The sequence below is a fragment of the Fundulus heteroclitus genome, chromosome 1 (assembly GCF_011125445.2).
Source record: "Fundulus heteroclitus isolate FHET01 chromosome 1, MU-UCD_Fhet_4.1, whole genome shotgun sequence".
NCBI classification, from domain to species: Eukaryota; Metazoa; Chordata; class Actinopteri; order Cyprinodontiformes; family Fundulidae; genus Fundulus; species Fundulus heteroclitus.
The window spans coordinates 25909986-25972895 of NC_046361.1; the positions used below are offsets into that span (position 1 = coordinate 25909986).

At 40.3% G+C, this 62910-nt stretch overlaps 3 protein-coding genes across 6 annotated transcripts; 1 reads left to right on the plus strand and 2 right to left on the minus strand.

Moving 5' to 3' along the window:
* The first annotated feature begins 3870 nt into the window (after positions 1-3870).
* LOC105927194 (ceramide synthase 5) lies at positions 3871-16844 on the plus strand. Its single transcript, XM_012863842.3, has 10 exons — positions 3871-4285; positions 6467-6569; positions 6760-6890; positions 8485-8542; positions 10727-10777; positions 10944-11036; positions 14388-14516; positions 14646-14752; positions 14857-15013; positions 16269-16844. The coding sequence occupies exons 1-10, from the start codon at positions 4107-4109 to the stop codon at positions 16410-16412; spliced, it is 1152 nt and encodes a 383-aa protein (XP_012719296.2). The 5' UTR covers positions 3871-4106; the 3' UTR covers positions 16413-16844.
* Positions 16845-17015: 171 nt separating this feature from the next.
* Positions 17016-24397, minus strand: LOC105927178 (NACHT, LRR and PYD domains-containing protein 12). Of its 4 annotated transcripts, none has more exons than XM_021317225.2 (11): positions 24296-24397; positions 24079-24118; positions 22407-23983; positions 22162-22323; positions 20804-20977; positions 20542-20715; positions 20274-20447; positions 19773-19946; positions 19483-19650; positions 19295-19368; positions 17016-17208 (listed from the first exon to the last, which is right to left on the minus strand). In XM_021317225.2, exons 3-10 carry the CDS (start codon positions 23960-23962, stop codon positions 19299-19301), a joined length of 2652 nt encoding a protein of 883 aa, XP_021172900.2. In that variant the 5' UTR covers positions 23963-23983; positions 24079-24118; positions 24296-24397; the 3' UTR covers positions 17016-17208; positions 19295-19298. The 4 variants fall into 4 exon arrangements, with proteins under 4 accessions (XP_021172900.2, XP_021172896.2, XP_012719286.2 ...); XM_021317221.2 differs by having other exon boundaries at positions 22407-23973; positions 24296-24336; XM_012863832.3 differs by lacking the exon at positions 24296-24397 and having other exon boundaries at positions 22407-23973; positions 24079-24284.
* A 10227-nt stretch (positions 24398-34624) lies between these two features.
* trh (thyrotropin-releasing hormone) lies at positions 34625-36576 on the minus strand. Its single transcript, XM_021317112.2, has 3 exons — positions 36438-36576; positions 36007-36218; positions 34625-35593 (listed from the first exon to the last, which is right to left on the minus strand). The coding sequence occupies exons 2-3, from the start codon at positions 36197-36199 to the stop codon at positions 34977-34979; spliced, it is 810 nt and encodes a 269-aa protein (XP_021172787.2). The 5' UTR covers positions 36200-36218; positions 36438-36576; the 3' UTR covers positions 34625-34976.
* Positions 36577-62910: the final 26334 nt, after the last annotated feature.

A 62910-nucleotide genomic window follows, 5' to 3' on the forward strand; every position in this document is an offset into this window, starting at 1 on the left:
GTAAAGGTCTGACGTTTCATGTTGTTTCTAACTTAGTCCGATTTATCCCCGGCTGAAAGTACAACATCCCCCTCTATTTCCCTCCACTCTGTCTCTCAGTAAGAGAACATAACCTTTAATAAATTCAGTGTGGATTTCAGCCTGGTTCCTGAAGGTAAGGCAAGGCAAATTTATTTGTATAGCACATTGCAGTACAAAGACAATGCAAAGTGCTTCACATGATTAAAATATAGGGAAATAAAAACAGAATAAAACCCAGTTGGAATAAAATGTAGAAAAAACGAAACAAAATAAAACATGGAAAAATGGAAACTTAAAGCAAATATTAAAAACAGTTGGACAACAAACTTGAACGTTTCAGTAAAACAGTTTAACTGGAACAGTCAAAGGCAATCTTAAACAAATGTGTTTTTAATCTTGATTTAAAATAACTCAGGCTTTCAGCACTTTTACATTTTTCTGGAAGTTTTTTCCAGATAAGTGGAGCATAGAAACTGAATGCTGCTTCTCTGTGTTTGGTTCTGGTTCTAGGTATGCAGAGTAGGCTGGAGCCAGAAGACCTTAGTGGTCTGGAGGGTTGATACACTGATAACCAGTCTGTGATGTATTTAGGTGATAAGCCATTCAGTGATTTATAGACTAACAGAAGTCTTTTAAAGTCTCTGAGATACAGGGGGCCAGTGTAAGGACTTTAGAACTGGGGTGATGTGCTCTACTTTCTTGGTCTTAGTGAGGACGCGGGCAGCAGCGTTCTGGATCATCTGCAGTTGTCTCATCACTTTTTAGGCAGACTTGTGAAAACACCGTTGCAGTAATCAATTCGACTAAAAATAAACACATGGATTCGTTTTTTCAGACCCTGCTGAGACATTAGTCCTTTAATCCTGGAAATGTTCCTCAGGTGGTAGAAAGCCGACCTTGTAATTGTCTTTAGATGCTTTTGGAGGTTCAGGTCTGAGTCCATCACTACACCCAGATTTCAGGCTTGATCAGTGATTTTTAGCTGAAGCGACTGAAGCTGTGTGCTAACTTTTGATCTCTCCTCTATTGGTCCAAAAATTATTACTTCAGTTTTGTTTTTATTCAATTGAAGAAAATTTTGGCACATCCATGCATTTATTTCTTCTAGGCATTTACTCAGTGCCTCAACTGGTTCATAGTCACCTGGTGACATGGTGATGTAGAGCTGTGTGTCGTCTGCATAGTTATGGTAGCTGATGTTTTTTTTATGATCTGAGCAAGAGGGAGCATGTAGATACTGAATAGGAGGGGACCCAAGATGGACCCTTGGGGAACCCCACATGTGTTTTTGTCATGTCTGATATAAAGTTACCTACTGACACAAAAAAGTCCCTGTCTTTTAAGGAGGATTTAAACCAGTCGAGTACTGTGCCAGAAAGGCCGACCCAGTTTTCCAAGCGTTCTACCAGAATAGATTGATTGACAGCATCGAATGCTGTACTGAGCTCCAATAATACCAGCACTATGGTTCTTCCACAGTCTGCATTTGTATGGATATCATTAAACACCTTGACAAGGGCAGTCTCTGTACTATGGTGAGCATGGAAACTGATAAAAGGAAGGTTTGAGATGGGCCTGTAGTTCTGCACAAGTAGTTTGTCCAAATTGTTCTTTTTCAGCAGTGGTTTGATAATTGCTGTTTTTAGGAACTGGGGGAAAACACCTGACAGAAGGGACGTGTTTATTATCTGAGTCAAATCAGATGTTATGACAGGCAAGACTTTCTTAAAGAAAGCTGTGGGTAGAACATTGAGGCAGCAGGAGGAGGAACTTAGCTGGTGAACGATTTCCTCTAAGCTTTTGTAGTTTAATTGGCTGAATTGGGAGATTTTGTCAAGATAAGTTCTAGTTAGTGACAGCTTTGGTTCTGAACTTGATATGGATGTGCAGACTGATCCTCTAATCTTTAGGATTTTCTCAATAAAGAAGTTAGCAAATTCACCGCACGCCTTGGTGGAATGGAGTTCCGAAACCACAGACACAGGGGGATTTGTTAACTTGTTGACCGTGGCAAATAAAGCACAAGTATTATTAATGTTTTTGTTGATAATCTCAGAGAGGAAAGATTCCTTTGCATTTTTAAGTTTTAAGTTATATCTGTAAAGTCTCTCTTTATAGATGTCATAGTGAACCTGGAGTGTATTTCGACACTCTCTTTTTTCACTTCTAACTGCTGGAGCACTTCTCCATGGAGATTTTTTCTTCCCAGAAACAATTTTCACTTTAAATTGGAGCAATGCAGTCAATGATATCTGAGACTTTAGACTGAAAGTAATCTACCAGTTCATCTAGTGAGTTGCAGCATAAGGTTGAAGTAGTTGAAATTGAAGTTTGGATAAAAATTTGCATGGCATTGTCCTTAAAGATGCGTTTTCTTATGATGTCCCTTTGGCTGAATGAGGCCTTAGGAGGCCTGTAAACATTCAAGAACAGGGCTTTACCTGGAGAGCCAAATATTCAAGAGTCGAATTCTTCCCCAAAACACCTTCTTACACTTTAGTGAATAACAAAGCAATGCTGCCACTCCTCCACCTTTCCTTTTTCTTTCTGCTTTCACAATAAAAATTGTAGTTTGGAGGAGTCGACTCTATCAGAAAAGGTGCGTAATGAAATTAATTTAACCATGTTTCTGTTAAAAACATAACGTCAAGAGTTTGTACTTGTATAGCGCTTTAACTAGTCTGACGACCTCCAAAGCGCTTCATTGGGCAAACTGTAGATCACAGCCTCCACTCAAGGGGCTGTTTTGGATTTTTTTATTTTTATTTCTACTGCCCTTTTCCTGACTTTACAGCTCTGTGCTGACCGCACTGCGCTGAGGCCACAGTTCACAGCATCAACGCTGGCGTCCCTGGGTCCACTGAAATTCATTGTTTGCATAACTGATCGTTAATTTGCCCCTGATCACGTCTTTACATAGGGCACTCCATACACATTGTTCACTTAAATCATGAACGTACCTTTATGCTTTTGTGTTTCAAAAAGTGTATTAAGTCCTTATTGCTCAAATCTTAATTTTGTTATTAATCAGATGTTAGGGGGTGTCGAGTGCCCCCAACCCCCCGCCCCCCTCTAGCTCCGCCCTCGACATTTATAAGGTATTTGCTGATGGGTTTGTTGGGATCGGACAACTCCCAGGAGAATGCCACTCTCAACTCAAACCATCAGCAGCCCTGTCGAGGAAGTTTAGAGTACGCATGGACCCACATGCACTTGACCAATGTTTCCCAACCCTGGACCTCATTTTACAAGTTTAGTTAGAAAAATATAACACAAAATTCCTTGGAAATATTTCAATAGTAGCACCACAAAATCAGTGATTTTGATTGCAAAAAATAACAATCGTGAAATCCTGAACAGACTGATTTATACACAACACACAGTGTAATTTCAGCTTGTTGCCAGAGGGGGCAAACTTGTTCAAAAACTCTGGAGTTTAAAAATGTGTGCTCGGTGCTCCTTTAATCGTTATAAAAACGAGTTGCTTTCAGACACACCACAGAACAGAAGTTAAAAGGGGAAAATTAATGAGGATTTCAGACCAAAGCATTACAGTTCCACTTTATATAGACCACAAAGAAATTGTCTCAATGTGAAAAAGAAGAACTAAAAAAAACGTTATATGTTCCCTTTAAATCCATACACAAAATACAAAAGTTTTTTCTCTTTATGTTTTACTAAATTTAAAACATACACTGCAAAAATACTTTTTTTATTTATTTATTTATTTATTTATTTTTTTACTTTTTTTTTGGTTGCTGAACACTGAACAACGTAAAACCAGGAGGCTGCCGCTAAAGTTAATTGGCTGTAAAAGTTAAAACAGCCTAAGTGGCCCGGAGCCGTAATTAAAACGCGGTTGTTGCCGCTGTAGGCTGTTCCTCCCTCAAACAGGATTTACCTCCACGCGTAAACAGTGGTGGGTGTAGCCTGTCAGGGCAGTAGACAAGTCCAACGTTCAGTTTCCTCATTAAGAGTTTAGCTGAAGGAGTAATGCTGTTTAACCTCAGCGCCGCGCACAGCACACAGCGCTTCCTCGACAACTTTTTTGGTTTGCTTTCGGCTTTACCGCTTTCTGCTCCCCGATGACTTCTTCTGTGTCGGCCTGGATTTGGAGTGAGAGCTTCTGGCTTCCCGAAAATGTGTCGTGGGCAGACCTCGAGCACCCTCCAGCTGGAGTGGAGTACCCCAGGCTGCAGCATATGCTCTACCATGCCTTCCCTTTGGCGGTGGGGGTTTCGCTGCTCCGGCTGCTGTTTGAAAGGTGAGCTTCTCGGCTTGTTTTACTGTTTCGGCTCTGTTTGTTTTCTTATAATAGGTCTCTCTTCCTTTTTTTTTTTTTCTTTTTTTTTTTTTTGCTCGCGCTTTGCTCTGTTCGAGAGCCCCGCGGCTCTGTTACAGCTTACGTAGAAACTTTAGAGGACCAAAATAAAACAAAATGGAAACTGTAGCCGCAAAAAAAAAAAAAAAAAAGTTGCTGCTTTCTGGAATGTGCACCCATGAGTCATATTTTCTGGACAGTGAAAAAACTTCTTGTAGACATGTTGTCTTCTCCATTTTGTGTGAGAAGACAACATGTCAAAGTGTTCAAAAAAAAAAAAAAAAAAAAAAGATACAAGTAATGAATTAGTAAACATCCTTTTCAAGCATTCCTGTGAGATGACACAAAAATGATTTCACATGGCTCAGATGTTGCCTGAAACGTGGCTGTGCTGAAAGCAAAGCAAGCCAAAGGTTAGAAGAGGCCCTAAGAGCAATTTTATTTTTTAGGCTCCACATTTTGGTAGATTCTGGCACAAGATGGATAGAAAGGGGAAATCATACGTTTTTGGTTCCAAATAACTGCAGCAAAAGATAAATGACTTGTAGATCCACTTACAAAGCAAGCAATGAAATGCAAAACCATAAAGTTAAGCTTTAGAAGTGATTAGAGAATAGCTTAGTTTTAAAAAACATGACTCTGTTATGATAACCTACACATTTTTTAATGTTTTAAATGATCATTTTCAGGCCCTTTAATGGTCACCTGATTTTGTACTGTACTCTAATTAAAAACAACTGGTCTGCATGGGGATTGGCTCTGCATTTGACTGCAGGCTACTTGTAGGAACTGGATTGATTTGAGCTGAATCTGGATCGCGTGTCAGCTCTATTGTCTATCAATGTTGAATGTCAGTGGCGTAGGAAAACGCAGTGCTTTAGGTAAATAACGCTTCATCGGCTTTGTGCGCACTTTAAGAACGTAGCGTGCAACATACGATCAGCAGCTCACCCATGTTGTTTTTGAATGGGGTTGTTTTTGAAATTCTCCAGCGATGTTTTTTTGTGTCACAGCATTAATATCCCACCTGTACGCCACACGCATGCCAGCGCTACCACATTCACACAGCTAGTGCTTAAATACTGCCACAATGACCTAATTTTGACATTTTAATCGCATGCATCCCCAGTATTGGCGCTCTTGTCGACTCAGCACTGGCAGAGAGTTACCTCAGGATGCAGGAGGCTTGAAACTGAAGCCTGGGGGGGGTTACTCAATTTTGATAACCAGATGGTCAGTAAGTCCTTCACTAATTCTGCTTCATTTTCACACGCTTAGACATACAAATGATCTTTTCTTCGGCGTGCAAAGAGGCATAGCAACGCAGGAAGCGGCGTAACAGCAGCCCGAGGACATTGGCGACCGAAATATTTGTAAACCTGTTCTATAAAAGCACAATTCGGCCGCGCAGGATTGCTGGCGTTCCTAAGCACTTGCAAAGTTCTCCTTTTGCCTCAGGCCATCCCAGGCTGGAAGTGCAACGTTGAGATGACATTTGTTTAAAACCACAAAATGACATAATCGTACATAGACACAAATCGAAGCTGGTTACAATTTGGGGGGAAAAAAAGACGTGGATTGTGCAAATGCAGCATTTTCTAGCTTGTGCAGCTGTAAAAGTCAGAAATTGAATGTGAAAAGCAAAGATCAGTGCCTCATTCGGCGACGACTTTTGAAAGTATTCCAGATTAACTAGATGTACCTCACTGACATGTCATAATGTTCTGGGTTTCATCCCGACCAGCGACTAGCTCAACCAGATGATCCTGTGACACGCATTAGTATTCTGGCTGGAGTCTTTTCTCGCAGTTTCCTATACTCTCACATGACAAGACATCACACTCTGTGTAGACTATAGGTGCTACATTCTCCAGGCTGTTTAACGAGTCCCTGTGTCTCTCCCTTTTTTTTTTTTTTTTTTTTTTTTTAAAAGCCTTTATCTCGATTTGTCCCTCTCTCCTAGACGAATGCAGCCATTCCTGTCTAACTTGTGTTTCTGAGAAAGCTGTAACGTAAAGTACCGCGGGATTAAACCTCTCTCTTTGGCTGAATGTCTCCTTTTAATACCAAACACGTGTGTCCCCACCCTCTGGTTTTTTTGCCCCTCTCTCTGTGTGTACGCAGGCTGGTGGCCAAACCCTGTGCCCACATACTTCAGATTCAGGGGGGAGTGCCCCGGCGAGCTGAGCCCAACGCTGTCCTGGAGAGGCTCTATCAGTCCAACACGGTATATAAGGGCTGTGTTTGTTCTGTTGTTTCTGTACACTCTGCAGCGCAGTGTTATTGCGGCGGCACATGGGGCCACAGGCCAAATTATATGTTCAGTAAACACCTCTCGTGGTATGAAATACCGCCGCGGTTTCACAAGCAGACACTTCGGAGGAAAAGCCGCGTCACTGTGCAATTGTCGTCCTTAGTGTCCAGATGCGAGACAACTGGAGGGGCTCTCCAAGCAGCTGGACTGGGAGGAACGGAAAATCCAGAGATGGTTTCGCATCCGCCGGAACCAGGACAGGCCCAGCGTAAAGAAGAAGTTCTGTGAGAGCATGTAGGTGTGAAGAAAGACTGCGACATTAGCAGCGTGGAAATATACAGTACCTTGCACTTCTATTGTAAATGTCTAAACAGCCTTAAAATATATTAATCTTCCATTGTAGTTAGTGTTGCACCGGTACCAGTATCGGACGGGGCCCCGATCCAGCACTGAAATGGTGGCATCTGTATCGGCGAGTACCAACAAATAGGGCACCGATACCATTTAGATGTTTGTATGTCACTTGAACGCAGCCTTCTCTCTCCCGACTCCTGTTATACATGTTATATAAGTTCATGAAAGTTGCACTATTTTGGCATTTGAGAGCCAAAACTCCAGGTTTAAAAGAAGTATGCAGTTCTTCATATATACACACACACACACACACACACATCAATTTCAAACAGATGGTATCAGTATCGGCCAATACTGCACAGCCAGGTATGGGTATCGGGGCCATAAAATGGCATCGGCGCAACACTAATTGTAATATCTCTGTCTAAAAAAGAGGAGGGGAACAAATCTAACTTTAAATTAGTACATTTATTAAAGGGGTAAGTAATAATTCATTGGTCTTAACTAGATGGACCCTTATTGCCCCCCCTGTGGTTTTTACTTTTTCTAACCCATCTTTTGCTAACAGGCAGCACTCATTCCTCTGCTACAATATTTCACAAGGTTGGGTCATACATGGCGCTCCCTTCAGATATTTTGACTCCCCTCTAAACTACTTCTCTGTTCGGCTCACAATTTCTGTGTTTGTTTGGCCACATTAGTGGATTACTGTCCACCTGAAAGACAGCAATAATGACCTATTTTCAGTTTTTCAAGCAGATGCCACCATTTAGTTGTTAAAAATCATCTTGCTACTTCAAAGAGTCCATGACGTCAGGCTCTGTAACAAGGGTCCTGGGCATAATGGGAGTAGCCCACAGCATCACAGATCGAACACCATGCTTTAAAGTGAGCAGGGGATCTTTATGATATTATTTGCATAATATCATAAAAACTGCATATTATATATTTGTGCAGGCTTCTGGATCAGTGGGTTTCTGATTCACCGACGTTTCCTAATGATGCTTGTTTCTCTTTTAATCTACTTTCTCTCTGAGTGCGACGTAAAAGGTTCAAACTCGAAGATCTAACATTCTTTAGCAATTAGTGGATAGATATTTAGTAGTGATGTTTAAAGCAGCACTGTGTAACCTTTAGCCACTAGTGGTGCTAGACCTGTAACTTCCAGGTTTAGTACCCCGGAAGGCCAAAGGCAACACTGCGCTGTCGTGAAATTAAACGGTCTCCTTTCATTTTCTGGATCTGATAGCAGGCCAGTTTGGACCAGCAGATTGTGAAGTCATAAAGTTACTTGTAAAGGCAAGGCCAACCAAAAATATATCTGATTACGTATGTGTCATATTTGTTTGTTGTTACTCAGAGTGCCGTAACCTTAAGGTCATGTGATCAAGAGCGGCGCTCTAGGTCACATGACCCATTCAGCGATGGAGCTGACCTCCTCAAGTTACATAGGCGAGATTTTCCATACATACATTTTACATATTTTCTTATTGCAGTGTTTTCCTTTCTTTTTTTTTTTTGTTACTGACTGCAGGTGGAGATTCACCTTTTACCTGGGGGTTTTTATCTATGCCATTCGCCATTTGTGGGTGGTAAGTTCAGCTACGACAGCTTCTTCCAAACAACCTTATTGCGATGTTATCACGTTAAAATCGCAAACCAGCGTACACACCGGCACACTGTAGAGCATATTGGTGAGGAGGAAGCAAAATACCACATGCTTTTAAACATATGACATTATAAATACAAACCTGAGATGTGTGGCATGCAGGAACCACAATAAATAAACTGCAAGCCTACCAAAAACATGGCCGACTGACATGCCAGGCAAAGAGAGCATTAATGTGAGATACAGCCAAGCCAAGATGCAGATATCCACAACTCGGGTGGGAGAAACTAAAGGGCAGGACCCCTGGGATGGAGAGACGGTAGAAGTGGTAATGAAAGGACATATCCCCTTTTCCACAGTAACCACAGCTGCTTGACCAATCACAAAATGGTGTTGGACACTACAAGGTAAAAAAGTTCCTACGGCCTCATAACTGGCACTAATAGGAAAAAAAGACGTCCATCGTCTCCAAGCCCTGGCTGAGAGAATAGATTTCTGTTTCCTGGCCGACTTTGTAATGACTTTTAGTTGTGCACGCCACACATTTTGTAGAAGTCCCTTTTGTAGTCTTTGCTATAAGTCTTGTATTAGACTCAGCAAACATGGGGGGGGGGGGGGGATGCATTCAACTAACACTTGAATGCAAATCCACATTGATGCACGGTGATGGCTACATTACGCTAACCTGACTCCGCCAGATAGATTTGCTCCGCATATCCATCTGGAAACCTTCCGTTAAAGTAATTTTGGGAAGGGGCGAAAATACTGGTTAGCTGATTGGCCTATGTTGGTGATAGATGGGCCAAATAAACCAATCAGATCAACGAAGCACATGACGTACTAACAGAGCGACGACGAAAACACAACCACAAGCCAAGCTACTCTTGCTGCTGCAGGTAAAGGCTCGTTAGCTCAGCAAAGAAATACTCTGTAATTCCGATAAAACTTGCTCGATAGCCACGCTAACGCTAGTTTCATCGGCTGAAGCCGCCATGTTCTTTAGACTGAACTGTCGCGCTTCTCGTTGCGTCACACTTCAACCCGCCTCAAAGCCAACGCTGATTGGACGTTCGTTTGGTGAACTGCTCCAAATTTTCTTTAACGGAAAGTAGCCAGACTGATCTGCGAGTGAAACCTTGAAAGCTTGCGAGATCAGGATGGTCTCACGAGGCTAACATTACGCTATGGGAATGCTTTTGTTTGGCAGGGACTGATAAATTGACTAAAGTCAGAGGGAAGGTGTGTGTAGCTAAATACAGGATAATACTGGGAGAAGATCTCTTACAGGCTGCAAAACCTTTGGCATTGGGGCTGAGGTTCACGTTCAGCAGGACGATGAAGCTACAGCCAGATTTGCACTATAAGGGCTTAGAGCGAAACGTTTTCATGTGTTGAAATGGCACAATGAGATTTTAGACTTGAATCAAGATAGGAATGTGTGGCAGGGCTTAACTGATGTTCGAAAATGCTCTCCCACCAATCCCAATAAGCTTTAAAAAGAATGTGGAAAGATTTCTTTTTCTAGCAAAGTTAGTCAAAGTATACCCCAAAAGGCTTGCTGCAGCAATATGTGGCTCTGGAAAGTATGGACCCGGGGAGGTAAATACAAGCGCACTGTATAGATTTGTTTTGTGTTGCTCTATCGCATACAATCCCAATAAAATACACGCAACCGGTATGCTTGTGCTAATTCTCAGTTATCCGGGTCATCGCAACAGCAAGCAGGCTTCATTTCGGAGGCAACCAGACTTTCGCTCAGGTTTTCTGAAAACATTTCGACACTCTTCCAGAAGTCTTTGTCAGTTTTGGCGGTTCACACTTGAGCAACCTGTAGGTCGAGCGCTGCTGTTTTTAAGCTCGCGGAGGCCCATCCGTCTCGGCACATTCCTACTCAGATGCAAATCAACGACCCACCCGTCCCTGTCCTGGGTCGTTGGAGGCTCTTGCATGATACAACTTGCAGTTGTACCACAGGCAAAAGGAAAACGTACATGTATAAATACTTTTGGAAGTTCTTGTATATTGTATGTTTTTGTAGAAAAAACAAAGGATGCCCTCAGTTGTGTCCTAAGTTAGTCTTGTGAAGCAATATCAACATTTAGCATCATAATGTATGTTTGGATCCTCCATATCCTTTAATTGTTTGTATTTAATCTTCCTCTGTCAGTCACCTTGGATGTGGGATACCAGGCAATGTTGGTACAACTACCCATTTCAGGTGAGATGTTTTATTTTCAACTAACTGCTTAAGTGTCACATTTTGTACACTTTTTTTTTTTTTTTTTTTTTCTCACGGTGTTACTTTAAGCAGTCCAGCACCATGTTGTTTCTAGGTTATCATGGTTGCATATTTACTAAAGTTTTGTTTTCTTTCCTTCACAAAGCCTCTAAGTCCTGGACAATACAATTACTATGTTGCTGAGCTGGCTTTCTATTGGTCTCTGATGGTGTCCCAGTTCACAGACATTAAACGGAAGGTGAGTCAAGAACCAACGTTGATGGACTCTTTTAATTTCTCATACTGTAACTAAAGGTGTTTTTTTTTTTATACTTTGCTTACTTATCATCATTTATATCGTTTGTATCCGTGTCACAATGTCAAATGCTACCAGTATTTGGTCCCGGTTCTTGTACAAGGGATTTGTACAGATTTTTATTTAAGCTGTTCTGTATTTTCAAATGCCGCCCTTTAGAGGAGAAACAGTCCCACAGTATTAAAGAACCTCCACCATACTGAACAGTGGCCATGATGGGATTTTCCTCATATCCATCCTTTTTATTTTCTGTCAAATCCCCTGGAGTGATTGTTACTGAAAACCTTCCTGTTCGTCTTACGGGGACAAAGCACACAGATGTAGTTAAAGTACCTGTACAGCTCAGCTTCCTACACATGTCTGTTTGTGATGGTGGGACAGAAAATGTGTTTTTTTTTCTTCCTCGGATAACTTGGCTGAGTTGTACATTAGCAAGGGCTTTCATGAGCAGAAGCATGTGGCCCTGGACTTTGGAGGCCCCAGGAAACTGAAAATACTGAGTGCATATTAGATGAATTATGTCAATTTGTTGGATCTTTGTGTACATAACCAATACACAAAAATCCTACTGATTTTTTGCCCGTCAAGTGTAACGAAGGCATGTTTAATTGCATGCTTCCTGCTTTTTTTTTGTTTATTGAAGCAACTGTTACATCACATCACCACATAAATACCTGAGAGCTGTTTCACAATAGCAGGGTTTACAAATCTAGGATAAGCGATAAAGCTAGGCTTGACCCAGTGTGATCAGTGCATCCTGGCTTTGTCCGTGTCATGAAGGCCAAACCAGGCTCAGGAGGCGCGACTATGTCAAGCCAAGTTTAAGTAATTGCGACAAATGCGCATCTCCAGCTTTCTTTAAGAGACTGAGGTCGATCACAGATTCCCTGATGATTCCCTGAGTTGTGTGCGCCATACTTCATACCGAGCGAGCAACATCTTTTGATGGAGGCTTATGAGGAATCGAAGCACATCACACTCAAGAATGGAAAGAGTGCCGCGAACATGAATGAAGACATGTGATTTTTGGAGCTGGGATTTTTGTGATTTTTGGAGCTACTTGTATAACAAGGGGTTATATAACAAGGGTTACACAATTTTCTTTCACCTTTCAGGTTCTGTGACTTTAGAGGGCGCCGTTTCTATAAAGTCCTCAATAACTCCTGAAAGAAAAACAGTAGCAGGGATTGTAAAGAATTAACCACATCCAGTTGCGGTTCTCCCAGGTTCTTTACCCCGTAAAAGTGGCCTGCATTATTGTAGATTAAATTTTTTTAAGGAGACAGCCTTTGCAAAACAATGTCCACCTTTTTATATCAGATTTTAATAGTGGCATTAATGATTATTACAAACATTGTTTGCGTTTAAAAGCATTAAGCATAGAATCCAAAACAAATTGAAAGAAGTTAATGTAGGATAAGTGATATACTGATATACAATGATGTTACCTATTCATGATAAGTTATATTTAACAATATGAAAACATTCTTTCCCTTAACAGTTGTTAAGTCACTGGGCCTTTCATACTTTGTATAGTTTTCTTCCTATTGGTCCTATGAGATTGCATAGAGTCTGTGCTCCTGATGGGCAATTGTTGTGTAGGAGTCAGCGAAACATCGCCCAGTAGAGTCACAGAATCTGATAGGTCGCAGAAAATGGTGTAAAGGTACCTTTACACCGAACGTGAAGCAGGCGAATAGAGTGAGGGATTTACATGTTGTCCCCATGTAAAGGTGCGCTCAGGAGCGGTTTAAAGGTTCGCAATGCAAACGATACTTTTCTAATACAAACGGCACAAATTGGGGGGGGGGGAGTAGAGTGAAGCCAACGCCGACGCCATTGTTCACATTTCCTTCTTTATCGGCCATTTGTCTAATCTCCTAAACACATGCAATATTCTATTAAGGGCCTCTGTCAAATTTAAAAACGGCAGTCTTCAAAAACGCAATCGAAATGCAACAATGCCCACATGGATAATTATAGAGTTAATAATGGTATAGGCTTCCATCATGTTATTAAAATAATAGTAATTGACTGAGTGATCACTGACTGAATAAATGGGAATTAACTAAGTCTGGCTGTTAGCCTGGTCCGCAGCAAATAGGCTAGCTGCACAGAATGAATCTGTTTTTTTGTGCTTCTGCTCGTGTGAAACTGAGTCGTGGATTAATTCAGCCAGGATATCTGGAAAATCTTGGTTTAAATCTTGGTTTAATTTGCTATTCTAAACGTCCCTCTGGTATGTGTTACTGTAGCGTTTTGGATGCTTTTGTTGTAAAAACATTCCTAGAATTTTGGCCGTATTTATAAGGAAGTCTTTAAGAGAGACATTTTGGGGAAAAACTTCTAAGTGGGCAAGCTCTAAAAACTTAAAATATTATGTGTATCAAACTATAATTTATGTTGTTCTTTGCATAAAAGCTAGTGGTGAGGGTAGGACGCCAAAACCAATTTTAGCCTAGCAGCCCACATCCTACATCAGGCCCTTGGTGATTGGCAGCATTTCTCCAGTGGTAGAATATTTTATGTAGACATTAGCAGCTGCAGGGGTTGCCAACAGATAAGGTGATTTGATGTTTATTACCTTTTTTAGACATAATTTTTGTGCATCAGACTGTGTTGTAATCTATCACCAGCTTTATTTTAGGTTCCTTCAAATATCTGACATTTTTATTTACACATGAAAAATGAAATAGGCTATATATAAATTTAAGATGACTCTAAGACAAAGATGGATACATGTGTGTTCACCTACCTAACATCCTAGCCAACAGTCAGAGAAAAGTTTTATTTCCTGAAAAATATATTGTGAACATTTTGAACAAGTGGTGGAGTGCAATTCCCTCTGCAACCACCAGGAGGGGCTGCAGCATCAGAGAGAACAAAGGTGTTTGAGAAAATATCTTTTGGAGAATGATCTAGAGATTTTAGGGATAATGCTTAAAATATGAACAATCCTCAAGCTTCTTAGTATAATAAAAATAAAATAAGAATGTACGTCCTGTGCACAAGACATTGCTCTAAAGTCTGCTAGTAGGACCGGTACAGGAGATTTTCCAAACAAGTAAAAACACAGCATCAAATTGCATTAACTTTTAATCAGTTATATTCTCCAACAGTTTTATTTCCTTTATGGATTGAAAAAGTCTTAGTTGTATAAGTGCTGACTCATACAGCCTCATAACCCAGCCTGTTGTTATAGCAATATTCAGAAGTGAATATCGTGAATTTTCTTATTGGTCCCTGTATTCTAATCTCTTGCTCTGTAATTTTGCCTCATTGTGTCCATGGCAGGATTTCATGATCATGCTTGTCCACCACCTGGCCACCATATTCCTCATCACGATCTCTTATGGCAACAACATGCTCAGAGCTGGCACTTTGGTCATGTGTGTGCACGACGCGTCGGATATCTTCCTCGAGGTAAATAAATGCACCGTCAGCTGCAATGCAAGTTTGCTGTTGACTCAGAAAGAAAGACTTTGAGTTGTGTTATTAATTCCCGAGAGCTGTGAATTGTTTTTTTATTTATTTTTTTCTTATTTCTCAAAGGCCGCCAAGTTGGCCAACTATGCCAAGTACCAAAGGCTCTGCGACACCATGTTTGTGGTGTTCAGCATAATCTTTTTCTTCACTCGACTCGTCATCTTTCCTTTCTGGTGAGAGTTTATCAAGACACGTAGAAAATAAAAACTTTAAAAAAATAAAATTTAAAAAAAACATTAAATGCATTTCCTAAATACTTGGTGTGTTTTCCTTGTAGGGTTGTTCACAGCGTGCTGGTTGAAAGCTGGCAGATTATTGGGCCGTATCAGGCCTGGTGGCTGATAAACGGGTTACTGCTGGTACTGCAGGCTCTTCACATTATCTGGTTCTACCTCATCGCTCGCATTGCTGTCAAAGCCATCTTCAAGGGAAAGGTTTGTCTCCAGCCTCACACAGCAGCTGCAGTGAATTGCAAAAGTTCAATTCTCCTTGCAGTTTTTTTCACAAGCCATCACTTTACAGCCACACACATCGGCACATTTCATTTGACAAACTAACACTAAGTAGTAGTAGTGGGGAGAAAAGGCAAAACAGATTCATGCTTTTTACATATGTAACTTTGAAGTGTTTTGTGCATCGTTTGAAGTCTTCGATTAAACGTCTTTCTCTGCAGTCACAGCTGTAAATCTTTTGGGGCATGTCTCTGCCGTCTTTGCACATCTTGACGGAAATATCTGCCCGTTACTTTATTTGAAAATAGTCCAAACTCAGTCTTTGATGGAGAATGATTTTTATCTGAGCCATTTGATTTCTAGCTCTGGCTGTAGGTTTAGGGCAGTTGTCCTAATAGAAGGTGAACCTCAGCCCAAGTCTCAGGTCTTTTGGTGCCTGTGACAGGTTTTCGTCCAGGTTTGTCCTGTATTTAGCATCATCTCTGTATCCCCACAGCATGACGCTGCCACTGCCGTGTTGCACCATGGGGATGATTCAAAGGGATGACAGTGCCTCATGTAACACTATATATATATATATATATATATATATATATATATATATATATATATATATATATATATATATATATATATATATATATATATATATATATATATATATATACACACACAAGGACTCAAAATAAGTTTCTGACCAGAGCATCTTCTTCTCTGTGTTTGCTTTGTATCTTACACGCCTTTCGGCTTTTTGGTCTTATGTCTCTTACCGAAAGGCCAGATTTGTGGAGCGCATAATAGCTGTCTTATAAACAGATTCTCTTATGTAAACTGTGGATCTCTGCAGCTGCTCCAGAGCTACCAGGGGCCTCTTGGCCTCCTCTCAGATGTTTAGATAGATAGATATCTTTATTGTCATTTTGTATGCACAGAAAGAAATTTCGTTTGCATACAGCTTGAAAAGAATCACTCTAGAAATCTTTGTTCTTCTTGTCTAAGTTGATAGCCAAGTGTTGGAATATTGGTGCCATACTTTCTCCATTTGCAGATTAATTTATAGTAAGTTTACATTAGGTTGACATCCATTTTCTTTAGGGGTATAAAGTTTGGTAGAGGTAGAGTGAAAGGTTTTCACCGAGTGTTTATCACTTGCCAACCCCTGTATCAATATTGTGGCATGAATATAGGCGTCTCACGCTTTTTAAACATTAAAGCGTCTTGTTTCTGTTGTTTGCAGGTGTCAAAAGACGATCGCAGCGACATAGAGACCAGCACGGATGAGGACATTTCCTCCAATGGCAGTAAAAACTCGTGTCAAACCTCCAAACTGAGGGACAGTAGTAATACAAATGTCCTTAATGGAGAAACTCATGACCACTGAGAGGAGAGGAGGGGGGGGGGGGGGAGCGGGGGCCCTTTATTCCAGTCATATTTTTTCAACTATAAATGAGTGAGACTCACTCTACACTTTAATACAGTGAACTTTGATTTCTCTTCCTAAGACGTGTGCCAAGATGTCAAATTCCATGGTTAGTACAAAGCCTCGGGGCCCCTGAAATGTTTACATCTGCGGTTTTTCTCACAAATACAAAAATATGTTTGAGAATGGCAGCGACTGAAGAACTGCTTACAATGCTTTATGCATGTAAATAGATTTTCTTATTGCCAACGGTTTATGTATTTAACTGATGTGAAACAAATCACTGCTTGTAATGTATTTGTTATATTGTAGCTAAATACGCTCATGTGCTTTTGACTTCAATTGTCAAACATACCAAAGTTTTCTTGATAAAAAGATAAATGCAATAATCCAGTGGTTCTAGTATTGCATCTTTTATGTAGTGGATGACGGTTTTGACAGCTTTGAGGTTTAAACTAAAACAGGTCTAGGTATTCAGTTTCCCTAATTTTCACGTCGACTTAGTCAAATGGACCATTTACTGTTAGATTTTGTCACCACGTCAAACAAAACCATTATATCCTCTCCCAGTACACTTTTTTTTATTTATTAGAACACAGTTTAAGGTACATTGTGCAGGTCCCGCTCAGGTACCAACATTATCTTGGTACATGGCATCATATGTGTTGGTGTATTTTCTTCCACGGTGCTTGTAGAACCAGAATCCTCCTGGTTATGAGGTGCAGCCTCCAATGATGGCTGGTGCTTCGTATCCTTACTGTGAACGACAGGAGAAAAGCTCAAAGATGACTGCAAAATAAATCCAATCAAGGATCCATGAGACAGATGTGTGCTCCTGCTTAAGATGTGTAAAACACTAAAACAAATGCAACTTTTATCTGGGTGATATAGCCCTATGTCTAAAATTTTAGAAAACCACCGCTTTTAATTTTAAGTAGTTATTTGATGAGGGAAAGTTGTTTTTAAACTAGATCACCTTTGTAGCTCTTAGTGTTGAGTCCTCTTTAATATTTCACAAGGTTGGTGCATATAGAGAGAAGGATCTTTGACCGTTCTTAGCCCAGATGTCCTTTTTTATGCTTTTAACTCGTTTGCTCAGCCTGCAGGTTTTTATAGGCTTTAGGTTTGAAGACTGAGATGGCCATGAAAGAGGTTAATGCTGCAGCCGGGGAACCATTTCTGTGCTGATTTGGCCAGATCATCAGTACCATTTTACTGCTGCGCTACCCAGTAACAGCCAGTTTTATCACAGAGGACCCCAATTTTGTTTTAGACAAAATCTCATGGTATTTCAAAGAGTCCATGGAGTCTTATGGTTCCTCATTCCTTTTGGAAGAGAAACGGTCCCAAAGCATCGTGGGTGCAAGAGTAGATGCTTTTTTTCCCCACACATTGTGCTTTACACCAAACTTACTTTGTGTGGTTATTGAAGAAAACTCTTAATATAAAATGAACATGGTCTAAGAGCTTTCAGCAAGCTTTCATTATTTTTGGAGAATTAGAAATCTCAAGATGCCGTTCTTTGCTGCCATTCTCGAACAGTAAGGTTTGGAGATTTTTTTTTTTTTTTTCCTCTTACCACACTGTACTCACTGTCTTTTGGTGACATAAACAAGTCCCTTTCAGCCAATCTGCGAATGAATCGGAGCCTGTTTTCGTTATATACCACAAATGAGCAAGATTGCACTGATTAATAATAGTTCCTTGAATCTGTACTTAAAATGGCACAGATTTAGGGCGTTTTAACTTCATGAATTTTCTGGGAATTTTTCAGGGTGGCACCAATTTAGTTGGGAAAAAAAAGTTCTCTTAATGTCAGTCTTCAAATTAAAGGCTGTATGTGACTTAATTCCTCAATGTGGGAGTTTTATAGTGCAATAAAAGGTGAAATTATTTTTATCGTTTTACACATCTTTACCAGGAGTATCAACACACATAAAAGAATAAGCATTCATAGCTGTGTGAAAGTATTTGGCCCCTACAGATTTCTTCTGGTTTCGCTTTTTTCTGTCACAATGTCACATATTAAACAGATGTTTATATTAGACAACGATAACCAGAGTGAATGCAAAAAGCAGTTTTAAAAATGACTTTATTTCGTAACAGTTCTCCAGACCAATCTGTCTATATGTAGAAAGTAATCATCCACTTTGTTAAATCTTAAACCAATTGGAATTAGTCTTATTATTTGGTAAACTTAATTCAGTCCTATAAGCCACACCAAAGCCTGACTCCTGCTAGCCCTGTGCAATCAGCAAATAAGTTAAATAAAATCGGACAACACAAAGTAGGCCTAAAGAGCCCATAGCAACAGATCTGCTTCTCTTATTGGCTGGACGCTGTAGTGGGAACCCTGGGAAATTTCATATGATTGGCTCAGGAACTAGGAAGTAAACATGGGCTACACTGAACCGAAGTAGTTACGGACTGTACCTCTAAGTTTGAAAGTAGAAAAACTTCACAAAGGCGTTGTTGATGGACAGGACCGATTGTTTACAGGGAATGTTACTTCCATCCCAGGTGACAAATGAAAATGATTTAGGTTGATTTTACAGTAAATATCTTATTTATAGCTCCTTTAAGTTTACGGGGCAATTTCTTTTTCACCTGGAGCAAAGGACAGCTAGGATCAGCTGAAACTGCTCTCTTTTTTATTTAGGTTGGTTGTTGATCTGAATCCTTGAAGTGTGACCAAAAAAAAGCAAAAACTGGACAAATTTTTAAGGGGTCAAATAACCTTTCAGTGGGGTGGTACTGGTATGTGTGAAAGACTTATCCAGATGTCACTGAGTTTTTTGGGGGTTGAACTTGACATTAGTAGCGAGGGGACCCGACGACATTACCTTCTCAGTATCTTATGTTATGACATTCCTCCAACATTTCAAAAACATCTTCGCTGAAGTCATTATACTTCAGGCTGGGAGGAGAGGGGAAAAAAGCAGCCGTTAGGTTTTAATGACATAAAAACACTTTATCCTTAAAAATATATACAATCTTCCTCAGCTTTATGACTAAAGTGAATCCAGCTCACTTTAACTCCTCCATGTTGTGTTTTTCCTTCATAACTTGGACAATCGCAGGGACAGCCGCATCCGTAAGAGAGTTGTTTCTCAGCTCCAGGAATCTCAGGGTGTTATTGGCTCTAAGAGCAGCGCACAGGTCTTCAACACAGGCATCCGTCAATTTAGTCATTTCCACGCTGTGTTTACAGGGCAAGCAAACGGATTCACATAGAGAGTACTGTTAAAAAAAAAAAAAAAAAAAAAAAAAGCTTTGAATAAAAATGCAGTGGACTTTTTTGTTTCCTCTTCATTGACTCACTTCAGTTCCTCCAACAAGCAGCTCGGATGTGCAACAGCATCCCAGAGAGGTTTAACCCCTTGGTCTCCCACTTTATTGATAGCCAAGTGCAGAGACTTGATTCGACACGTCCCGTTTTTCAGTACCGAGGCCAGTTCCTCGAAGACTGCTGGGGTTAACTCGCATCGCGTCAATCTGCGGGGACGGTCAGACAGCTTAATGCATCTTTACATACTCTTTTTAAAACATCTTTTTCCTCACAGCTTGACATTAAATCTGATTAAACCTTTCCATGCCAGAATAATTAGACTGATAACATTTTCTTTTTATTATTTTCCTTAAAGTTTACTTATAGTTAGATTACTACACACCCATGGTGTCTTAAAGCAGCATCTCAAGCATCCTTGAGTGTAATTATGGAAACAAAACAAGAGAAGTCAGCCAAGATATTAGGAAGAATATATCATTCCATCGTTATCTAAAACATACGATAGACTTAATTAGCAGAGCAGATCACTTTACCCGAGGGTTTCAATGGGACAGCTGGGTCTTTTCAGGCCTTGGCAAAGCAGCAGCGCCCCCTCCTGCCCCAACTCATTCAATGACAGCTCAAGCTCTGACAGGGAGCAGTGTTCGGACATGAAGACCTCCTTCAAATCGGAGCAGCATGCCCCTGTTAAACCATTATCGAACAATCTACAAGACAGATTTGAAACATACAGCTTTCATATCATCTAATGACTCAAAGTATAAGCTAATTGCGGTTTTAATGACCCTGAAGCAGCCTTACCTGAGGCTACGCAGCTTACAAAGCGGCTGCTGCAGGGCTTTGCACAAAGCTTGCACTCCACTGTCACCAATCGCGTTTCCCTCAAAGTCTATTTTTCTCAGCTGTGTTTCGCCAGAGCACAACCCTGCAGCAAAGGCCTCCATGGATGCCGCGGTCAGATCACAATTTTTAACCCTGTCACAAGAAAATCAGAAAACTTTAAAAACGTTTTCACTGAGCATGGAGACGTTACGACGTGACACGCCGCTGTTTCAGTACTTACTGAAGCTCCTGCAGTCTGCAGTTGGGACTATGCATCGCTTCACACAGTTTCGTGAAGCCCAGATCGCCGATCTCGTTGAACATCATTTGTAAAATTCGGAGTTGGGAGGTCTCCGAGGTCAGCACCGAAACCAGGTCGCCGCAGCAGGCCGCAGTCAGTCCGCAGACATTGAGGCTTCAAATTTCAAAGACCGACAACTCCAGTTATGTTTCTTGCTTTCTTGGAGAAATATCTACAGTGTTGTGAAAACATATTTGACCACTGAGAGATTTTTTTTTTTCTTTTTGCTACACTTAAATGTTATGGATCAACCTAATTGTGATACCGACGATAACCTGAGTAAGTACAAACAGAAATTAAAATTATGACTTCAATCATAATAGAACAAAAGATATCAGCAGTAACCTGCTTAATTAAAGAATAAATAATACTAACTGTCCTGTAAACTCAAGAACTGGATGTACCACTCGACAACAACTGCCATCAAGTGTTTGTGATAACAGCCGATTTTATTTATTTTTTCACATCACTGAGGAGGAATTGTCTCCCAGTCTTCTTTGAAACAACAGTTTCAGTCCAGCAGCACAGGAGGGCTTCATGAACAGCCGGCTTAGGGCCATGTCATGGCGCCTCAATCAAATTCATGTTCAGACTTTGACCAGGCCACTCAGAAATGTTCACGTTGCTCAAGTCAGAGGTGGGTGGTTCTGAAAGGCAGAAAATATTTAAGATCCTCAAGGTGAGTGTTTGCAAATGTGACATGGGCCCTTCTGTTCTATTTGGTCAACAGTGGTTTGAACTCTGAAGCTCTGCAAATTTCTTATTCGATAAGTCATGAACACTGAGCCCAACTGAGGCCTGTTGTGCTTTAGTTTAATGTTTTATCTGTGCATAATGGCTCTTACTTTGGTTCGAGTCACAAAGCCGTAGGAGTGGCTTTATAACACCACCCAGACTCAATGATTTGTTGCTTTTGAGATCCCTCGCCTACTTCCTGCTGTCATAAATTATGCTGCTTACAGTGATATGTAGACTCTGCAGGTCTGGGAGTAATCGGGTACGAGTCTAAAATTTAACTCTGCTTTCTAAACAATCTGGTTAACTACGTTTAATTTATCATTTAACGTATTGGTGATTACTCTCTCCCACCGGATCAGGTTTTGATCCCATTTCCTTCATTTGAAAACCGCATTTTGTGATTACTCAGCGTTTCTCGGCCTGATAAAACATTTTTGATGATCTAAAATAAGCAAATGTGACAAAAAAATAATAATGTTGGAATGTGTGAGGGTACAAATACTTGTACAAATAACTGCATTGCCAGAAAGAAAACGTACTTGAGAAGGGTTCAGCCTTACTTTAGACTGTGCAGCTTGCTCTCTCTTAGTCCCGCGCAGAGAATTTGTAACTTTTCATCTCTGATGCTGGAGTGTGAGAGATCCAGATCCCCGGTGACGCCCGTGCTGACAGCTGACGCCAGCAGAGGAAGAGCTTCTTTGTGAATGCAGCAGTGCGAAAAGCTGGAAGAGATAGCGTTGCATTTAATTTGATCCCAAACATACACCTTTACAAATATGTTTTTTTTTTAAAACAAATTCCTTACATCACTGTGTGCGACAGACTCACAGATGGAGCCAAGATCTCCATTGTCTCTCTTGAAATTGTTGTTCTGGACACGCTCAGTTTTTCCCTTTCCCCCAGACACGTGATGACAAAATTCAGAGCTGCGCAGTCCTGGAGGCTAAGGTTCTGATGAAAGATGGACGGGTGTGCGGGCGGCGTGAGGATCTCCTTTACCAAACTCTCATTCTGGGCTTGATGCAGCAAATGGAAGCATCTGTAGTGCTCAGATCGGTTGTAGTCCTTCAGCGCTTTCTCTGAGCGCCCTCTAAACCAGCTTTTAAAAGCTTTAATCTGCCCAGAGCTGAACGTCCCCAGCGAGTCCTCCAACGACCTGTACTGGGCCGGCTCAGAGAGCCCCGACATAAAGAGATCCAACAACTTTGCACCGGCTTTGTGAGCATTCAGCGTCTTCTCCGCGTCTTCGTAGGCCGACGCGTCCAAGAAGAACGCCACGGCCAAAACAAACTCTCGCATCAGATGGGAGCGGAAGGAGAGCTCCTCTTCGCCGTGTTCTCTCAAGAAACTATCCACAGAGGTGGGAAACTGCTGCAAACCAAAGGCATCGACGGCGTGTTTGGGACAGCTCGGATGTTGGCCGCGGAGGCAGTGAGAAGCCACTCTGCCGAGAGCCAGCACTAACCCTCTGCTGCAGGCTTTGTTCAGTGAGAGAGTCTGAATCAGGTGGACCAGAGTGTCTGCAAACAGCTGAGACAGCGTCTCGGGAAGTTTGGCATCCGAATCCAGGAGCCACTTGTATACAGAGCAGACTGTCCAGCAAAACCTAGGAGAAGCGCAGAACTCATAAAAGCCCAGGGTCCGTTCCATGTGCAGAAACGCCCTGTTGGCCGCAGCGCTGTCCGTAAAGAAGTTGTTAAAGTAGGCCTCTCTTTGCGGCTTCTGAAAGCCCAACACCTCCACCCGAGTGCCGCGGAGAAACCTCACGTTATCTGTGGGCCTGGTTGCAACCAGAAAGGCAGCTCCTTTCAGCAGGGACCCGTGGAGCAGGCTGGCCAATAAACTGGACCCGGAGGCCGGCCGGGTCAGGTCAGAGGTCAGGGTGTGGACCGAGGGGTCCAGGCTGTGCTTGTACTCATCCAGACCGTCGAACACAAACAGCACGCCGTCAGGCTTCTCCGTAACCAGGCGGGTGAAGTCTGGGGGGGTTTGGTGGTGACCCTGATGGATTAAAGTTTCCAAACTGAGTTCATCTGCAGAAGAGCCAAATTCTCTGAGCTGGAAGTTGAAAACATATGAGAAGTTTTGAAGGCACTCCCCTTTAGCCCAGTCCGCTACAAGCTTGTGCAGAGCAGTGGTTTTACCCGATCCTTCGGAACCAACCACCACAGCAGCTCTGGTCTCACCGCACAGAGCCGCCCGGATGGCATCGTCTAGGGAGCGCTGCTCATCCCCCTGGGCTCTAGCCGTGACAGGTACGTACTTCCGGCTGTTAATGACGCTCCCTGGAGACTGTCCGCCGAGAATGGTCGAAGTGTTGTCCGACTTCAAGATTCGAGTCAACACTTCAACTTTGTCCATTCTGCTGCGCACTGAGGAACACCGGGGAATAACAACAGTCAAAAGGCAACACGTCCAGCATGCATTTGGCGTGCGCAAATAAAACGGCCCGTGTGTGATTTAGTCGGGTTTCCTACCTGCAAAAGCGGTCCGTGAACGTATTTACGAGAGTTTAACCTTAAAAGGAGGGGTTGTTGGGAAAAATATATTCATTAAAAGCTGTTTTTGAAGGGAACTTGTCCAACAGCTGCAAGCAGCAGTTTCAGATTGGGTCGCAGGAACTCGGCCCAGCAAAAAAAAAAAAAAGAAAAAAAACGGTGGTTTGAACCAGGAAATATGAGAAGGTAACTTTACCCTGGACGCTGTCTTACAGACCTGGACAGGTACCCCTGGCTGCAAGACCGCAGTTCATGGCGTGCCTCAACGTGGGCATGCCTGTGTTGGGCCACGCCCCGATCTGCCTTCAGGGGCCATAGACATCATATACGTAGACGCCCCATTGTACGCTGCCGGCCGCTGGGCCGACGTGCCTACAAGGCGGCCATCTTGGGTCAGACCACAGATCAGACATCTGCTGTCAAAATGAATAGGAGGCAGCTCAGATCTCATTTTAATCATATGTTCACAACGCTCGTGACATTTCAGACACATTACATATATTTATTCAGAACCAAAACTATTTAAATTGAAGTCAAACTGGATGAAAAATGTACATGCACTTACATATTTTGCAGCTATATATTAATCTAATATACACACAATTTATACACACATAAATTTCTCTCTCTTTCTTCCTATATATATATATATATATATATATATATATATATATATATATATATATATATATATATATATATATATACACACTGTATGTATAGGCTATATACACAGACACCGATCTACAGACAACAGCACTGATCTACATAGGAGCAAAACTATATACAGACAAGTGAGAGCAGAGGTGCTCATAACAGCATTTAAAAATTATATATTACAAACCGCAATCTGGGGGGAAAAAATCAACAAAAAACCTGATAACGCATCTTAGAATCAAATACATTACAAAATCATAGCAAACACTGTATAATATTTTACCCCCCCCCCCCCCCCCCCCCCACACACACACACACACACACACACAAACAAATCATGTCTATCCGGTAATTTAGGACCATTTTGTTTGTTTTTGCTTTTTAACTTTTCTCTACTTCCATCCCTGCTACCCATTAGCACATATTGTGTTTATGCCGGAAAAACTGTAACTGTAAAGCATGAGGATGATCTATCATAAAATCTTACTTATGGAAGGTAATTCCCCAGGATCTGGTTCCTATTGTCCTTTTATTTGCGCACCCATAAGCGGAGTAAAAGTCGGGCTTCCTGGGACGTAGCTCTGGAAGTTTGCTTACTTTCAATACAAAATCGAAATTATATATTAAGTTAGACAATAATTTAATTCAATCAATTGGTCCCATGTAGCCCCTAAAGGGGTGACGTTTCAGTCAGTTGATTTATCTGGAAATCGGGTGAGAATTCACCGGATTCAGAGTGTCTGAAAACATAAAGTATATTTTTCTGAATTGACTTGTATTCTCTCTGAGCGCAGCTTGGTCTGACCTAAGATGGCCGCTCTGTCGGCACGCCTCTCACCCGAGGACGCGGCGTCTACGTATTCATGTCTGTGTCAGGGGCTACCTACCAGGTCGCGTCAGGAGTGTTGCTGCGTTCCAGTAACCTCGGAAACTCAATACATAGGCTGGGAATGGGCTCCACCCGAGTAAACAGCGTTCTAGTTAACACAGTTGGAGAAGTCAGGATTCCAAAATAAAAACAACAGGACAGAGTTGCAATATGAAAGCTGTTTTCTTTAATCTTATTATTTTTATTTTATTTTTTAAGGTTTGGAACGGGGAGTTAAGATGATATAAACTGAGGACAAACAGTACATAATGTCAATCCCTTGTCTTAGATTAACCCCCATCTGTATAATTATGAAACGTTCAGTAATATAAAACTACAAAAAAGCTGTTAATAATAATAATAATAATAATACATTTTATTTAAAAGGCGCCTTTCTAGACACTCAAGGTCACCGTACAGAAGGGTAAAAAACAGAATGTCAGAAACAAAATCAAAACAAAAAACATTTAAAAAATACCGAGCCTGGGACAGGGAAATTGATAATTAAAGAGAATAGGCAGTCTTAAACAGATGAGTTTTGAGTTGTGATTTAAAATGGAGAAGTGAGTCCGTATTTCTAAGTAGGGGTGGTAGAGAGTTCCAGAGGCGGGGGGCAGAGCGGCTGAACGCTCTGCTCCCCATGGTGGTGAGACGGGCGGAAGGGACAGACAGGTGTAAAGCAGATGAGGATCTAAGAGCACGGGAGGGGGTGGGAGTGTGCAGGAGGCCTGACAGATAAGGGGGGGGCTAGGTGGTGAAGGGCCTTAAATGTCACCATGAGAATTTTATATTGAATGCGGAACTGCACAGGGAGCCAGTGAAGCTGTCGGAGGACCGGAGTGATGTGGTGGATAGAGGGAGTTCTTGTTATGATGCGAGCAGCTGAGTTCTGGACCAGTCGTAGTTTATGGAGTGATTTCTGAGGAAGGCCAAAGAGGAGAGAGTTGCAGTTTGTCGTAGCTACTTCTGAATGTGGTTCAAAGTGGTCCTTCCGCATGCAAATGCCACTTTTACTTTGTTTGGTTAGGAGTTGCAGGTACTACATGTGACATTGATTTTAAAAGCACTCTTACAACTGTGTCTTGCAAAACAAACGTTTTCGTCACATCTTACTGTCACAGCTTACTGTTGCTGATGCGGCTATTTTGAATACGACTATCGACCTTAAAACATTCCCCCGACTCTCCACGGGGAAAGTCCGACTTTAGCAACCGTTCTAGTTGATTCTACCAATCGGAAGCAAGGATTTCTGAGTGCCAACTGTACATGACTAAATTTGTAATGGAAATAAGTCAAATATACGGGTAATAGTTGTTTTTTTTTAAAAAAAAGGCTACGTCTGTTTGTTCTTAAAAAAGGAATATTGTTAGTAGATGGAATATTTTATTGAGTAATTTTATACCACCGTAATACAAATCTCAAATATATACAATTTTAACCTAGATGTGAATGAACTGTTGAGACTTTGTTTAGATGCATTTTCATACATCCGAATACATCTAATTATAGCTTCTAGCTCCTGCTTCTCGCTCCTGTTCTTTGCCCTTTTCATGGGGTCAACAGTAAGAACACTATTATCAGTAGGAAAGGAACTTCAGACTGCTGTGCCGATTTCGGACAGCCTTTAACTCCGACGTCATTACGTGATGGAAATGCACATGGATGATTTCAGTAAAATCTGGCCTTCTAAAAATGAACTGCAAAGTGGGCAGTCTCTTCTCTTCCTGCCTTTTTTGTTAATTTCCGTGAGGTGGGCTGTGTATATGTCATGTCACGCAAAGGATTGTGGGATTCCTTCTAGCTCCTTAGCGCTGGTAAGGGACATCGCACGGTTCATATGCTAAATTAGCTGCAATAGGAAGCATACAGGCTCGTTTTCCGAACCCGTCCTTACTGACTGCACTATTCGGACAGCACTTATCATGGCTACGCACTTTCGCTTTGGCTAAAGAGTCCTTACCCAACAAAGGGATTCGGATGGAGCCTTTGACTGCATTCTAAGGAGGTAATTCAGCCATTTGATTCAGGTGTGTTGGATCAGGGACACATCTAAAGGCCCGTTTACACTACACCTAAAAACCGAGCCATGCCGAGACCAGTCCGAGCTTGGATCAGTTACCCAAGACAAGCTGACCCGTTTACACACAAGAGTTATCTCGGTTCCTTGGTTGCTCCTCGCCCCCTAGTGGCGATCTGCGGTACTACCGCTCTCTGGGATTGAAGGCGGAAGCAGCAAATCAAAACGGCGGCGCCCGTAACATTCAGGATGTTATGCTTCATATTGTGATATTTCGGTGTTTGCGGAGAGTCAGGGGAGGAAGGCAACCATTGGTGAATTTACTTGAGAAAGTTGGCTTTTTGGGAAGTGGATGAGACAAACGAACGTCTAATAAGGATTTACAGACGCAGGAAACAATGACAGACACTGAGGTTCATCACACTGCTAAGCAGAATCATCACTGGAAACCGTGTGGCACGGTAAGCAAGCTAGTATTATTATGAATGTCGGAAATTTGTCTGAATGGAGTGTGAATCGGGACGTGCAGCCAGACCGCCGGAAAAAACGCGGACAGTCAGCTGACTGTAAGGGGATGACGCGGTCTGCTCATGCGCTCTTTATCAGATAACCGGGCCAAAAAATAAAACCAGGCCGAGACCTACCCAAGAACTGGTCTGCAGTTAGCGCGGTCCGGTTATGTTTAGCGCGGTCCGTTCTGTCTGCTGACCATTTACACACAAGAGTTATCTCGGTTACCGAGCTCGGACTGGTCTTGGCTCGGTTTAAAAAGTGTAGTGTAAACGGGCCTTAAAGGTTTCAGGACACCGGCCCTCGAGGACTGGAGTTGACAATCCCTGCTGTGGGCACCAGTAGATGACATTCCCATGTCGACCGGAGTGACAGTTGTAATATAAGTTTTTGCTAAATCATTCAAGTAGGTGGAAGCCGTTCCATTAAGCACTTCGTAGGACAACTGAATGAAGTGAGAAACATTCAAGATGACCACGAAACATTTTGTCCACTATGCCTTCAAACCAAGCAAGAGCAGGCCCTAAAATCCTCCATGGAAATAAAAAACACAGCCAGTTACAGCAATTGATTGTTTAATGACTTAATCGCTGTTGCCATGGTGTCACAATCAGTTATTAGGTTTGGGGGGGTGATTAATTTTTCACTCAGGTTAGGCAGGTTGTCTGATAATAAAGTTAGCTTATTGAAAACTAATTTTCTTCAGGTGTGGCAAGGTAGCTTAAATGGCCTTTTCTCTTTGTTTTAATTGTCACATATGTCACATGATAGATCAAAGCACAAAGTAGAGCATAATTTTGAAGCAGAACAGAAATGATACACAGTTTTCAAAATTATTTTACCAATACAACTCTGAAAATTGTTGTTCTCGCTCCTCGCTCCTGGTATCGAAATCCGAGAGATTTTGCAGGGTACTGTGTAACCGGTGTTTCACTGTGCAAATTCTCAGTTATCCAGGTCGTCGCAACAGCAAACCGGCTTAAATCGGAGGCAACCGGACCACCGCTCAGTTCTTTCTGAAAATGTTTCGACACCTATCCAGAAGTCTTTGTCAATTCTGGTGGCTTGCCCTTGAGCAACCTGCAGTTGGAAATACGCTCATACTCTTGCACCAACATGAGGGTATCTTTCCCAATTTGTAATGCAACATGCCTGTTGAGCAACTGCAGGCTGCTCAAGTGCGAGCAGCCAGAATTGACAAAGACTCCTGGATAGGTGTCGAAACGTTTTCAGAAAGAACAGAGCGGAGATCCGGTTTCCTCCGATTTAAGCCTGTTTGCTGTTGGGCACTTCTTACAGAGACATCAACCAGCCATGCTAAGCTTTATGCTCTAGTTTAACATCGCTAATGGTAAAAAAATAACAACAACCAATTGTAGTTTAATATTGTGTTTTTTCTTTGTTTTCTTTTTTTGGGAGGGGGGTTGGTAATAATTAGCTGATTCTTTCACATTTCTTAACTCTGACTTATGAGTGAGGCTGTAGAAAGTCCCCTTAACTTTATTACTAAACAAGGCACTAGTTGTGTTTAAAAATGCAAATAAAAAGAAGGTTTCAATGTTTTCATTTGTTTTTGTTTATTTTATTTTTCCCAGGTCATCCTTGAAAAAGACAATGTTCATTTCAATGGTGACTTTCCTGGTTGAATAAAGGTTTTTAAAAAAATATGCCCTTAGTATCATGATCCTGAGCTGTTTGAGTTTTTTTTTTTTGTCTATTCTCTGGTGTTTATTTTCTCCAGTTATAGCCATTTAAGTTTGTTCCTAATATCCTAATATTCTCCTGCCCGCAGTTCCTCTGCCTTCTTTGTCCATTTTCCCCTTGTATATAAGCTGTCTGTGTGTCATTCTTCAGTTGCTGGATCCTTCAGTTGCCTCCGTTAATCCTGTCCCTCTCATAGACAGAGCTACACTGCAAAAACGGAACTTAAAATAAGTAAAATGTTCTTAAAATTTGTGTATTTGTCCTTGATTTAAGCAGGTAAATAAGATGATTTGCCAATGGAACAAGATTTTTGCACTTAAAATAGGAACAAGTCATCTCCATCATCTTATTTCAAGTGCAGGATGTCTAATTATCTTATTTTAGGGGTCGAAATACTCATTCCATTGGCAAATAATCTTATTTACCTGCTCAAATCAAGGACAAATACACTAACTTTAAGAACATTTTACTTATTTTTAGATCAGTTTTTGCAGTGTATTGGCAGAGCTTTTACTGTGACTAACTTTATGTGCCACTTTGATCCTTTAGACTTGAAAAATCGCTCAGAGCTTTTCTGCTTAGCTGTGTTTTCCTCCTCGATGAAGCCACTAAAGGAGCTACTGCTGCCATTATTGTGTTACTTTTGTTTCACATTGAAATTGTAAAATGGGCCAAAATTGTCATGTCAAAAGTACTCGAAGGCCAAAAAAATGGAAATAAAAAACGAATTTAAATTCCCCAAAAATATATATAGTATGAATTTTTACAAATTCTGATCATGCACTGTTTTAATTAAACAAATTAGTGAGATTTTATGTTCGCAAGGGGTGCATAAATCATTGCATGTTCAAAATTTAAAAGGATTTAGCATCTTTTGTGGTATTAAAACATGGTTATCCATTTTTCTAATTCTTTTGAACCTAAATTAATTTTCTTGTCTATTCTCCGCAATAGGAATAGGACTTGAGTCAGTCTTTTTTGAAAACATCTTTTGTTTATTTTCAAAGACACCCTGGATCAAAAATAACTAATGTCTGCTGTTTGTGTACCAGGCAGTTGCCACTGGCCAAAATCAGACTAACTGTCTGAACCAGACAATTTTTTTTTTAAATTACAGACATAATTTAAATCTATTTTTATTATTATTGTGTCATTGTGTTTATACTCTGTGTGTTGTGTTTTATTACTTCAGTGTTAACAGGCCACTGGGCCTTAACGCTTCAACATTTGCTTTGGGTTTTGTTTTAAACTTGGAATAAACTTTGTTTCAATGAATGGTTTAAACACAAATAGTCCAGTAGCATAAGGTTGCTCCGTTTTATGTTTTGTCCAATCCTCGTGCTAAATTATTCCTCCACTGACTCCAGATAAAGCTAATGTCTTCTTTTTTAACATGAGCAGCTAACTGTGAGGTTACATCATCCTGCCTGCCGCCAATTTGTCAACCAAATTAAGTATATCTGCTTTGAGGTTCTGTTCATTAGTTAAATAGCTACTGTGGTGGCGAGTAACACATCATTAAGAATCGATTGTACTAGAGGTTTTTAAGGTCTAATGTTTGCAATTATTAATAAAACATTATTTTATTAAAATGTGTTTTCCCTTCTATTTTGCATTGTAAAATGGTTGTTTGAACACATGGCAATTGTTGTTCGTAGTTAGTTTTAAAGTTAATCTGACCTTTATTAGGTATTAGCTTCACTTTTGTTCTTTCTTTGTTTAGTTTATTAGTCTAGGTTATTTTCATATTTACTCAGCAGTTCAGTTGAATGTTACTAGTCTAGTTAGAAAGTCTTTTTGATATATATTATGGAAATGCTGACATAACTTTTTCATATATATATTTTTTTCTGATGAAAAGGCTTTCGTAAACTGATTATAACCAGTGCCACCAACAGTGGAAGAGGAGGTGGAAATGATTAAAGCAGTTTTATTTTTTTCTTAGGAAAAATATTTTTTCATGCAGAATTTAGAGGGAGAAAATCATTAGTGAAAGTAAAGAAAACATCTATGTTCAGCTTGTGCTTTCAGATTTCAGCTGAATAAATGAAGAAGTGGAAATCAAATTCATACTTTTACTTTGTACTTATACTTCGGCTGTAAAGGCAGTGCCTAAATAATAAAGCAACACAATGTTAATACGTGCAGTTGAATTAACAACACATTTTCTGAGGGAAGTGAGACGTTGAATTTTGTACAACTTCACATTTTTTGTCTAAGGATGTACTCCGAAACTGCAGAAGCTGTCAGGTAAAGTGATGTCCCTATGTAACCACAGGGACCTATTATTTCTGAGTGGAGGTTTTGGTTTTGTTGTCCTCGATGCAGATGTCCTGTATCCGATCCCCTGTCTCGGGCCATTTGCTTTATGTCTTTCCTTTTTCTCTCTGTCTTTCTTTTTGTCTAATTACTTCTCAAGACGGGCCAAAAAATCTCAAGAGAAAAAAGAAAGCAGTAAGTTGATGCCGGCACACCTGCTACTGTGGGACAATAGAGGATATTTCTAATATATTCTATTCTAAAGTGACCCGGGTGTCTTGCTTTTGTGGCTGAAATCAGCTCATGAGGAAATTCCTCAGACTGGGTGTGTTGACAGCTAGTTTAGAGGGTTTGCCGTGTGTGTTTGTACGTGGCTGAACTGGATGGATAGCTATGATCTTGCTGGGAGCCGGAGGCCACACAGTCATACAAACAATAGAGGCAATCTTTGTACTGCAACAGCACCTATATTATCTGATGCAGCATTTTTCAGTCAAATCCCTCAGGCCTTTCTACCCTGTAGCTATTTTACAGTGAGTGTTATTACCCTCAGCATATCTATCTTCTTTCTCAAGGGTGCTTGAAAAGCTGAGATTTTCAGGATGATTTCCACATTTTGTTTGCCAAACTGCTGAGGAAGCTCAACAAGCCTGGAGCTGTGTTTACTCTGTGTTGCCAACAGACTGTACAGAGAACAGTCCTGCAAGTTTGTGCCGGTGACAGTGTGACAGTGTACATTCACATGAACAAGTAGGAAAAGTTTCACACGCCACTTTGTGGGAAAAGATTTAAAATGCTGGTATACAACAGTCCAGTGTCAGCGCTAATGGTAAAGTTAAAACTGCTAGCAAGCATGAGCTTCTTAGCCCTGCGCCAGTTGTTGCTTACAATTTCAGCTGTTGATGTCAGGGAAACCTATACATGTATAACATGTTATAACCTATAACATGCAGCCTTGTTAGAAAAAAATTAATATGCTTTTACTCGCTTAACCTATTACTAAAGTTGAACTTGCTGGCAGGCTAGGCTCAAAAACCCTGACGCAGTCACTACCAAGAAACAGGACATTTTAGCAGTGGTTACCATGTAAAAGGGTTTACTTACTTTCTTTCTTTTTAGAATAGATTTTAAGTTTCTTACTATTTAATTTTTGTTTTATTATTGTAGAATAAACCAGATAACTTAAAGGAGACATATTATGCTCTTCAGTTCTTCGTTTTCACATTAAAATCAGTCAGTTGTGGCTCTTCTGATGAGCATCTGAGAGCAACTTGTTTTGGTGCTGTCTCTTTAAATCTAAAGGAGGCAATTCATATCTCGTCCCCCTCCAGGTCACAGAATATTCAACGTTCCCCCGTTCTGCTATTTCTGGAGTAAGCTGGAGTGTAATGAACAACCAATTATTTATCCACCTTCAGTTTACAAAATCCCACACAGAAATAAAAATGGCGGATTTGCGAGAATGGTTAGCTGGAAGTCCGTGACCTTGTTTAGCATCTCCACAGCAAACACTGTGACGTAACCGTTCAAAAAATGTAATAGAAAACAGACAAAACTGAACAGGTTGTAACATATGGTCCAAACAGAATATAAAGATATCTATCAGTTGCAGGACAGACTACATTGAAGTTTTCTACACTCCTGGAGACTCCAAGTACACCACAAAATGTGTTTAAGGGGTCAAAAAGTGGATTTTGCGTGATATTTCCCCTTTAAAATTTGTTCAAATTTAACCAATTAAGCAAGGTAATTTAACTGATGCAATTAAGACTCTCCTGGAATAGACTGGCGACCTGTCCTGTCCTGGGTGTACCCCACCTCTCGCCCATTGACAGCTGGAGATAGGCACCAGCACCCCTTGTGACCACACAAGGGATAAACATGTTAGAAAATGGATGGATGGAATTAAGACTCTTATCTGTTGAAGTTACGTAATTCCTATCCCTAGCTATTGATTAAAATCAACTAAATTGAAATGTGTGCAAATTTGTATCCCACTTTTATTGGTGAAATTGTAACTGTGAGCTGGAGCTGTGTGCAAGTGAGAATGTAGCAAAATATTTTGTCTGAATCTTCAAATGCTTTATGATTCATTAGCATATTAAGGACTACCTACAGCTGCTGGTGAGATCATAATGGAAGGATTCCAATTAATGAGGACACTTCACCATCCCTCTGGTCCATATCAATGATGCTTGAACAGATTATAGCAGGCTGAACACTGTGGAATTGAGATCACAGATATAGCTGCAATACGACTGCGCTGTCCTGCACACACCTCACATTTTGCTCCTTATCAGAAGCATCCTCAATGAACCTCATTCACGAGGTAAGGTAAAACAAAATAACGAGGGGCACACTTAATTTGCAGTACAATTCTTTATATGTTACATAAGTACAAAATAAAACACAAATCAATCATTCAAGAGTTTTATTTGATGCAAGCGAGGCAGTTTTCGTTATTTCTGGACTCAGGCAGGTGTCACACTGACAAAGATGTGTTGCCTCACAGAGGCAACATTGCTGAAGCCAGTCATTAGAATCCTACAGTTCAAATTAATCATAAATATTCTAGGGAACATAACAAACCCTAACATAACTGAAAAATAATAAGATAGATTAGCTTATCCCTTCATCCTAAATCTGTATTTACAGCAAAGTTCAAAGATTTGGAGAATAATTATGCACAAGCGCTCCAAAGAAGAATTTCAGATTAATGCTATGTGTTAATGTTACAAACTGTGTGCCAAAGAAAAATGGCTTAAAAGGTTAACTAATTAAAATATTTTTCATATTTTATTTTGACCGCTTATTTTATACATGTAGCTACTGTGTCATGGCGAGAACAGCTATTTATTTCGCCTACTCTCCATCCTCTAAATCCTCCTCTGGTGCAAACCTTTTCCCCGGGTGTTGTCTCTTCTCCTCGGCGCGACTTTTGCTGATGTTTTCCAGAAAGTCGAGCAGGAGACCCGTCTTACTGCAGCTGTCGGAGTCCAAAACATCACACGGACTGCCGGTGCTTAATTCCGGACTGGAGTTATCCCAAAAGCGTTTTCCTGGGTGCTGACGCTTTTCCAGCTCGGGCGCATCTTCCTCTCCGTCCTCAGTCCAGTCCGCTTCGCCGTCCTCGTCATCGAGAAAACGCTTACCCGGGTGCTGGCGCTTGCTGTGCAGCGCCAGGTAGCGCTTGCCCGGGTGCTGGCGCTTGGAAAGTTCGCTGAGCAGCGCGACGGGGCTGTCAGGGACATACCCCGCGGCGGAGCGCTTCCCTGGATGCTGCCTCTTCTGGAACTCCATGAACGAATGCATCTCATCTTCGCGCTTGCCGGGGTGCTGTCTCTTTTGCGCATCCCAGAACTGCTCGTCGTCGCCCCCCTCTCTTCTGCCCGGATGCTGCCGCTTCTCCAGATCCTCAAAGTACCTCTTACCGGGATGCTGTCTTTTTGTCACCCATTCTGGCTGTGAAAAAACTCCATCTGGAGGTAAAAAAAAAAAAAATGGTTAAGGGCTTTAGTATTATTCTTACACCAAACGAGTATACTCTAACCTTGGTGGACTTCTGCAAGAATCAATTTACAGTTAATATTTGGCGTGCGTAAATTACGCACGTCATGTCATGTTATGTTATGGTCCAAATTTCTTGCGCAATATAACAAAAATTGGGGGATTCATCAATTCCATTGTTCTTTATCTCACTGAAAATAAAATGTCCGACATCACTTCAAAATTATTCCTGATTATATTTGAGGCAAAGAAATCAATCCCAGGAAACGTTCAAGACAGCAAAGTAAATATTCACTTTAAAGACGTGCAGAGCACTGTTCTAATTCAAAGTCGACTTTTTAACATTTAGAAAATAGATCTAAAAATGCCCACAAGTTTTACGCACCATTTCTGCCGTCTTCATCCTGCAGCCTTTTGAGAATAGACCGTAGCAGGAGGCTCTGTGCTCTCTGTAGCATGATGTTGTCTATGGTGGCACTCCGGTCCATCTCATCCTCAGCAGGGAGACCCTGTCCTTCAGACACCGCTAAGTTGCAGATCACAAAAGATGCCAGGATGAAGAGGCTTGCCGACTTCATGGCTTTTTTTTGCCCTCGACTGTGGAAGAATCACATCAAATTTAAAGTTTTATTAGCAATCACATTTAATTTATGAAGAGCAGTTATATCAATACACAGCTGAAATTGAATGAATTGCATTATTACAAGTACATTTAAAACTGCAAGATGAACAGTAAACTTGATGCATCCAGGTAGGATGAACCAATTCAAATCTAGACAGCATGTCTGGGTTTACTCTGAAAAGCGTCAGGCTCACCTGAAATGTATCCAAGTTCTCCTCGTCTCCTCTCTGAGGCACCGCTGGCAGTGGCTGTAATGGTTTCTCTCCGCTTCTCAGAGTTCTTGGTGAGCGTTAAGGCCAGATCCTGGAGGTATTTGAGCTGACAACTTCTTCGGCTCTGCTTTTATACTTCCCTGCCACTGTCGTCACACAATCCCTGGAGTAATTTTTCAGGATTCCTTGTCCCCAATGATGTCACCAAGTCGTGCGCAACTGGGTTTGGATGAATGATCGCCCCTACAAGGACTACATCCCATTTTGGCTTTGGGAAAACAAAGATAAAGCTCGCACACTAAAGAAGATGGGTTATTATGGGTTTATTTAAAAATATATATAAGTTATTATATATTGATTTTATGTAACTGGATACTTTTGATTCATTTATTCAGATTACCTTTTATCTAGTTTGTCTCCTCCCATCAGACGTGCCTCGTTTTATATTTGTCCATCTTAAGAAGTCTAAAGGTCTCCCATAGCTCTAGTGAGATGAAATCTGTGTTCTTTTATTTCTTTTTTCATCATACCCTCAAAGTAAGAGGAAACAGGAGGGTGAGCTAAACCCCACTGGCTCTTTAGCGCACAGAATGCAGTTTTTAGTCACGATGCAAGGCTGCTGAATGCACCAGAGTCAGGGACAGCCAGTTTTAGATGGAGAAGTGGCAGCAAGGGATGCTAAAGCAACCAAAAACAGACACATAGCGATGATGCTGTGTGGATGTTTTTCTAACAGCTGCATATATAATGCACTTTCTCTTCATCTGCTTTAAAACGGTACAAGTTACAGAAACAGCACTCCTATGTGTGTCGTCATATCCTCTATCTTTGGTAGCCTCGATGTCGCAGTTTAACTGGAAACATCTAAACCCATTTACTCTGCAGTATTCATACCTCTTGGACATTTTTATAGATGTGGTCACACAACACAAACCGCAGTGTATTTGATTTGGGTTTCATGTGAGGGATCAACATAAAGAAGCAAATGATTGTAAAATGGAACAAAAAGGATGCACACTTTTGTACAAATAAGAATCTGAAGTGTCGGCCAATCTCTGCTGTGAACCCCCTAAATAAAATTTGATGCATCTAACTGCCTTCAGAATTCACAGTAGTAAATAAAGTCATATTAGGTGTCATTTAATTTCAGTGCTCTTCTATGAAAGCCTCAGAGGTTGGTTATAGACCATTAGAGAAAAAAAAAAAAGGCATCATGAAGACCAAAGAACACAGCAGACAGGCCAGGGAGACAATTTCCTAAAAGCTTAAAGCTGGTTTAAGTTGTAAAACTTTCTGAACGTTCTGAACATTTCACATAGCATTGTTCAAGCATTCACCTGAAAACCGAAAAGGTATAGTAAAGCTGCAAATCTACCAGGACATGGGTGTCCACCTAAACTGATGAGGAAGAAGAGGATTAATCTGTTGTCATGATCAGTTGCACTACACCAATCTACTCTTGATTATAAAAAGGCACAAGTCCAATTTAGTTTGCAACAAGCAATGTTTAAGAGACGGTCACGTCCCAAAGTTCTAAATTAACAGTCTCATAAAATGCATGTAATCTAGTCTAAGACGATTTTTTTCTTCATTAGCAGCAAACCTGGCTTCTGAATGGTGTTGGCGTGCGATTTGGAGACCTTTCATCTTTAGATTTGTTTGCTATTTTTGGCCAGAAATGTGTGTGCAGCCGTCAGTTTGAGATGAAACCTAATTGCAAAGATGCGGATGTAAACACACAGCATTCATCTGAGATGGGGGCTGATGTGCCTGTGCAGGGGGCCTGAAGACTGAGAAATCATAAGCTGCAGAGCAGCAGGAAGCTGTGAGAAATTGGGTCTGTGGGTGGTGGTTAGTGTGTGTGATGTTCTTAGCACTGAACTGGTCTTGGGGTGAATTCACGCCTTCTTACATTCAGTTGTGCTAAGAACGACATGACCAGCAGTTCTTCCCTGCAGGAACATGCATCAATATTTCTGTTAGATTTGGCTCTTTCATTGGGCCACTCCAAAACCCTTTTTATTTATTTATTTATTTATTTTAGCCGTTCAGAGGTGCATACCTTAAGCGCATTTGGGCTTAGAGCTATGTACTAATAGCCAGACATTTTCTTCCACAGTCAATAATGTTGCGAGAGACAATCACACAACCTCCATGATTTTTCACAGTCTGTATGAATTTCCTAATCTAAAAAGCTGTCTTGAGGATCATCATGGTCCTTTAAAACAGATTTGAGATGGGACTTTCATTTTGGTCAGCAGTGGTTGCCAGTTAGGAGCTCTTCTGTGGAAGCCAGTGTTGTCCAGACGCATTCCCATTATGAATCATTAACTCGGTTCTTAACTAGAGCAAGTCAGATCTGCTGAATGTCCGATGTTATTGCTGGTGCTGTTTGACATTCTGGATGAGTCGCCAACGTGCTCTTGGAATAATTTTGGTAGGCCGTCAACAATGAGGATGGTATGAGGTATGAGGATGAGGATGATGAGATGAATGGGAGGAAAGGGGATGAGGTGAGAGGGATTTGAGGGTACGGGAGGGTGGGTTGGACAGACTGTGAAGGTTGGATGAACTGATGAGTAATCAGAGGTGTGGTTAAGATGTGGCCCTGTTCCCAGCCTTAATATTTTAACTTAATTTAATGTTTTCTCCATTTATGGACGATGCTTCTCACTGGAGTTCTCTGGAGTCCAAAAGGCTTAGAAATGACAAAGAAATCCTGTCTGGGCTGATGGATTTCAGTACATAGATAGAGCTGGTGATTTCTTTTTAAATCATTTTGCATACTTCATGTTGTCAGGAGGGCTCAGATTAGGTGATTTCTTGATTCTAAAGGTCTGGCAGTAATCAGGACTGCTTGTGCCTGATGAAATTAAACAAGAAAAGCAATTTATGTCAAGATTTGAGAAGGGGGACAACAATATTCTCAAATAGGACCAGATGGTTTTCAAAAGATATGTTTCCTTATTACATTCAGTCTTTGCTGGAATTCTAATACATTTATTTTATGATGTGAAATCCACTGAGCATTTATTTCATCTGTTGCATTAACACGACAAAACGCAAAAACTGCTGAGATCTGTATAAGGGCAAATACTTTATCACAGCGCTGCAATTCTCATTATTTTGTCCCAATCTTATGTAACGCTAGGTCTCCATCACGCAGAGTCAGTCCAGTTTGAGGACGAAGAAGTTCATAGTCACACCCGGTCAGGGCTGAAAATAAGTGTGAATTGAAATGACTGTGTAATTCTATAATTACTTGCTATCAGGGTGCTGTCACATCCAATATTTCAAAGAAGTTCAGACCTGCTTGGCTGAAAACATCAGAACCCTGGTTGAGACGATTCAGTGGGTTGTGAAAATAAAATTTTGTAGCAAAGTCACATTGCCTTGTCACTGTGAGGGAAACTGGACGCTCTCATAGCAAACAAACAAACAAACAGACAAAGCAAGCTTACAAACCTGGGCTTAAAGAAAAGAGTTCAAATTACGTGTTTTTAAAATGCACCTGCCTTTATCCGGGGTCATGGACGCAGAGGGGAGGGTCGACGAGTCAAGATTGAGGATGCCCATCTTCAAAAAGAGTAGGGGACGATAAATACCATGTTGATAGTGTAGTTTGAAAGCGGAAAATATTTCAGGTTTAATGCAACATTATAATTGCTGGATTACTAATCCAATAAATGTTTAAACATTAATTAGAGGATGAATATCTTAAATAATTTTAAGATGATTTGCACTGCATTGTGTGTCGTAATCCAGTGGATTTCAAATGAACGCAAGTTTTTTTTTTTTTGCACAGCTGCACCAACACCCTGTAAGGAAGAGAGGAATTATATCCTCCCAGCTAAAAGCGCCAGCTCCCTGAGCTCCTTTGTCTCAAATGAACACACAAGGTGACAGCAGTGCAATTAAAACATATCTGATCCGTGTTGGCGTCCACCTCCTTACACCTGACATGTAAGTCACCACCCCTCCTGTGGGACCAAGTGTTTAACAGCACATTCAAAGGATCCAATTAATCTCTCAAGGGAGCACATCGTTGTATTTTAAAGCGGCATAAAAAAGCCAGTATGAGTCGCGGCGGATGAAGGTGCGGCGGTCCTGCAGGATCTGTCCTGTCGAAGCGACGCCTTCATTTAAAAGTGTAGGACAATCGAAGCAGATGGCGTGAAAATGCAGCGGGTGTCGTAGCAGCAATTGGGCTTTTTCTTCTTTTAAACACTATATGGCTGTGATTAAAACACAGCCTCGTTATACTTTAAGCATTCTGAAACATCTTCCACAAGATCTGTCAGAGTCTTTGAACTCCTAACAATTGGTTTGCTGGTCACAGCAAGAAGAGAGTGTACAGTGGGAGAAAATGATAAAAACCATTAGCATCTTGTCTGTTTATTCTATGGTGTTGAAAAATATTTGCAGTCATGGCAAACTTCTTCATAAGATGAAACTTTCTACCAAGTGTGGACATACTGCATTGTCTGTATCTCTGGACTGATCAAAAGCAGTTCCCAGGCAGCTGGATAAGGGGTTAGCTATCTTTAGATTGTAATCGCAATGGAGGCCAGCACACAACGGTTAACCTTGGTAACCTTTGCACTCGTAATGAGCCGTTGGTCATGTCATCTCAGAAGACATGTCTTGGTCAAAGATAACACCAAGATTTTTTTAATTTCATACCAGAGGCCAATCTAATGTCATCCAGATTAGTCATTGTTGGAGGACTGACATCACAGGTGGGTGGATGGAGGCGTGGCCTGTCAGGTGTGTACGAGTTTGGTGATGATCTTTCTCTTTTGTTTGTTTTTAGGGGAGCAGCTTCTCCTCATGGGATGCTGGTCAGGGCTACAGATGCAGAAAAGTTAAACGGGTAAGTTTATCTAGCAGCTACTTTTGTGAAGGGTAAGATTTACCAGGAAGGTATTCATGTTGTGGTTTGAATCCAGAAAGTAACCAGGAATCAATGAGGTCCCTCACACTGAAGCTCAAATTAAGTTCTGACACATCTAGGGGGTGTGCGGAGACACTTGGAATTACTAACATGGAAAGCACCGTGGGAATAGCAATAGGAGCTCTCAATCACAACAACTGCGATGGCCAATTAGGCGACTGGACGAGAGGAGTGCAGATCTTAAGCAGCCAACCACTGATTGCAGAATAAACTGCAGGTATGCTTCCTCTCAGGAGATGACCCCACCCACTGATGAAGAGCTGTCGCGATGGGATGGGCAGGTTTAGAGAATAGAGAGAGAGACACGCAGAAACAAAACAACACCTTAGGATCATGACACTGATGTGACATATAATTGATTTCTGAAACAACTGAAGACATCATCATGCTGGAGCTTAAATGCCTTGGGAGGATCACATTAAGGAGGTATTAGAGAGGAAGAGAGAGAAGTAGGAAGATGTACCCCCTGCTTGATATCACATGAGGGACCAAAGATGGGTTATCTGAGACAGGGGTGTGTGTTAAAATACCAGAGACATGCAAGAACCTCCGCTTAGCATCAGAAGATGTATTATTACAAAATAGATGAATAATCATTAGCATGAATTTTAAGATAGAAAAATATTACAATGGTTCTTACCATTGGATCGCCATTGGAAAGGACCTTCAACACATCTCATTTATGTAACTTAGATAAAACAGAATAACCCTTTAAACACATGTTATGTATTCTCTATGTTTAGGCTGGGGTACAATGTCAGCTGGGGCAGCAGGTGAAAGTGGGGACTGATGCTCTATAGGAACATGGGACGTCAACACATTGGTGACAAAAGCCCCTCGCTTGTTTGCCGAGGTTAGTGATACCTGCTGGACATAGCTGGGTTTACCTCCACACACAGTTTAGGATCCGAAAGCCAACTCCTCGGGGGAGGAAGGGCTGGTCTTTCTCCCAGGTGGCCAGGGACAGAAGTGTTGGGTGGGCATAGGGATACTCATTAGGCTTGGATATTCTTAGGGCCTTGATGTTGGAGCGCTTCCTGGTAATTACAAGCATCGGCTCTTTACAACTTTGGCTTACAAGAGTAAATCTTCTGACTGTCGTTTGTGTTTAAGCACGAAACAGAAGTTCTGATGATGTGGCCCTATGGAGACTTCTGGGTGTTGCCCTGGAAGGGGTGCCGTCTGGGCACAGCTTGGAGCTCCAAAAAACACAAAAACACGTTCATCCTTTTTGTCACATTTTCATTTTCAAATCCTTCGCGACAGTGAGCATCAGCTTTGTTTCTTATGGCTGTTTAGGCCAGTCTTTTTTATTTTTAGGCCCAAAAATATGCAGACAATTTAACTTTTTTAGCCCCTTTCAAAAAGATTAAGAGTCAGGCTTGGTCAGCCCATTTGATCAATCCCAACCACCTTTCAACTACTTTTAGACAACAGTAGATGTATTTATGTGAATTATTTCCAGATAGTTTGGAAGTGTTTCTTGAACGAGAATTTGCACAGGGGGGGAATGCTTCACATGTCTTTGTCAGATACCACATTTGGTCTGTAGGCAGGTCAGAGTAACACCTGTTCTTTTCTGTCTTGTGTTGGTTTTTTTTTTGGTTCCCTCCTGCAGAAGCAATCTGGGTCCTTTCTGAAGGGGTTCCACATGGTGCTCCGAAGCCTTTCACAGCATGTCTTCAAAGTTGGTTTTAAGCTCCAAGTTGAAAAATAGAGCCACTTTCCTGCCAGTAGGGTGCACTGTTGAAAATGTTCAAAAATACTTATATTTATTAAATTACAGCAAGGTTTCCTGCTTTGCCGCAATCAACCTTAAACGAGCTGTGGCTAAAAGAAAGTTAGGTCGCCCACCAACCTTTGCTTTTCTCTCTTTCCTTGTTAGCTTTGCTAACTCGTGACTTGCACTCGTGGGTGTAGCATCAAACTGTGTTTACAGACATGAACATTTTACTGTCTTTGTGATGTTTCCTTTTTATCTAGGTCTACCACAGCCCTTTGCATGAAGGCCTGTTTTTGTCAGTGCTGAGAAAATGTTTGAATTTGTCTTTCCTGGGTTTTACGGCAAAATCATTGTTTGGTAAGAACTGTATCCCCGAATAACCTTTAGCTCCATTATTTTTTCTCACCTTTGATAACAAGAATCTTAAACCTTTGAAGTCACCTTGCTTGCCAGATCCAAAAGATCACAGTCATGAGAAATGCTTCTGGATTTGAGGACGGAATAGAAACGTCCTGTATGTTTCCACAGTGGACATTCAGGTGTGTCAGCAGGAAAGTGACAGGGAAATGGAAACATACAGATACACATAAAAAACGCATAATATCAAAAAGAAAAAGAAGGAAAAAAAGAATAAAAGAATAAAAGACTGCAGTGTAAGGTAAAATTTTTTACATCATAAGAAAGAAGAGTGCAGTTTTTGAAAATGGCATACTTTAATGTGCAACATGCAACTGTACATATGTATGTATGTATATATATATATATATATATATATATATATATATATATATATATATATATATATATATATATATATATATATATATATATATATATATATATATATATATATAATAATGGAGCTAAAGGTTATTCTGGGATACAGTTCTTACCAAACAATGATATTGCCGTACAAATTCAAACATTTTCTCAGCACTGACAAAAACAGGCCTTCATGCAAAGGGCTGTGGCAGACCTAGATAAAAAGGAAACATCACACAAAGACAGTAAAATGTTCATTAGTATATCTACAATAGTATGATCTAATAGTGTTTGGATTTAAGTTTTTTTTAAAGGAGCAATAAGTAATAATGACACCTAGTGTTTGAAATTGGAACAACACACAAAACAGATTGTCTAAGACATTGTTGTGGGAGAGGACCGATTGTTTATAGGAAATGTTACTTCCTTTATTCATTTTTCAGTAAATTTCTTACTTATTGCTGCTTTAATGTTTTTTTTTTCTGATCACTTCTGGGTTTATTATTGTTAGTAACGTCTTGCCATACCAGGCTCATTCCTTGTTAATCATTATTGTGATCGGGGTCGTTCCATATAATTTAAATTCTTAAGTTTCTTAGTTATTTTGTGTGTTCTGTTTTTTGTGTTCCTTGGTTTATTCTCTTATGTTTGTTTTAGGCTATCTCTCTTTTTTGATTTGTAGACTCTTTTGTATCTTGTTGCGATCTAGATACTCTTCTCCACAGCTGTTCAGGATAGCATTCCCCCCTGATTATGCTCAAGTGGTCCAAGTGTCAACCTTCACCCTTTCCTCAGCCTTTAAATCCCTTGATTCACATTGTTTCCTGCTGGTTGCTCCTGCAACATACTTCCTAACTGTGTTCTGTTCTCCTTGTGCCTCTGTGGTAAGTTTTTGTTCTATGTTAGAATTAAAACAATTGAACTCACTGTACCAGTACCAAGCCCTTGTCTGCAGTTTGGTCCAGCTACAACCTCAGAACCAACGACAATTTTATTTAGCAACATTTAAGGAAAGCTCAAGATAGTTACCTTCTTTTAGGGGTATGCAAACAAAAAATAATTTACAATTTATATGAGTCATTTAAGTGAAATGAAAAGTCCAAACAGTGAAGCATCACTGGACGAAACCCATCTATCAAATTGTTTGCCCTGTTTAATGATGTTGTACGGAGTTCATACGTGTCTCAAGAAACTGCACTTTTTACCCTTGCAACGTTACTTTATCCTCACAGATTTCATATACATATTGACACGTATAAAGCATTGCATCAAAAATCCTGATGGTGCTGCTGTTCCCACTCACGCCTAGACTGAAGAACTAAAAGTTAACCTGTGATCTGTTGTCCTGAATCAATTTTCTAGTTATTGTTTTTTTTTTTCTTGCTTTTCTTGCCAATAAAAAAGTAAAAAAGTCTCAGTAATAGGGATCATCTTAAAAACAGGTATGTCGTTAAGGGACATAGAGACCGGCATGTTTTCTGAAAAGATGTGATCTAGATTTCGTTCCATGTGTGTCTTTTTCCGACCCTCAAATAAATCTTCGAGAGAAGAGCGTTTGTTGCTGGGCTTTGAACAAGTTTTAGATGTTTAAAATAGTGGCTTTTATATAAGAATTCAACCTATTTCTGTTGCGCAAATCTAAGAAAACCTGTTCATCTATTGGAAAATATACTTATACTAAAAAAACACAACCATTCTGTTTATGTTCTGCACAGAGAGCCTAACTGCTGTACATTTACCCCCCCCCCCCCCCCCCCACCTCCCTCCCTCAGATGCTGCAGTTCACGAACTGACTCATGCTTGATGATTATGCAGTTTGAAATCTTGGACTATTTTTCATTATAACCGCACAGTTAGGCTGATAAAAAATCAAAGGAAAAGTTGCGACTCAAACTCAAAAGTGGACGCGTGAACGAGCGAACCCAAACACCTCCGTGCTCATAGAAACGTGGGCCGAGGTGGCAAACTGAAAGAAGAAGAGGACTCCAACTGTGACAGCGGGGCTGTGTGAGGAAGGCAGAGGAGAAAGACGGACAGGTTGACGGCGGACACGGGCAAAACAAAGCGACTCAAACAAATAAATAAACAAGCAGAGGAGCGGGTGTGTGCGCGCCATGCACGGAAAGCGTGTCCCCTGGAAGTGACACTGGCCTGACAGGGGTCACTGCAGCGGGGGGTGAGTGACAGCTAACGGGGCGCGCTGCTGGAGACGTCTGGATGGAGGAGAGCGTGTGGGAAAGAGGAGCGCATCACAAAGTCAGCTCAACAGATTCAGCTCGAGTGACCAGCTGCTTGTTGTCTTTGTGCCGCATGTTAATATCATGCAAAAATTCAAAGGAAAGCGTCTGAATGATGACGCACTCCAGGCGCAACGTCATGTTTATTCACCTGCCTTCCTATTCATGGTTATGCATGACCTGTTTCGTATAAATGATTGTGAAAATGACTGAATATTTAGGAGATTCTAAAGTTAAGGATGTGCATTTGCTAATGCTGTCTCAGTTTAGATTTTTCGCCACTGGTGAAGGTGTTTTTTGTTTGTTTGTTTGTTTTTTTTTTTTTGCATTATTCGTCTGTTAGTTTGTGTTTTGATAATGTGTTTAGTTTCTCCCTGGCCCTTTTTTTTTATAGGATTAAATATCGTCTGCACTTCTCCTTAAGTTTAGCCATTTTCCCTTAATCGGTTACTTCAAACCTCCTCCACTCTCACATCTCCTCCACATCGGTCAAAGATCCGGTTTCAGGATTTCAGGGTGGTGCATTTTATTTCAGAAAAACTGCATTTATTACTAAAAAAAGACAGTGAATATAAATATTGCATTGGATTTCTAGTTTCATCATAGTTGGGGCATTTTTCAGGGGCACGCCTGCGTCACTTGGATGAAAAACACTCCTACCTCTTTTCAAAAGATGTTTTCAATGATAAACTCTTGCCTGATTCAGATAGCTGTTACGATGCATCACTAAGCTCTGCAGGAGCCTTCATTTAAATCGGATGATCTCAGAGAAAGAAAAATGTCTAAAACATGGGGGACACCTTGTCCTCAGGGACCAGAATTCTCCAATCAAGCTTTACAGAGCAAATCAACTTTTGTCTGCATGATGATTATTATTTTATCATTTTATTTTACAATGTAGGACGACCTGAAGCAGAAAGCTTGGGTTAACAAAGTAACATCCTGTTTAGACGGTACTATTCTGGGATTTTCTTTTTTTTCTTAGTTATTCACCCCAAAGCACTTCACACCACAACCAGTGATTCACCTATTCACACCCTGACGGTGGTGAGCTACACTGTAGCCACAGCTGCCCTGTGACAGACTGAAAGAAGCGGGGCCGCCCTTGGATCGGCACTGTTACTGTTTCACCGTGCCGTGACTACGGTGAAGCACCCTCGGTGGACCCAGTTCGTTTTACCCAGTCAGGCGACTCCCACTTATTTTTTACCTTGAATGTAGGACGCATAAAACAGACAAGGATGCTTTTAGTTATATTTTATCTAAGTAAAGACAGAGAAATAGTTACAGTCACACCAGCGCTGATGGGCCCCTGATCGGCAGGAGGCCTCGAGTGCTCATCACGCAAACATTATAAAGGGATCTCGGGACACACCCATACAAGGGCGGTACACATCCAAACTGTGACATCAGCAGGGAAGCTGCGTCACCTCCAGGGTGGTATCTGATAGATATGTGCCAATCTTTTGGGTCAGTGCCATCTAAGTGTGCCATGCAGTTCTGGGATAAACAGCTCGTTCCACTTGACCTTGTTGATATCCTAACAGCACCAAAGCTGCCAAAGTACATTGCCCAAAGACAACCCACCTTGTTACAGGGACAACTCTTGGTGCACTGTCACGACTTTATTACGTAACAGAAAATGAGAAATTGCTCTTATTTTATACTTGCAACAATCTTCTCTTAAAAGCATTGCTTTGTATTCTTAATGTGTGCATCTGTACAGTAAGAGTGAAAGGTTTAAATCAGGCATGTCCAAAGTGCCGCCCGGGGGCCATTTATGGATTTTGGGTGCCCCCCCCCCCCACCCCAACCACATTTTCAGAAAGATTTGGTCCACCTCCAACCTCTATCCAATGACATTTGATTACTCAAATGCCGACTTTGGTGCATTAAAATCTGCTTTGAATTTAATTATTATAATTGGCTGATTACAGCAAGTGTTTTCAATGAACAACAGACTCAAATATTGTTCTTATATTGCTAGACCAAAAAGAGCAAATTTTACTACTGTTAAAGAGAAAAATAAATTTTTTTGGATGACCATCTTTTAATACGACAAATGAGCAAAACCCTTTTTAAACTTTGGATCTACAATGATTTACACATTAATTTCCTACAAGAAAAACTCTGACAAATAATTTTTTTTTAAATGATCATATTTTGTAGAGCATGAAAAAATTATCATAATTGTTTTGGTTAAAAAATGTGCGTTCGTTTTTCTGGCCCTCTGGTTCCTATGACATGACAATTTTGGCCAATGTACCAAAAGGTTTGGACACCCTTGGTTTAAACTAACCAAAACATTTGTTTTAAAGTCTCTTTGTCCAGAATTTTAACATGTCTTATAGGCCTTCATTCAAAATCTGCCAGTAAACTCTTTATTTCACAACCAAAGTTTATTCTCTCGCAGGGATTCTTCCTTTGCGGTTTTCTGACTAGGAATTTAAAATCCCTCACCAAAGTTTGGGTTCTTTTGTTTTTCCACCCTGTCTTATGCCTTATTTCCTAATTTTTCATCAGACTGAAAGGTTATGGTGAGTCACAATATGCAAACACATGAACAGACACACCCGGCAGGAAGGAATAAAAGGTGAATTTTGCATCGTTTATTCCCAGATTTCATTTCTGTCTTTAGCTGTGTGTCTGTCGCTCTGAGAACTCCATTATCTCTCAATAAGCTGTGAAGCGCCCGAGTGTTTCTTCAGCTGGAGACCATGATTAGTGCACTGCTACCACATGCTACAGCTCACTTATCATCAAGCTTTCTCTCTTTCTCCCCTCCTTCCCTGCATGTCTGCCTGTCCTCGACTTCGCAGCTCTCCATCATAGTCGGCCGGTGTCTGGGACCAGACGTAAATCACGCTAGATTGAGCTGATCTTTCTGTCTCGCGCCGGGCTAAAATGGTGGATGTGAGGTTTTGAATATTCCATTCTTCAAGAGTGATAAATGTGAAATATTGAAGAGAAAAAAAGACCTCCATTAACACCGAGAACACCGGCGGAACAAATTTCTTTCTTATTAGGTTTTATTGTTTTGTTGCCAAAAATTAAACCCTTGAAATCCAATCCTTATGGTTCTACTTACATATAACAAATAAACAACAAAAGATTATTTGATTTTCTTTTAGATATGTCAAAGAAAGTGGTTGTGAAGGATGTGTTTCAGAGGATTTGGAGGTTTCCAAATCCTCTGAAACACAACAGTTAGGTGCAGTTATTCTGTTTTTAGTCAGACTGCCGAAGTATTTCAGCATTTTTTTAATTTGTTTTAAAAATGATCACTTGCTTAGATGAAGCTAGAGACATTATTGTTAAATATATTAAGTATAAATTGAATATGTAAGTGGTTTCATGGACCTTAGTGGGTTAAATTAATTTGTTCAACTGATTTTTTTTTTCTTCTAATTTCCCTCTATGAAGCAGCGGTGATCTGATCAACAACTAATGTTTTTTCTGTATCTGTGAGCATCATTAAAGCGCATTTTGCCCTTAAATGCAGATAAAACAGAGCTTGTGATTTTTTTTCAAAGACTTGGAGAAAAAAACATTTAGTCTGTCACTTACTCTGAACAGCATTAATCTAGTAAAGACAGATGTTAATAAATAACGCATACAAAACAAGTTTTGATGTGAGAAAGCATAAAGTAACGGAGCAGCAACACAGTAAAGTGTATCCACTCTGAGCACAGGAAGCTGTAGCCTCAGGGTGTTAAACAGCCATGTGCAAACCATCCATCTCCTGAATATAACCAGAGGGACCGCAGACTGACAGCTGAGTCCACCTCCAGTCTCCCAGCTTGAGCATCCTTCAGCTTAGTTAATCTAATTGGTGGAAATCCTAGGCAGCAGTGAAGCATATTAAAAGTATATTTATCGGCAAATGTAAATTGCATAGCATGCCAGTGTTCTCATCTTCTCTATAGTTAGCTTGAGCTGCACAGGGTGGAGCACTTACTTACTGTATGCTGTGTTTATTGCACAGGGGGAAAAAAGCACACACACTAACAGCCTTTTTGAAATATTACTGTTGGGAATCATGCAAGACAGTATAACTGTCCGGAAATTGCTTCCTGAACCAGTTTTACTCTCCGAGTTTACTCTGTTTTCTGCTCTTCATTAAAATAAACATATATAACGCAGCAACATGTTCCGTATGGAAAAGTACAAAAGCAAGCACCTTTAATAGTGAGGAAAAATTCACGTTGTCAATTCTCGCAATTTTAAGGCTCAATAAATTCTTAATATCTTTCCTTTCAGGAGTTCTTATTACTGGAATCACCAAGATTGTTGGCAGGAACTTGTTTTTACTTGTCTGGATGCAATGGTCGGGATAAAAGTCTGAAGCCTCATTAGCAGAATGTGGAATGAATCATGAAGAGGAGAGATTGGATCTGAGATTTTGTTCAGGGTGGTCCTTTAATCTGCCTGCATCACCTTCACCGAGGGTGCCATGATGGGATACAGTCCCCTTGAAAAGTAAGATCATAGCAATTTTTTTTTTGATTCCTTAATTTTTTTCACATGCACAAATTAAGAAATATTTTTTTAAAGGACTGCAGGCTCTAAGTATTGCACTCTGTAAAAAATAGATACCTTCCATGCACTTTACAGAGAGAGTTGAGCTTTTCAAAGGAAACAGCTCAGTGGTTGTGAAAAGAACAGGGAATGTGAGTAATATGTGATATATTGGAGGGAGGTTTCATAGGCAGAGCAGCTGTGGGCATGCTGGAGCTCATCAATGGACTTAACAGAGGCCCGAGCGAAAGGTATTTCACCAATAACTATGAAAAAAAAAGATTATGTGACCAATCTGTGCAAGTCCTAACAAAAAAAGCAAAAGCAAAAGCACACAAGAAAATTGCAAGAATACATGGTGTAGCTGCAGGGTGTCTCAGAAGTCCACACTGTCAAGAAATTTGAATATTGTGAAAAAATGCCCTATTTTCTGTCTTTCATTACAAAAAGTTAAGCTTTTTTTTAGATGCATTGCACACAGAAGGAAATATTTCACTCCTTTATTTCTTGTAATTTTGATGATTATGGCTCAGAACATTGGAATCATAGATAGGATCACTTGAAAAGAAAAGAAAAATGAATGGCTAACCCAGTCTTGGGGAATACTAAATGTCCACCAGTCAGATTTGCAGATACTGATTGAGAAAGAAAAGGCAACACATTAATTGAAATGCGAGAGGGGGCAGTCCTGGAAGCCCTAAATGTCTTTGCATCATGAAATGGCAGATCATCTCTGATATACCAAAAAAAGTTTAGCTTTTGCAACTTTGCTCACCCTCTTAACGTTTTTTTAAGTTTAACTTATGGTAATCAAACATGACCCCAACACGTTTCCCCCTCAGAAGTTTCTGATTGATCTTTAGATTTAAATCATTCCTGTCAGTTAAAGATGGGGCAGTTATTTTAATCTTTTAATTTTGCAAACCATGCTGCAATAGACTCTAAATATGATTACAGTTGTGTTGAGACAGATGCAATGTTTTGTTTTTGTTTTTTTAGGAGATACATATATCAAAACATTTGTCAGAACACATCTGAAAACCTGCACGACAACGTGAACATGGCAAACTCAGCTCAGAGTTGAGAGGGCGCAATGTGTTGCTACTTTAGTTTATTGTCCACTGCTAAACGGCAGGTGGTGAGTCGAGAAGTGGATCAAGGACTCTTTTTACAGCCGCTATGAGATATTATATATTACACTGACATTAATATTGATAAAAATGAACACATTATGGTCCTAATACTAACTTAAATTAACCTTGGGAACAGGAGTTAGAAAATTACAAACTGGGGTTCACAAACTTCTTGATCATAATGTTTTCCTCTAGATAAAAAAACACACATTTTTTATATAATGATTTGAAAGCAAAGGTGCAATAATTTTTCTTTGCCTTGTCAATTCTTACAAGTCTGCACAGGGCACACAAACTCACCAGATTGGACCTTTCACTGCTTTCCTCCAGGTCACATGAAAATGTCCTTGTTGCACCTTTGAGATCTGGTCATTACCTCTAATTCCACTGTCGTAGTCTGCTGCAATCTTAAAAAAGTTCATATCTATATGCTATGCTTAACAAACTTCTCTGAACGATCTCTAAAAGATCACACCCTGATCAAAAGAAATTCAAGAACAGATGAGAGATAAAGTTATTGTGATCTAGCGGTCTCAAAAAGGTTACAGTGCTGTTTCCAAGGATTTTGGACACCAGTGAAGCCCACTGATGGATAAACATGGGATAGTTAGGTACTTTTCCAGGAGCTGCTGGTCAACCAATATTAAAGGTGCATTGACTACTCATCAAGGAGGTCACACATGGACCCAGAACAACATTTAAACACTGCGGGCCTCCCTTACCTCAGTTAAAGAAGACATATCAAGCAAACACCATGTTTTTAGTCCTAAAATACATTTTAATGTGTACTTGGAGTCTCCAGGAGTGCAGAAAATTAGAATTTAGTCTGTCCCGATACTCCATAGATATTATATTCTTTCTGGGTCATATTTTTCAAGCCGTTCAAGTTTACTCAATTTTCTATAGAGTTTTTTTTAACAATTTTGTCACAATATTTGCTGCGGCGCTGCTAAACAAGGTCATGCAGTTTCAGACATCTAATTTCGCAAATCAGATATTTTTATTTCTTTGAGCGATTTTGTAGTCCAAGTTGAAGGACGCCAAAGCTACAGGTGGGTAAGTAAAAGGATTTGGTTTTTGGGTGTATTAACCCACACAATTCATTACACCATCCCCCAGCACGCTACAAAATGGCCGAACAAGGTATAGTGTAAAGCTCTGAAACCGGCAGGGGTGTGGGGCAAGATGTGTTCCTTTAGATTTAAAGAGACAGCACCAAAACGGGTTACTTACAGACACACCTCAGAACAGGGGCAAAAAGGGAAACATGGGGGTACACTGCAAAAACGGATCTAAAAATAAGTAAAAATAATAAGTTAGTGTATTTATGCTTGATTTGAGCATGTAAATAAGATTATCTGCCAATGGAATGAGTATTTTGACTCCCTAAAATAAGATAATTAGACATCCTGCACTTGAAATAAGATGATGGAGATGAATTGTTCCTGTTTTTAGTGCAAAAATCTTATTCCATTGGCAAATCATCTTATTTACCTGCTCAAATCAACGACAAATACACTCATTTTAAGAACATTTTACTTATTTCTAGTTCCGTTTTTGCAGTGTAATTTAACGAGGAATTCAGACCAAAGCATTGCAGTTCCACTTTTTATAGACCACAACTGAATGATTTCAATGTGAAAAGGAAGAATTAAAAAGTATGATTTGTCCCCTTTAAGATGAGAGTTCATGATTTGACAATTAGATTATGTCTGGGGGAAAAATACATCCATAGCCAAGATCCAAGGTGAAAACCACTGCAAACTAAAAAAGAACATAAAACCCCATCTCACATTTGACAAAATACATTTTGATGATCCCCTAAATGGTTGGCGAGACATAAGCAAGACTTTTTAAACTAATTCATCCCATTAAAAAAGGCTGTTGAACTGCATTTACATCCAGAAAAAGCCATCGTAAAGCTCTAAAACTGAGATTTGGTTTGCACTCAATAAAAGATGAAAGACGGCTTCTGGAAAAGAACAGAATCATTTTAATAGATCTTTCTTACAGAAATAAGAACTCACGTGTACCGTGAACCGCAAAAAACTATTTCATCAATGGATGCAAGGATTTACGTGGATATTCTTTACACTTCCATTAAAACAAGTCTGCAAGAAGAGTGGGTCAAACTTCTTCCACTGTGATATAAAACACTCAGTGCCATGTAGCAACTGCTTGAGGGCAGTTGTTGCTGTCAAAGGCTGAACATACATTTTAAGGGCATTACACGTGACTATGATAGGATCAAGATAACAAGCAAATACAAATATTCAAACAAAAAATATAACATTTTCCCAATGGAAATAGCTGCAGAGTAAAATTAGCATAATCTTTGTCTGGTTGTTTCTTAAACTTAATGAATTCCATGGCAAACTAATAGTAGTTTGATCAATGATATGATTTATTTATACAAAATCTCCTAACCTGTCTTTGTGTGTGAGAGAGTTCACTCAATAAGAAGGCAAAAGTTTGTCTTTCAAGCTGATAGATTTTCTAAAGAAATGGTTAAAAAACTTTCGTTTGTAAACAGCGTACAGAAGAGATCCCACAGGAAGTTTTTCTTTTCTTTTTTACCAAGTCGTTGATATTGTCTTGTCCCGCTTTCCATTAATTTTCCATCACATGGATCATCACACTCCTGTCACCTGTTTTCATGGCTTTTTTTGGGCTCTGAGTCAGATGCTTGGTTTCAGCGAACGAGGCTAAACAAGATATTTACCCCTACAGCTGTGATCAATGAGAGATGCAGGGGAGCTGTTTTTCTGGATGAGCCACACTTAGATCCTCAATCTGATGTCAGACAAGCAACCATCCACAACATATGCTCACTAGGAATAAGTTAAAAAAGAGACCCCCAGATTTACTCGACATTAGAGGGTTAATGGTGGCTGAACCGACTGAGAGCCCCTGATGAGAAGCAAAGAAAAGACTCCTGCTTCTAACCAGCCCAAAGCATCACGAATGAAGGCCAGCACAAGTTGAAAACATATTGCATCTCACATGTCTACTACTTTTCCCCTTGCTTAAAGGCTAATTTTACATGCATGTAGAGAATAATCTCGCTTTGTCAGTAGAATTACAGATGATCACACAGATCACTGCAACAACAGGTGGTAAGTCTCCCTGCGGACATATTCCCAGGAGACAGCAGATGGGTTTAATCTGCCAATTCTGCTGAGGTTTGCAACTTGGAAACAATTCTTCAAATCTTTATTTGCTGCTACCTGCTGAGCAATGGACCTGCATCGCTGCTAACAGCATTTCTTTCCTTTACATTAAGTCCAATTGAAAGCTCGACCCACGAGGTTGCTACCATTGTTCTTCAGGTTCGTTCTTGCTAAAGAGATTTCGTTTCATTGAAACGACAGCTGCCATTTCCCAATGCTGTTGTCGTTCCATCTGAATTTGAGCCATATTGTGTCAGTGCCACATCTGACTGGTCTCTGGATCCAACAGGGTTGTATGCTCCAACAACCTAATTTCCTTAGGTATAGATGAAGATGTACCATCTGTTGGTGCAGTTTAGAGAGTTTCTAAAGGTCATACTGCAGAAAAAGTAGATTTAGGTAGCAGATAATGTCTTGTTGAGACTGAACTCCTGTCAGAGCTCCGTAGGATGTAGATGGAGGTGTACAGCTTTGAAAGTCAGACACAGACAGGATTACTTTAAAAGTACTAGCTTTTAAGTCGGAATCCAATTTTCCAAAAGTAAAGCAATTCGTTTAATAAAGGCTAAATTTTCCTTCCTGTTTCTTTTGTAGATTTTTTTTTATAGAGGCTTGTTGGATGTAAAAGGTTGCCCCATACATTTTAACTGTCCCTGCTCCCTATTAATAAAAGATTTAATTAAGTTTTAAAGGTCTAAATCTGAAAAAACTTTAGGACGCGCTGATAACCTTGGGTCTTTCAGCATGACGTTTGCATATTTTCCCTGTGCATTCAGGGGTTCTTCAGTTTTGAGATCATAGCACAGGTATAGACAATGGGTTGATGGAAGTTGCAGACAAATTAAACGTTTTTTCTTTCTAACTCAGGAAAATATGTTTGGACTAATGTCCGACTCCTCTTTAAAGATATACAGGGCCTTCTTTCTCTTGTTCTGGATGCAATTTCCCAACAAGGTTCCCCTTAAACCATTTTGTTGCTGATACAGTCTGTTCTGTGTATGAATTAAACAGTATTCACATCCAGTAAAAAAAATAAATAAAAAATAAAAACATTACATTGAATAAAAAGTAGAAAGTTAGTGCAAGTCAGAAGAAAAGCAGTCATGATCTATGGTTGAAAGTGTTATTCGGTGATGAATCACCAATCTGGACTGGGCAGTGACAATGATGCTGGAACTTGTTTGGTGCACACGCTATAAAAGATAAAAGGATGACAGCTATAAATCAAACAGAAATATTAACAAACATATTTCTACAGTTGGTAATGGTGTGAACCTACATGTACTGTAAACAGCAGTCAGTGCCTCTTCAATAAAAGCCAAGATTTCACTCCATCCTAATAAGAATTTTTGCAATAAAGCACAATTAAAAATTCTTATCAGAAAACAAAAAAACACTTATTCATCTACCAAGACAGTAAATAGCCAAGATCTCAATTACAGGCAATAAAAAGGAGTAGCTACACCGTGGGCTGTGCTGGAAACCCTTCTGTAAAGCTGACCTGTCAACTGCTTTATAAAAAAGAAAGAGCCTGATTGATGAAGAATAATGTATTTTATGCAAAATGTCAACACCTCACAGAATTTAAGCTGTTGTTTAATATTGGATATTTTTTTTCTCATCACTTTATTCTGACAGTTCACACTTAAAACTATTTTCTTTTCACACAAAAAATGAGAAAGCCAAGTCAACATCCTCAACGAGTATCCCCCCCCCCTGATGTTTCTGCTCTGATAATGTTAACAGAACACTATGAAGTTAATCATGAGCATATTCAGGATTTTAGATGGACTGTGCACATTTTGTGACGGGTCATAATGACAGCCTAATTGAGTTTCTTTGTATGCATGAAAAAAGATGAGCTCCTCTTTCTGTTTAGGACAGGCCGTTTAACAAAGGTGGGACAGATGGCTTCTGAAGATGTGCGAGTCAAGTGATTTACTAAATCACTTTACTTTTGTTTCTTCTGGCTTACTATTGAGCTTTGAAGCAAGTAAACTGATTTCACAAAAAAAATTACTTAAAAGGTAACATAATAAAGCGGTGATTGTGGAGTAGGTGGCTTCCGTATTGTTTGGCATGTGCAGGTATGTGCACAGTTTGTTAGTGGAGGGACACACACACTGGTGCTTCAGGTGGTCGAAAGTACTTCTTTTTATTTAAAAAGGCAGGCTTTGAATAGGAGAATCAGTTTGTGACAAAAAATTATTCTTCCATTGTTCAGTGAATATACAATTTTAGTTAATACTTCTAGTAATCTAATTTTTGTCTAAAAAAAAAAGATGAAGTGCTACATGGAGAATACCCATAATAGTAATACTTTGTGCCAGTAGAAGAGCCTTTCGTCTTCTCCTGTATCATTTTTAAAAGGTTTGGGCATACTGCAGGTGGCATCTTGGACCATTCTTCTATGAAAGATTGCTGCAGAACCTCAAATAGCCTACACATTTACATTTGAAATGGTAGCATTTTACATTTGTAATTGTAGCACTAAAAAATACCTTTATCTACCTTCCAATAATCCAGTTGGCAAGTAGATAGTGAGTAATGGTTGTTATGGTGGTTCCCAGATGCCACTCTTTGTTTAACGCTAAGCTTTAAATGGGTTTTTCCCTCTTACTATCCTCTTCACTATGTGTGTTGTCAGGGCATTCCAGCCTTGCTTCTTATAGTTCCAGTTGTTTTGAATATTTTATTGCTTGCTTTGACTGTATGCCATTAAGTTTGGACAAGTAGCTTGAAGCCATTTCCTGACTTATAAAGACAAGGAAAACAGAAGGACATACAAAACTGACAAATCATACAATGACAAATGTGCCATTGTTGATACACATATTTCTGAGTCTTTTACCTTTTCAACAAAGTTGGTACTTTCCTCAGAAACCCGCTGTATCAAATGGTATGCTTGTTTTTATGTACTCTGGCGGGGGGTCTAAGTATTACAGATGGCAAAAGCTTGTTTGTTTCATTTTGTTTTTATCAAAATTCAAAGATGGCAGTACAAAGCAAATACTGTGACACAATTGTTCAAAATATGTAATAGACAATGAAAAATATGACCCCAAACCGAGTATAAAGATATCTACACACAGACAGACTAAATAAAGGTTTTCTGCACTCCTAGAGACTCCAAGTACACAACTAAATGTATTTAAGGGCTAAAAAATTTGATTTTGCATGATATGTCCCCTTTAAGCTAAATTGTACTATGCATATAAAAATGCAATACATTTAAAAACTTCAGTTTGACTTGAGTGTATATGAATAATAGTATTTTGACTTGAATTTGACATCTGTCTATATAAGTAGTAAACAAAATATAATTAATCAGTATTTACAACAAAAAATGTACCTTTAAAATTTACAGTAAAAACAACACCACACACCTCCAACCCCTTGGATAAATTCCAGTGTTGTTTTTTTTATTGGGTGACATTCTTGTTTCTGTAATAAAATCTTTTTATTTTAAGGCTTTCTTAACCATTTTTAATAGGGGTGCTAACGATTGTGAGGGAGCTGTGGTCATATGAACACTCACATGACGTCTGCAGTTTATGTTGCTCTATTTTTCTTACAGAAGATAGCTCTGTAATCAGGTCTTGCAAGCATGACCTCACTGATATCGATCCTTCATCTGCTGTTAAAACTTAGATGGACTTTTGTTTGGAGCAGCTGGAGTGGAGATGACTCCAAAAGCCACAGGTTGGTGTCAGTTTAATTGGTTTCTAAAACTTAGAAATCATATAAAACAAAAAAAATGTCATTATCTACACTTGATGGATCTTAAATTGCTTTGCTGTTTGAAGTGATTACATGAACCTTTTAGAAATTGCCCTTTGAGTCGTTGCTGGTATATTTCCTCTGGTGTTCGCTGTTATGAGAGTGAGGGATTTTTGCTACTCTGTGACCGGTCTCCAGCACCATACTCTGCCCCTTTGGCCTCTTGTCTCAGCTCTCTATCAGACACCCCGTCAACGTCCTGCTGCTCTGCCATCCTGCCGACAGATGCCTGCCCACTGCCACTGCGATGGAGCTGAGAAACAAAGAGGCTGACAGTCAGGGTGACTCACCAGCTCCAAAGAGGTTCTCGAAAATCCCCCTTAGACTCTAAAACTATACCAGATAAACTCAAACCTACATACCATATAAAAGGGGTCTGTCTGGATGTTAAGCAGACTAAGTGAGACTTTACGTATTCACCGTTCCCAGGCGTGCAGATGACCTGAGCCATGTGTGTTAATGGACCCTCATAGATGCTCTGAAGCAGGATTTGTGAGTGAAGACATCACAAGAAGGTTGGTCCGTCTTCAGTACGGATAATGGAGAGTCAGTGGCTTACAAGTACCTGACAGCCCACATAGTAGTATCCACTACAGAACCAATTTACTGCAGTGCAAGAGTCTGAAAAATAGGATGTTTTTTTTTTCTTTTTGGTCTTTTTTTTTTTTTATTCCAGAGACTTCTTCGGAGGCTGCTGGTTTTTCATTAAATTTGTGTAACCAGTGATGAAATACAAACTTGTTGGTAAACAGTTAAATGCAATATGGACATTTACTCACACGTATCATTGGCAGGGATGTCATATAATTTGGGGCATTTACTGATTTGAAGCTAGGGTAGGCGATTTTCCCGGAAGTTTCCCCAAGTCCCTTTTTGCATAACTGCACAGGGGCAAGACCATCTTACCTTGCTCTTCCGATCCTCAGGGGGGGTTGTGTGAAAAGAAAAATCTCCCAAATCCACTCTGGTCTTATTTCTTTCTACCGAGGCCTTCCTCTTCTTCTCATAAACTTGTACGCGGTTTGCTTCCTGCGACTCTCAGCCAAGTTCAAAGTATACAGTGAGAAAAGCGGAGCTACAATGACCGGCTAACCGCTAAGCTAACTGCTAACCTAGCCGCTAAGCTAACTGGCTACACTAGACACTAGAAGTGCACATGCGCAGCCAGCAAGCAGAAACTCGGAAGAGAAGAGTACAGACACTGGCATAACATGAGCACGTCAGAATGATAGACATGTGGCACAACCAATATATAGATAGGGCGATACCCGTAGAACTTGAGAGACAGAGGGGGCTGAGTATATAATGTCTTTGGGTGAGAGCAGGAACAAAACTAAGACAAATCCATGTCCTTCGGACCGAATGGAAAAGTTTAGTTAGAGTTTTTACAGGCATGCAGCTCCCACAGAGAATTATTTTTTAACCTCTTTTTTTGTGAATACATAAGGTATTGGCTACTTTCAGGATGTAAGTACGATTTTACCCAGGATAACAAAAAGTATTTCTGAACAGGATTTCAAACTATAGCTTTAATCTATCCACTTTTTTCAGGGAAGAAGGGTGAAATACTTTACAATTTAGATGCTCTTTAGATTTGAGTTCATTGTTAATTTTCTTTGATCTGTAGAACAATAAAATTACATACACAGGCTGAAATAAATGCTGCACCTCAAGTTGCAGAGAAACAATTTTTTTTAACCTTAAACAATGATCTAACATAATTCTGGCTCAGTATTTGCGCACTTATCTCATTCAAAATGGCAGTGTTCATTCAAATTAGTTGCTTTCCTGCAACAGACCACCTTTTTAAGCATTGATGTTCCATACTAGAAGCCTATTGTCTTCCAGGTTTATGCACTCAAAAGCTAGTTTTGATGTGTGTTAGGGAGCAGTGTCCTGCTGGAACATCCAGTTGTTTCAAGTCTTTAACCACACATTTAGATTTGAGGTGAAGTCAGAAAAATATGGAGGCATTCCCCCACTTTTATTATTCCAACCATTTTGTGCAGTGCACTGGAACAGCCCCGCAGCATGATGTTACCATCACCGTGCTTTGTACAGAGTTATTTGGTTTGCCTTAAATTTCTGATGAGTGTAGATGAAAGTTGAATTGTATTTAGTGAGTTCGGTCTCACAATCTTGGACATACTGACATTTTCAGTATCTGACATTTTTGGAGATTGTGTGATGTTCTATGCCCATAACATCAGACTCTTGTCTCCCATCTGTCCTTCTGTTCTCAGGTGGGTTTTACATCTGTGTGGAGATTAGCGATGCGAACGCTGTGATTAATGTGGAACTACTTGTGGTTCTAGGAATGTCTAGGAAACACTATTTCTAATGGTTGTAGCCCCCACTGTAACCTTTGGTAGCATAATAAAAACACAAAGACAACTGTGTGAGTCCTTTTTGTCAGGATTTCCAGGTCTTTGGTTATTTTCAGGTTTCTGGGGATCGTGCAGTTCTAATTATTGTTTATTATCTGTAGAGGGGCTGCACAGTGGAGCAGTGGGTAGCACTGTTGCCAGGTTCTCTCTGGGTACTCCGGCTTCATCCCACAATCCAAAAACATGACTGTTGGGTCAGCTGGAGATACGCACCAGCACCCCTCGCGACCCCACAAGGGATAGTCGTGTTGGATGGACAGATGGATTACCTGTAGATCCTTATTTCTGTCATTAGTTAGTTTTATGTCTATTATGATGTTAGTAGCTTCTTCGTGTTTCTGTTATATTCCTATTTTTCTGCCTGCCCCTCCTAAGCTTAGTTATATCATGTATTCCTCTCTCTCTCTCTCTCTCTCTCTCTCTCTCTCTCTCTCTCTCTCTCAGCTTAATTATCTTTACTCTTCTTACCTGTGTTAATCGCTCCACCTACCGTCCCTTCCGTCTCCATATTTAGTCAGCCCGTTCAGTCACACTCATTGTCAGGTCCTATGTTGTGCTACACCTAAACTTGTCAAGCTTCCTGTTCCATGCCTGGTCCTTGTCTTAACCTGCGTCACCAGTAAGTTTGTTATTTTGGACTCAATGAATCATCACTTACTCGATTATTTGGCTCCCTAGCTTTTGGCTGCGTTTCAGTCCTAATGCAAACACCACAAACTTGATACTTTCCCTAATTCAGGGATCGCCACAGTAAATCGTTACAACTGTCACACAGATTTTACAGAGCTTTTGCGCCAGATGCCCTTCCTGACGCAACTTTTTTTTCTTTCTTTTCTGACTAGACAATGAGTGGCATTGAAATCTGTCTCCAGACAAGAATAGGTGAGGTTTCTCTGAATCTCGCTATGAGACATTTGAGTATGTACATATGATTAGGACTTCAAACTTGCCCACCCATATCTTGTTGTTGTTAAAAATGAGTGAAGTTGTTTGTTTTGGTTTTTTTTACCATAATTTTGCACTAAAACAGTTTAAATAAATAGTTAAAAGCCCAAAAGGCATTTATTCATGTTGACGATGAGTGCTTGTAAACATCTGAATGGTTTGTGCTTTCTTTTTGCCATAACCCATCCTCATCTTCATGTTAGCTGTTTGAAGCATTACAAAACCCATTTAGTCTTCATATTTTTGCTTGGACTATTTAGAAACATTTTCCTTAGCATTAATTGCAAAACTTGCCCACAGTTTTTTGAGTTTACACTTAAATCTAGTATATTGTCTTTGTATGTTCATCCTGTTAATATGTTTCAGATAACAGGGTTTTGTTTAAAGTAAATCAACTAAAACGTATAATTTATGTTGCATTAGGAGTCACCAATCTCTTTAAATTTGAGAAAAAATATGAGCACCATAACATTTTAAATGATTATGAGAAAGCCGAATCTTTGTCACTGGTCTTCTGCGAGTTTACAGCAAACACGGCTCTGTGATCTGCAGCTCAGTTTCTCTTCCTGTTTGAAGAAGGCTTCCCTCCATAATACATGGGCACTAATTGAGGGTTCTGAAACTAATCATTAGCAGGGTTCCCAGGCAGCAAGTGCCACCTACATATTACCTCATATTGAGTACAGAAGGAAGAGAAAAGCTAAATGGCAGCTTGTATTGTTCAGAGGCAGCAGTGTGACATCTGCAGGCAACAACAGGATAGCGTTGCTTGTTGTTGTATATGAACGCTGTGTGTTATGCGCAGTGCTGTGGGCTGTAATGGAGAGGAAGAAGCATTAGGCACAC

Coding starts and splice junctions, on each gene's coding strand:
- trh (XM_021317112.2), bottom strand. CDS start 36,199: ATGAAGTCGGCAAGCCTCTTCATCCTGGCATCTTTTGTGATCTGCAAC. Junction 35,594..36,006: donor GGATGAAGACGGCAGAAATG/GTGCGTAAAACT, acceptor TTTTACCTCCAG/ATGGAGTTTTTTCACAGCCA.
- LOC105927194 (XM_012863842.3), top strand. CDS start 4,107: ATGACTTCTTCTGTGTCGGCCTGGATTTGGAGTGAGAGCTTCTGGCTT. Junction 10,778..10,943: donor GGTACAACTACCCATTTCAG/GTGAGATGTTTT, acceptor TCCTTCACAAAG/CCTCTAAGTCCTGGACAATA. Junction 14,517..14,645: donor CGTCGGATATCTTCCTCGAG/GTAAATAAATGC, acceptor TATTTCTCAAAG/GCCGCCAAGTTGGCCAACTA.
- LOC105927178 (XM_021317225.2), bottom strand. CDS start 23,962: ATGGACAAAGTTGAAGTGTTGACTCGAATCTTGAAGTCGGACAACACT. Junction 19,651..19,772: donor TGCTTGTTGGAGGAACTGAA/GTGAGTCAATGA, acceptor CTGTAAACACAG/CGTGGAAATGACTAAATTGA. Junction 19,369..19,482: donor CACAACATGGAGGAGTTAAA/GTGAGCTGGATT, acceptor CTCTCCTCCCAG/CCTGAAGTATAATGACTTCA.